This window comes from Eschscholzia californica, unplaced genomic scaffold, assembly GCF_041429995.1.
Source record: "Eschscholzia californica isolate CP2 unplaced genomic scaffold, dmEscCali1.0.p SCAF_4, whole genome shotgun sequence".
Taxonomy (NCBI): domain Eukaryota; kingdom Viridiplantae; phylum Streptophyta; class Magnoliopsida; order Ranunculales; family Papaveraceae; genus Eschscholzia; species Eschscholzia californica.
In genome coordinates this window covers 8,468,289-8,538,708 of record NW_028238461.1, presented here as the reverse complement: position 1 = coordinate 8,538,708, position 70,420 = coordinate 8,468,289, and the positions used below count along the sequence as shown (strand labels likewise).

General features: G+C 34.9%; 6 protein-coding genes and 1 long non-coding RNA gene across 16 annotated transcripts; 4 read left to right on the top strand and 3 right to left on the bottom strand.

Moving 5' to 3' along the window:
* The first annotated feature begins 9,088 nt into the window (after positions 1 to 9,088).
* On the top strand, positions 9,089 to 15,259 carry LOC147542307 (hyperosmolality-gated Ca2+ permeable channel 1.2-like). 8 transcript variants are annotated; one of them, XM_086634904.1, is made up of 13 exons: positions 9,089 to 9,349; positions 9,495 to 9,533; positions 10,195 to 10,570; positions 11,075 to 11,221; positions 11,422 to 11,557; positions 11,706 to 11,807; positions 11,957 to 12,076; positions 12,210 to 12,290; positions 12,732 to 13,072; positions 13,482 to 13,727; positions 13,919 to 14,243; positions 14,330 to 14,563; positions 14,814 to 15,259. In XM_086634904.1, exons 3-13 carry the CDS (start codon positions 10,260 to 10,262, stop codon positions 15,066 to 15,068), a joined length of 2,298 nt encoding a protein of 765 aa, XP_086491030.1. In that variant the 5' UTR covers positions 9,089 to 9,349; positions 9,495 to 9,533; positions 10,195 to 10,259; the 3' UTR covers positions 15,069 to 15,259. The 8 variants fall into 8 exon arrangements, with proteins under 8 accessions (XP_086491030.1, XP_086491032.1, XP_086491034.1 ...); XM_086634906.1 differs by having other exon boundaries at positions 9,109 to 9,349; positions 9,483 to 9,533; XM_086634908.1 differs by having other exon boundaries at positions 9,113 to 9,349; positions 10,226 to 10,570.
* A 1,331-nt stretch (positions 15,260 to 16,590) lies between these two features.
* Positions 16,591 to 23,324, top strand: LOC147542306 (lysine-specific demethylase JMJ29-like). Its single transcript, XM_086634903.1, has 13 exons — positions 16,591 to 17,561; positions 18,442 to 18,958; positions 19,045 to 19,178; positions 19,326 to 19,425; positions 19,504 to 19,636; positions 19,727 to 19,790; positions 19,891 to 20,593; positions 20,992 to 21,321; positions 21,900 to 22,256; positions 22,339 to 22,411; positions 22,519 to 22,604; positions 22,777 to 22,896; positions 22,985 to 23,324. Exons 2-13 carry the CDS (start codon positions 18,446 to 18,448, stop codon positions 23,060 to 23,062), a joined length of 2,691 nt encoding a protein of 896 aa, XP_086491029.1. The 5' UTR covers positions 16,591 to 17,561; positions 18,442 to 18,445; the 3' UTR covers positions 23,063 to 23,324.
* On the bottom strand, positions 22,877 to 27,532 carry LOC147542305 (uncharacterized). 2 transcript variants are annotated; one of them, XR_015223435.1, is made up of 5 exons: positions 27,247 to 27,532; positions 26,344 to 26,436; positions 24,284 to 24,410; positions 23,872 to 23,962; positions 22,877 to 23,048 (listed from the first exon to the last, which is right to left on the bottom strand). It is a non-coding gene; the product is annotated as an uncharacterized LOC147542305 (long non-coding RNA). The 2 variants fall into 2 exon arrangements; XR_015223436.1 differs by lacking the exons at positions 22,877 to 23,048; positions 23,872 to 23,962 and having other exon boundaries at positions 24,309 to 24,410; positions 27,276 to 27,406.
* Positions 27,533 to 32,995: 5,463 nt separating this feature from the next.
* Positions 32,996 to 42,173, top strand: EMB2369 (tRNA synthetase class I (I, L, M and V) family protein). Of its 2 annotated transcripts, none has more exons than XM_086634902.1 (20): positions 32,996 to 33,667; positions 35,406 to 35,550; positions 35,642 to 35,694; positions 35,983 to 36,102; positions 36,191 to 36,295; positions 36,547 to 36,770; positions 36,894 to 36,960; positions 37,040 to 37,194; positions 37,474 to 37,738; positions 37,837 to 38,031; positions 38,150 to 38,229; positions 38,834 to 38,896; positions 39,012 to 39,093; positions 39,631 to 39,708; positions 39,783 to 39,881; positions 39,966 to 40,138; positions 40,280 to 40,457; positions 40,553 to 40,630; positions 41,193 to 41,324; positions 41,721 to 42,173. In XM_086634902.1, the coding sequence occupies exons 3-20, from the start codon at positions 35,665 to 35,667 to the stop codon at positions 41,961 to 41,963; spliced, it is 2,367 nt and encodes a 788-aa protein (XP_086491028.1). In that variant the 5' UTR covers positions 32,996 to 33,667; positions 35,406 to 35,550; positions 35,642 to 35,664; the 3' UTR covers positions 41,964 to 42,173. The 2 variants fall into 2 exon arrangements, with proteins under 2 accessions (XP_086491028.1, XP_086491027.1); XM_086634901.1 differs by having other exon boundaries at positions 33,041 to 33,667; positions 35,638 to 35,694.
* Positions 42,174 to 48,168: 5,995 nt separating this feature from the next.
* On the top strand, positions 48,169 to 49,797 carry LOC147542303 (uncharacterized). Its single transcript, XM_086638138.1, has one exon. The coding sequence runs from the start codon at positions 48,325 to 48,327 to the stop codon at positions 49,054 to 49,056; it is 732 nt and encodes a 243-aa protein (XP_086494264.1). The 5' UTR covers positions 48,169 to 48,324; the 3' UTR covers positions 49,057 to 49,797.
* Positions 49,798 to 53,934: 4,137 nt separating this feature from the next.
* On the bottom strand, positions 53,935 to 58,915 carry LOC147542302 (uncharacterized). The gene is made up of 9 exons (XM_086636370.1): positions 58,482 to 58,915; positions 57,617 to 57,688; positions 57,318 to 57,407; positions 57,162 to 57,204; positions 56,442 to 56,548; positions 55,728 to 55,823; positions 54,807 to 54,997; positions 54,625 to 54,694; positions 53,935 to 54,287 (listed from the first exon to the last, which is right to left on the bottom strand). The coding sequence occupies exons 1-9, from the start codon at positions 58,629 to 58,631 to the stop codon at positions 54,222 to 54,224; spliced, it is 885 nt and encodes a 294-aa protein (XP_086492496.1). The 5' UTR covers positions 58,632 to 58,915; the 3' UTR covers positions 53,935 to 54,221.
* A 5,645-nt stretch (positions 58,916 to 64,560) lies between these two features.
* LOC147542301 (cytochrome b561 and DOMON domain-containing protein At3g25290-like) lies at positions 64,561 to 66,714 on the bottom strand. The gene is made up of 2 exons (XM_086636369.1): positions 65,599 to 66,714; positions 64,561 to 65,031 (listed from the first exon to the last, which is right to left on the bottom strand). Exons 1-2 carry the CDS (start codon positions 66,517 to 66,519, stop codon positions 64,759 to 64,761), a joined length of 1,194 nt encoding a protein of 397 aa, XP_086492495.1. The 5' UTR covers positions 66,520 to 66,714; the 3' UTR covers positions 64,561 to 64,758.
* Between the last annotated feature and the right edge of the window lie 3,706 nt (positions 66,715 to 70,420).

Here is a 70,420-nt window from a genome sequence, read left to right as displayed (position 1 = left end):
TGGACCATACCCGCAATAAAATCAAATAAAATCTATAAAAAAGGATTTTTTGATTTCATTAGTCAAAATAATATCAAGACTCTTGAACAGTCAATCGGACTTGACCAAGAAGTCAAAACTCTTAGACTTTTGAGTCTTAAAGATATTGAAAAGTATTTAAAATCTAAATACAACTACCTGCACGTTGGATGCATTCAAATAGCATTCAAACCTTTGACTTTGGCCGGATTAAATGCCAGTATCTTATCCTATTTGCGAGATGCTAGGTGTTTGGATTTCTTACCATCTTTAATGGGAATAATCCAAACTAGTTTATGCCATGGACCGGTTTATTTTAATGTTTACCCGAATTTGACCTTATCTTTGACAGATAGAAATCTGTTTGAGGCCGTGTCCCTGCATATTCAAACACAGGGATATAATTATCTCCCTGGATCTGAGACAATATCAGTAATATATAGGATTCATTATAAGGTAATGAATACCTTGACTCCTAACGCAATACTGCGTAGTGAGCCAGGCAAGACTATAGTAATAGATAGTAATTGCTTGACTACTAATATTGCAATTCCGAAGTTAATTAAATGGGAAGAAATTGACTTTCCACATGAATGGGTTGTACAGGATGCTGTACCACCTGTCAATATTATGAACAGGAATTTAAATCAAATAACCCAAACACCTGAGGGAGATGTTGAAATAACGTTTGCCCCTAATAAAATCAGTAAACTAAGCTTAACTAGAAGCTCTTCTGCCAAAAGGATAGAAGACTATAAAGTCTCATATCCTAGTAGTTTATCTAGATACTCTGTATCAAATGATGAACTTAAAGAGCAGATCATCCGAGGATTAAAGATTTCTGATCAACAAATTCCACATGGAGTCTATGTTGAACAGACAACTGAACAGGAGAAAGAACAAAGGACTTCTCCGACTCAATCTGAAATGAGTTTCCATTTATAAAATTTTATGGATTATAGTCCAGGATCAATACCTAGACAGTGGCTTAATCAGGAGCTCATGATGACAAAACATGAAGCTTTCCGAAATTGGTTTTTTGAAGCCTTTAATAGTAGGACTCTTGAAAATATTAAAAATATTTATTATCAAGAGTTAGAAAGGGATCAAAAAATGACAACCTTTACTATTTGGTTTCATAATTGGTACCCTAATCAGAAAACTATCCATGTTTTAGAAGATTATACAAAAATATGGACTAAGAGTGATGGAACTAAGATTAATTCTATTCATCCTCCACCTGAAGCCTTGACTCTTAAAAATGACAATGAAAGTAAAGCACTAGAAGCAGTTCCATATGCTATACCTAGTGAATCAGTAACTACCGTCATAAAACAGCACAATCATACCAATCTAAGTCTTCAGACTATTGGTAGTCAATTAATCAGAATTGAAGATACTATTCATAATCAATTGAGTAGTATTGAAGAAAAACTTAAGGATATACCTAAAGTTTTATCTACCAAGGTTGAATCCACTTCAAAAAATAAAGACAAAGAAATTGTTGAAGTAGATGTTAAACCTAGCCCAGAAATCAAAGACTTTAAACTGTCTGATAAACAGGATGTAGACTTTGCTAATTTAATCATTGAAAGAATGAAAAATTTAAAGATTAATATTATTAGCCAAGATTCTAGTACTGAAAACTCTGATCTTGAGTCTGGACCAGATATCAGTAAAATTCAAACCATGTTATATAAACTTGGTAATGAACCTAATACAGGTTTTAAGACCTATTATAAGAGACCTACTCCTCAAGATCTCCTCTTTGAAGAAGACTTTTATCAAAATCAGAATTCTTATAATGGTCGTTCCATTTATGAATGGAATATTGATGGTCTTTCAGAATATCAAATTTATGAAGTTGTTCATAAAATGTTAATGTATGCCAGCATTTGCAAAGCTAGTGGTAATGATGATTCGGCTGTGGCTAAATTCATTGTTACTGGTTTTGTTGGTGCCTTAAAAGGATGGTGGGATAATGTTCTCACTGTTGCCCAGCAGACTGAAATTTTCACAGCTACAAAACCTGAACCAAATACTGCACAAGTTAAACCTGATGCAGTTTATACTTTACTTCAGACTATTCTTTTGCATTTTGTGGGAAGTCATCCTCAAAGACAAGAGAAAAGTCGAGAACTTTTACAGAACCTTAGATGTCCATCTTTAACCCATTTTAGATGGTATAAAGATGTCTTTATCTGTAAGGTTATGCAACGCAATGATGCTAATTCTGAATATTGGAAGGCTAAGTTCATTGATGGACTTCCTCCTCTTTTTGCTGAAAAAGTTAGACAAAGACTAAGAGATCAAAATAATGAAAACATCATCTCTTATAGTTATCTAACTTATGGACATATAATTACTACTTGTGTTCAAACTGGATTAGAAATTTGTAATGATATGAAATTACAATACCAATTGAAAAAACAGAATTTGCATGGAAAAAAAGAAATTGGTGAATTCTGTAGTCAATTTGCATATGATATGAAAATTGATTATCCAAAATCTCATAAAAGGAATTCTAGAGATTCGAAAGAGTATTCTCGAAAATCTTATTATAAGAAAAGAAGAAAATACAAACAGAATAAAGAAATTTATTATCAGAAGCCTCGACATAAGAAAAGATTTAAAGGAAATTATATTCCTAATAAATCTGAAATAAAATCAGGACAAAAAACAAGTAATAAAACTTGTTTTAAATGCGGAAAAATAGGGCATTATGCTAATAAATGTTCTACCAAAAGAAAACTGAATGAATTAAAAATTGATGACAATCTAAAAGCTGAATTAAGCAAAGTTTTCCTGACCTCTAATACTGAAGAAGAGTCTTCATCTTTTAGTGACTCTGAGGATGTCAATGAAATTGACTTTCTATCTTCTAGCCAATCAGAAGATATATCTGAAAAGGAACCTTGTTCAGGACAATGTTCCAAAAACCAAGACTATTGGAAAGCCATTGTAGAAATGAATGGCTTGAGTATTAATGTTTTAACGGATACTCAATCAGAAATAATATCTATGATAGATAAAATAACAGACCCTCTGCTAAAAAGTAAAATATTACAATTTTGCTTAGAACAGACAAAAAACTCTCCTAGTTCCTTTGAGAAACCGAATATTACTAAACATTACAGTATGAAAGAAGTACTTCAAAGACTTGAAGGAAAACCAGAAACTTCTTTAAAACCTTCTACTTCTCAAGATTTAAGAAGTGAGGTAAATATAGTTAAATCTGAAATAAAACTCATTAGAGAAGAATTAGATAACCAGAATATCAGACTTATTCAATTGGAAAGTCTAGCTGAAAAACATCAATCAAAAGATAAATCGATTACTACTCTAAACACAGAACCATCTAGTATTTTAGATAATAATCTTATCTTTTTAAATACTATGCAAAAAATTACCTATCAGAAATGGTATATAAGTATTAATATTGTTATCAACAAAGAATATACCATTACTAATGCAGTAGCATTGGTGGATAGCGGAGCTGACATGAACTGTATTAGAGAAGGTTTAGTTCCAACTAAATACTTCGAAAAAACCGTACAATCTCTACATTCTGCAAGTGGAGATAGAATGCCAATTAATTATAAGCTACCTGAAGCTTATATTTGTAATAAAGGAATCTGTATTCCACAAACCTTTATTTTAATCCGAAATTTATCTCAAGAAGTTATTCTGGGAACTCCATTTATTAATTTATTTTTCCCTTATGACAAGATAGATGAAACAGGATTATATGCTAGTTTTCAGAATCATAAAATACATTTTGAATTTATTACTAGCCCTGAAACCAGGACTTTAAATGAGTTAGAATATTTAATTAATTCTAAAACTGCTCATTTAAACTTCTTACAAGAAGAAATACATAATTTGAATATTTCCGAGAAATTGAACTCCCCAGAAATAAAACTAAAAATCAAAGAAATTGAAAATCAATTTCTAACCGAAGTTTGTAGCAATATTCCCAATGCTTTTTGGGAAAGGAAAAAATATATTGTATCTTTACCTTATAAACCTGAATTTGATGAAAAAACTCAGATTCCGACTAAGGCTCGTCCTAGTCAAATGAATGCTGAATATCTTGAACTTTGTAAGAAAGAAATTCAAGATTTATTAGAAAAGAAGCTTATCAGAAAAAGTTATTCACCATGGAGTTGTACCGCTTTCTATGTGAATAAAGCAGCTGAAAAGGAAAGAGGTGTTCCAAGGCTTGTAGTAAATTACAAACCTTTGAATGATGCTCTGAAATGGATTAGATATCCTATTCCAAACAAAAAAGATCTTTTAGATAGATTGCATTCTGCAAAAATATTTTCTAAATTTGATCTTAAATCTGGATACTATCAGATTCAACTAACTGAAGAAGATAGATATAAAACTGCATTTACTGTACCCTTTGGGCATTATGAATGGAATGTTATGCCATTTGGTTTAAAAAATGCCCCTTCAGAATTTCAAAATATTATGAACGATATTTTTATTCCGTATTCAAATTTTACTATTGTCTATATAGATGATATATTAGTATTTTCATCTAATATAGATCAACATTTTAGACATCTTAGAATTACAAAAGATGTTATCAGAAAAAATGGTTTAGTCATATCTGCACCTAAAATGAAACTCTTTCAAACTGAAGTTAGATTTCTAGGACAGAATATTAGTCAAGGGACAATTATCCCTATTGACAGAAGCATTGAATTTGCCTCTAAATTTCCTGATGAAATTAGAGACAAAAATCAATTGCAAAGATTTTTAGGAAGTCTTAATTATATAGCAGACTACTATCAGAATATAGCAATGGATAGTGCTATTTTATATGATAGGCTTAAAAAGAATCCATTACCTTGGGATGATCAGCATACCCAAGCAGTCCGAAAAATCAAACTTAGAGTAAAACAATTACCATGTTTAGGGTTAGCAAACCCTCAATGGTTCAAAATTGTTGAAACGGATGCCTCTGATATTGGTTATGGAGGTATTCTAAAATAGAAAAACCCTTCTACCAATAAAGAAGAATTACTTAGATTCGCATCTGGACTGTGGAAGAATGCTCAGAAAAACTATTCCACCATCAAAAAAGAAATGTTATCAATAGTCAAATGCATTTCTAAATTTCAAGATGATTTATTAAATCAATCTTTTCTACTCCGTATTGACTGTAGTGCTGCAAAAGATATTTTGCAAAAGGATGTTAAAAATTTAGTTTCTAAACAAATTTTTGCAAGATGGCAATCTGAATTATCTGCATTCGATTTTAAAATTGAATATATTAAAGGAAATCAGAACTCTCTTCCTGATTTCTTAACCCGTGAATTTTTGCAGAATAAAGATGGAACCACCTGATAAAGGAGCAGGAGGATTCAGATATCCGAAGAAAGTAAATCAGAAAAAAGGGAAGTTTTCTTCTCTATCAGAATTCCCTGTAGTAGGATCATCCTCTCAGGATAAACCTAATCCGAAAATAACTGCTAAAGATATCCTAAAAAAGGAAATCATTTATGCTAAAAAGTTAGTAACTGAAAAAATTCTATCTGTATCCTTAGAAGATGTCCAGTGGAAACATGATCCATGGCACATCAAGGAACGGTACTTAGGAGTACAAAACTATCCTATCCAAGATGGCAAGCATAGATATATCTATGAAGCCATTTTGAATGAAACAGAATCTGTACAAATGGTACACCACCATTATAATCTGAAAGACAGTAAGTCTCCTATAACACATTCTAAGTGTTATATAGTAAAAGTCTTACATATAACAGAATGGGCTCTTGACCCCTCAAGACCCAGAAGCCTGAAATTGAATGGTCAAAACTATAATTATTGGGATTATGTTTTGGCATGGTCATTCATGTTCTATTATCAGAATCCGATCAGGAAACACTCCTGGTTTATCAGTATTAACCCTGAAATTGTTAAGGGAAAAGGTTTCCCTCTCTGGTTTCTGCATTGGTGGGAGAAATTCGGTCCAGAACTGAGTTTCTTACCAGATACACTGAAAGACCCTTGGCTAAAATGGTATGAGTATCATCCAAAGCTCAAGGGAAAAACTGCAGAAAAAACCCCAAAAGGGTTATCAGCACTCTGTTATATGGCAGAGTTCAAAATACCATGGATATGGAGATGGGATCTAGAATTTCACTTTGATGATCTCTTAATTCCATGTATTAGCAGAACTTTTCATTACAAATGGTGGGATGGGTTTTCTACTACAGATACCCATAAACTCATTTGTCAAACTGTAATTGAGTATGAAAATGCCTATAAGGCTACTCAAAAATCCGTACCTATTTCACCTTCTGATAATATTTTCCAATTTTTATTGGATGATATTCAGAAAAAATATCCGAACCTTTCATCTGTAGATCAACAGATTAAAACTATGGAAATAATTAAAAATCAATTCCTAACTCATCATCAGAAGCAAGATATAGAGACTAAAATTCTAGGTGACTCGTCATCTCAAGAAAATCAGTATGCTGTATTGGCTGGAGAAAGCCAAGATCCGAATGAGGATTTCGATGACTCAAAATCAGCAAACTCGGATACCTCAATGGCAGATTACTGGGATGCTATCATCGAAGTGCATTCTCAGAAGTTACTAAAATCTGCAAAAGGCAAACAAAAAGATCAGTAGTTTGCTACAGTTACAGTAAATCCGTATTTCAGTATTATTTTCAACAGTATCAGCATCTAGAAGACACTATTCAAAAAAGTGATTGTCGGCTTAAATAGTAAAGGTCAAGACTATTTCGACAGGAAGAGTCAAGAACTATTTCGACAGGAAGAGTCAAGAACTATTCTCAACAGTAGAAGGCGGCTTACTGTGGCAAATAGTAAAAGGCAAATAGTAAAAGTCAATTTTACTATTCACTATTCATCAGAAGACGACGAAGTAGACCTGGAAACCGGAACTGTTCCGGTCATCTAAAAATTTTTATAAATTCCGAATGTTGGTTCATTCTGAACCCAAGCAATTTCTTCTAAGTTTTTCCTTTTCAAGTTTTTAGTTTCTTCTCTCTTCCTCTGTCAAGCTCTGTAATAATAAGATTGTAATAAAGCTTTTGAAGATTAAGTCTGGTTTCTGCTCTCCCATCTTTGTAAGTTTTCTCTTTATCTCTTATGTTAAACGATCCTTCTTAATTTGGTATCAGAGCCATGGTAGCTTAAATCCGAATTAGAGGAGAATATGTAGATATAGACTAAATCCGAATTATGATAGTTAGAAATTTCCTTTTAGAAGCATTTTGAAGAATACAGATAGAATTTTTTCAGTTACCATGGCTCTGATACCAAATTAAGCTACCATGGCTCTGATACCAAATGATCCCTTTAATAGGAGGAGAAGAATGGAGGAGGAGGGGGAGGGGGAGGAGGAGGAGGAGGAGGAGAAGAATGGGGGTTAGGCGGGTGCCTCCATAGTAGGCACTCAGTCTATATCAGGTGTCTACAGAGGTCGGGGGCTAACATCACTTTTAGCGTGTGCTATTAGCCGCTCCCACCTTTTGGTTTCTTTCAAGAGCTACTTGAAATCAGATTTTTTTTCTCTCCAATCTCTTTCCTTCACCCGACAAGAAAAGCAATTATTGGTCGTAAATACAAACAGTTTGTTTACTATTTCAATTTTAAGCATCTTTATGTCCCATTCATCTTCCTTTTTGTGTTTTGGAGGTATATATAAACATTTACATTTTAGAATCATTATGCCTTTTTAGCATTTAAAGAGAGAAACATTTAAGTTTCAAATATGAAAAGTCTCATAAAATCTTTTCGATCTGAATTTTGTTATAATTAGTATTTTGTTGGATTCAAATATATTTTTATATAGTTTTCGGTTTTGCCTTTGGCATTTGAAACTCTCTTGCTCACTATATTTCGTATTTTGTTTTATTAACTCAAGCACATACTTTAGCTTTGTTCTTACACAAACATTGGAGCAAACTCGAAAAATCTTGAACTAAAATAGAAAATGTTAATGGAATTTTTTTAAAGTTTTGTTAACGGTTTAAGAGTTTGTGACTTAAGCAAATTGGAAAATACCTTAATCAAAATCTTATTTGTCCGCCATCGTGTTTGTCAAATGCAAATGGTAAAGTGTGTTAACATATTGTTTTTTCCTCAAGGCAAATTGGAAAGATAAGTCGAAATGTTATGGGAAGTTTTAAAAGTAATCCGAAAAAGTGTTATTAGCGCCCATTTCCACGTAATCTTGGACCTAACACCTCTAAGGTTGGACTTGCTCTAAGGCACCTCCAAGGTTGGACTTGCTCTAAGGGCACCTCCAAGGTTGGATTTGTTCTAGGAGCACCTCCAACTATAGGGTTGAGGCTGAAAATTTAAATTTCCAACATTGACCCTTAGGTCCAACCATCTCTTTTTTGAGCTGAGTTGAGGGCTAGGTCCAAAGAGGAGCTCAGTCATACAAGAGTCGACTGAGCCCATTTTAGGTCGGCCTCCCTATGACCGTTGGGAGTCCCAACACCAAATTTAGACCGTTGGAGTTCATCTAAATAGAGAACCGACCCGTACACAAGTCTCACACTCATTCGCTCTCTTATTTTCTCTCATTCTCTGTCATTTTAGTTGGGTCGATGCAATTAAAAGTGGACTGGGTAGATGCAATTAAACTTCGAATTACAAAATTATAAAGAGTTCAAACAAGTATTTTGCACGAAAAGATCACACACTTTTTTTACATACCCGAAAAGATCCACACACGTATGTCGTATATATACAAATTTTAAGGCCTAAATCTCTTCAACATTGAAGTTGATTTTTGTAGTAGAGTCATTTCGTTTAATTAAAAAAAAAAGTAGTCTTTTCAAATGTAAAATACTAAAATTGTAGATAGATTTTTCATCAAAAAAAAAAAAATTTGTTAGATAGATCTGTGAACCTGCTTCCGGACAAACCTGACATGCTGTGGATAGACTTACGTGGACGCTTAATAGCCATTAGATTTGTCAGGTAGATTCTTTTAGTAACAGTCACAGTCGTTAAACCAATGGTTAGATGGTCACGTGCTTTAATGCCGACACCCTCAACGGTTATTTTTGGTTCCAAACCCTCGTTCTTGAATAAAGTCATTACTTGTAGGGCTAAAAAAAAGGCTGGAAAAAAAAAAATAAGTGCAATAATAATATCTATTGTTATATCAAGAGGTTTCTTCATTAAATTTCCATCAACCATATATCTCTAACTCAAAATTCTCTCTCATCACAATCCGTTTCCAAGATTTTGTCTCTCTTCTTCTTTCTCAATCCAAACTTCTTCATTTCAGTTTCCCTATCTTTTCTCAAGTAGTCTGTAAAAGCAAGTTGGTTACTCACTATTTTATCTTCTTCCTTATCTTTTCTCACTTTCTCTCTCTTTCTCTCTCTCTCTCTCTCTCTATAGCTATGGTGATTTGTTGTTGTTTTTTTGATTAATTATTAAAATTTAATTTTTAGTTCTGCTTTCAGGTTTCTATGAAGCAAATGGATTTCAGATGCTAATTGAAGGTATGAACTCTAAATTTTAGTTTAATGAGTTTACTTTTATTCTTCCGATATTTAGGTTTAAGTAGATTTATGGAGTGTCGTACGGCGTGCAATAGATCCCTTTTGGCTAACGCCTGTAGATCACATTTAATTTGGATTTACACGTAAGGAAGAAGATTAGGATGATGATGATGGTTAGTTTTGTTTTTCGCGAAAAGAAAGAAACATAGTATAAGTGGTTAAGGGAATCGTGTAGAGAGATTCTTATAAATATTTTGAAGAAATCGTGTAGAGGTGGTTTTACTAAATTTGAGTAGAAGACATATATCTTCACAAATATGAGAAATTTTAGAAGCTTCAATGTATCCTAGTTCTTTTTTAACTGAACTTTCTAGGTCAACTTTACAAATGGTTGGAGAGAATTTTAGCAAATTGGTTCAAGTTTCACAGGCTACTTTATGTCTGTTTTGCCGAACAGACACCTTAATACGCAATAGGTTCTTTTTCTTATGTTATGTGGCTAGTGCATTTCATGAAGATATGGAGTCTGTTTTCGTTTGTTGCTATAATGACTTCCTATCTAAGCTCGACGAAGAAGTCTTCTAAACTTTTTTAGCCACATGATCTTATAATCTAATGTTCATCTTATTCAAATTGAGTTTGTTGTTTTCTTTTGCCGCAGGCTTCTAATTTCAGAGCTTGCACATTTACAGTGAATTAGGCTTCTTCTTTCTATGAGATTGATCAATGGCGTCACTTGGAGATATAGGACTTGCAGCAGCTATCAATATACTGAGTGCATTTGCTTTCCTTATAGCTTTCGCAATACTGCGAATGCAACCTTTCAATGACAGAGTATACTTTCCGAAATGGTACCTCAGGGGTCTAAGAAGTAGTCCAGCCAAGACAGGAGCATTGGCTAAATTTGTTAATGTGGACTATAAGTCGTATTTGACATTTTTAAAATGGATTCCAGATGCATTGAAAATGCCAGAGGAGGAACTCATCGAACATGCCGGACTTGACTCTGCTGTTTACTTGCGGATTTACTTGCTGGGGTATCTCGACCTTTTACTTCTCTTTGTGATGGTGTTTTATAGAATAGAGAGATTGCTTGTATCCTCTTATTTATTTGTTTCTAGAGAAAGTTCGAATGACTTCCAAATACGACACAACATCCCAACTAGATTGGTACGTAAGATGCATCCGTTGTTAACCACTATTATTAACAGATGAAACTATGAACCAAGAACAGAAGGGGGGAACTTACCTCATCTGATACGGACAAAACGTTAAATTTTGCAGGAAATAAGAATCATTTTAACCCGTAGGACGAATACTATTCACTACTTAAGTTCTAGTAAGATTTATGATGTTGCATTCTCATTTCCAAAATTTGTGGCAATAAATTTCATGTACTTCTTCCAAATTTTCATTTTATGGTTATTTTGCTCTTTGGGGCATGGGAATGGGTCAATTGAGTCACTTTGTACAACTTCGGCTTTAGTTTATCGATTTCACGTTGGTCTCTAACTTTTTCTTTTGTTTATTTTTTTTTGCAGACTTAAAATCTTTGTCCCCATCTCGCTTCTCGCGTTTGTGATCCTAATACCTGTCAATTGGACTAATGATACACTTGACAATTCAAAGTTAACCTTCAACAACATCGACAAACTTTCTATTTCAAATATTCCTCTAGCATCAGACAGGTGGGGTTTTCAGTAAAGAGATGTTTCACATGTTAGTTTAATCTTTCCACTGAAGTGGTAAAAAAGAAAAGCTAGGATCTTCAGTTCCTAGAAGCTAGGACACATGCATATATGCTTAAACACTTCACTGTTTCTGAAAATGAACATAAGTATTCTAGTATTTTAGTGGGATAACGTATTATGATAACTCGATTTTGCAGATTTTGGACTCATTTGGTGATGGCGTATACCTTTACATTTTGGGTGTGCTATGTTTTGTTTAAAGAATACGAACGAGTAGCATTAATGAGATTGCACTTTCTTGCTTCAGATGAGCGCCGCCCGGATCAGTTTACCGTAAGTTTTGACGAACTTTTTCTTTTAACAGTAGTAAGTATTTTCTTTAGGATGCTCCATACTGGGCCAGCAATATCCATATCCCTAGCATCCTGATGAAGCTTGTGCAAAATGTGTGTCTTATATGTTTGTATGCAATCTTCGACAGGTCCTTGTAAGAAACGTGCCACCAGATTCCGATGAATCAGTTGGTCAACTTGTGGAGCATTTTTTTCTAGTCAACCATCCAGATCATTATCTCACTCAACAGGCTTGTTTCTTTGTCTTTTTTTTTTCTTTGTCCTTGTAACTACATATTACTCTCTCCCTTGTATTAACATTCTCTTGACCTTAGCCAGATAACTTTTCTATATTTGGAACTATTCCGCGCTTTAACTTCTCATTTTAAATTTTCTTCAGGTTGTGTATGATGCTAACAAACTCACTGAGATGGTGAAGAAGAAAGAAAAAATGCAGAATTGGCTTGATTATAATCAACTCAAATATTCTAGACACCCAACTGAAAGACCATTTAGAAAGGTATTATATTAGGTTATGCGTATGGTTACACTAACAATAGAGCTTCATATTCCAGTTTCTTTATATTTGGTTTCCTTGTTAGTTTGAATTTTGACAAGTTTTCTCTTCTACCTCTATTAATTTGATGGAATAGACCGGCTTTCTTGGCATCTGCGGTAATCGGGTGGATGCAATTGATTATTACACAAGTGAAATTGATAAGCTTTCTGTAAAAGTAAGTACTTGTGTTAACGATCAAGGTTCTTTCATTGTGCTTCATTATATATTTCTAGGAAACATTATTACTTTTTCAAAGCCGATACAATCACCCCCTCGATGACCCTCTAGGTGTCCGTCTCTAATAAGACAAGGGGTATTTTAGTCTTTTCACACGTAAGCAAAATGCCCCTTGTCTTATTAGCCACGTAAGCAAAGCGGACATGGGGGGAGGGGTCTATCTTTTTTGTTACTTTTTTGCCTTCTGACATGTATACAAATTTGTGCAAACTTCAACTACACAAATAAATGCAAATTATGACTGCGCAAGTTTGTGCAAATTATGTGCAGACCTTGAGAGGATCAGAAGTTTCAGAAGAGCTCCTCTTTTGTTATTAAATATGAGAAATGTTCGAAAGTGATCATTTTTCTTTTCTCTGTGTGTTTTATGAATTTTCAGATAGAAGAAGAAAGAGAAAGGATTATGAGCAGTCCTAAATCTGTCATGCCGACGGCCTTTGTTTCATTTAAAAGTCGGTGGGGTGCTGCTGTCTGTGCACAAACTCAACAATCCAGAAACCCCACCATATGGTTGACTGAATGGGCACCTGAGCCCAGGGACATATATTGGCATAATCTAGCAATTCCATTTGTTTCACTCACAATTAGGAGGTTGATAATAGCGGTTGCTTTCTTCTTTCTTACCTTCTTCTTTATGATCCCAATAGCATTTGTACAGTCCCTTGCAAATATTGAAGGAATTGAGAAGGCACTCCCAGTTTTGCGCCCTATAATTGAAGTGTGAGTGCTACTCTTTCTGTATTCTGATTGGACTTGTTCGATTTTATATATCTTTTTCTTTCAAGTATGATATTGTATAGTCTTTTAAGATCACGTGTTGTCTCTCGTATACAAACTACGTACTCAAAAACCAATGGACGATGAGTGGAGAAGTCTTGGTTGTTGGAGTGCTCATTCCCAATGTGCGACTATTCTCACACGCCCACTCATGTGCTTTATAGGATCAGCCGATCAGATCACAAAAAGTTCCCAAACAAAGACCCTTTGTCATGACTTAATTCCATAATTTTTTTCGTTTTTCAAATTCTCGTACTCGAGTTTTTAATATATAATTTTCAAGATGTGCTGAAATTTTAGTTGGTTGTTCAATACTAGTGAAATTTAACATGGGTAGGTTGAATTTATGCAGGCCTTTCATCAAAGCATTCATTCAAGGTTTTCTACCCGGGATTGCTTTAAAGATATTCCTCATCTTTCTGCCAAATATATTGATGTTAATGTCCAAAATCGAAGGTTTTATCGCTCTCTCAGCTTTGGAGAGGAGATCTGCTTCTAGATATTATCTCTTCTTATTTGTCAATGTATTCCTCGGAAGTATAATCACAGGAACTGCATTTGAACAGCTAGACTCTTTTATCCACCAGTCAGCCAGCGAGTACGATTTCTAGCCCCATTCGCATCGTTTAGTTTATACTAGTAAATCTCTAGTCTAGTCCTTGCCTGCATTTTCTTACCCCAGTTAATATACCAAATGTCGGTTACATTCTACTTATAAACATAAGAATCTGTAAGTTCGTTATTTTTTTTTATAGTGCTTTAACATGCGTATATATAAATATCTTGCAGAATTCCTAAAACGATTGGTGTATCGATTCCCATGAAAGCAACATTTTTCATAACTTACATAATGGTTGATGGATGGGCTGGGACTGCTGGTGAGATTCTAATGTTGAAACCATTGATCATCTACCACTTGAAGAACTTCTTCTTGGTAAAAACTGAAAAGGACAGGGAAGCTGCAATGGATGCAGGAAGTCTCGGTTTTAACACTGGTGAACCTCAAATACAATTATATTTCTTAGTCGGACTCGTCTATTGTGTCGTGACACCTATTCTGCTTCCCTTCATACTAGTATTCTTTGCCTTCGCTTATGTTGTATTTCGACATCAGGTAAGTATACGTTTTCATCAATAACCATGTACCATTGTGTTAGCTATTTAATTCGTATCTTCTAATGAGTTTTTTGATTGGTGTAGATTATAAATGTTTACAATCAAGAATACGAGAGTGCTGCACGATTCTGGCCTGATGTCCATGGGCGTATAATAGTCGCACTCATAGTTTCGCAACTTCTTCTAATGGGATTGTTAAGTACAAAACATGCTGCAGAATCGACTCCATTCCTCATTGCGCTTCCTGTATTGACTATATCGTTCAATCATTTCTGCAAAAACAGATTTGAACCTGCATTTATCAGATATCCACTACAGGTTTGTCTGAACGCTCGAAAAGTTGATTTCTTTCTCTTTAATTCTGATTTCCATGTACAACTATTGTTTCTTTACCATTAGAATACCGTTTTTTTAGTGCTTTTGGCTGTTCCCTTAATCCACTTTCCCATGGTACCGTAACAACCACGGACTATTGCACCATTCCATTATCATTGCTTTGAAGCGGCTAGAAAACTTATTGTTTTTGATAACCTGAAACTAATCTGTGGTTTGTCTATTTGAAATTTAGGAGGCAATGGTGAAAGATACTCTGGAACGGGCAAAGGATCCAAATTTTAATCTGAAAGGGTACCTTCAAAAAGCTTATATCCACCCAGATTTCAAAAATGACGATGATCAGAGCTCTGCAATTATCGAAGAGTGGGAGAAGGAGAGTTTAGTTCCAACTAAACGCCAATCTCGAAGGAATACTCCATTGCCTAGCAAATATAGTGGTTCATCATCTCCCACTTTGTCTGAGGTTGTTATCCAAGAAGAACTATAGGTTATATACGAACTTTTATTAAATGTTGGTTGTGTGTATATGTATATACCATTTGCTAAAACAAAAATCTTAGGCCGGAAATAGACTATTAACCATCTACGCTATCTTCAACCGAATTCCATTTTGTGAAGAAGTTTATCCACCACAATGACATGGTCAAAAGATTTCTCCATGTCAAGCTTACAGATAAATCCATGTTTTTTAGCTCTTATTCTAGAATCTGTGCATTCTCTAGCAACGACGACGTTGTTCAAAATTTGAAGATATAAACCCCCAGATTGAATGAGACCAATTTGTGCATGACTGGCTTTATTCTTGCAGCTAAAACTTTGGACATGATCTTATAAACACATCCTGGCATACTAGTAGGTCGGAAATATTTCAATTCTGTAGTACCTATGATTGTAGACCTATTGAATGTCGGCTTAATTCTGCTACCATGTTAAGTTTTCCACATATAATTCAAAACCCTTTAAAATAGACTAGAGAGGTTGTAAAGCATTCTCGATCATAATGAGATTTACCTTGATCTATTTTGGACTATTCTCTTAGTTAAGTCTAGGTAGTGTTTCTTTTTTCTTCTAGTCAAATATGTGTTGATGTCAAAATTTGTCTTTTTGGAATCAGTCAGAATAGTGAGAGTGATACGATGAATCTCAATTTGCTCCTCATGATTTGGGAGCAAACCTTGCAAGAAAATTGAAAATTTCTTTCACTCCAGTGAGTCGTCTTATAAACTTGCAGTTCACACTGAATGTTTATAACGCACAGAGCAGTTCGAAACCCACAAATCAGGCAATCCGACAACGCTCGTACTGATCTAAGTCCCCGGTATTCAAACTCAACACAAATTAGACCCATCCTGAGTGCCCTTATACTTCCCTAGTTTGTGGACCGCGAAAAATTTAATAAATCTAATATTTTAGTCATTTGTAGTTTTGTCTCACATAAACAAGTCAACCCTAATATCGATCACTACTATCAACATCGCCATTAATATTAAAACAACTTGCAAAATACATAAGTTTGCCTCATTATTGTCTTAGTTCGAAAAGTCGTCTCAAGATCTCATGGATGAAGAACCACCATTAACGAAGACAACCTACATCAAGAAAGAAAAGTCATTTAACTTAAACGAAGACATCGACTTAAACGAGGGCATCTACTTAAACTAGGGCATCGACTTAAACGAAGATATCGACCTAAACAAAGACATATATAATGAAGATAATATGTCTCAGGTAAAGAAAAATCCTTTTTTTTGTCTTCCTCTATGGTTGAACAAACATTTTTAGGGTTTCAGGTCGTTTTTGTTTCAGTAAAGGATTTTCAATGGGGTTGAGTGAAAAAGACAACACATTTCGACCGGCTCTGCTAAAATTGGTCAATTTTTTCGTCCGCTCTGGATGAAATTTGTTTAACTTTTCAATTTTCATTCATGAATTTTTATTCATGCTAAGCGAAACTTTTTCAAAAATTACTGTAATCAGTGTTAAAACCCTAAAAATCTATGGAGAAATCAAGCAATAACAAGAGGTATGAACCCTTCTATAGAGACGAGTCTCGTGTTAGTCATCTAGGATTTAGGGTTTCCATCTCTATCTCTCTTTTTGATCGAACAACATCTCTATCTCTCTCTTATATCGAACATCAACTCTATGTCTCTCTCTTTGATCGAACAACATCTCTATCTCTCTCTTCTATCGAACACCATCTCTATCTCTCTCTTTGATCGAACAATATCTCTATCTCTCTCTTTGATCGAACAACGTCTCTGTCTCTCTCTCCGATCAAAAAGAATTTTAGAAGTTTCTCTCTCTTTGATCGAACAAAATTTTAAGAGTTTCTCTCTCTTTGATTAAATAGAGTTTTATGAAAGTGATCAACATTTAATATTGGGATATTTCAAAAGATTCTCCATATCTAAAAAAAAGATTGTTCTCCGTATCTAAAATGCAGATCTTTTATTAAACATTGCTCTTCCTATACCAGACGCTTCCCTAAATTATGGTGAATGTGATAAAAGGTTCACCAGAGTAACTACTCCTCCACTCAATACTGCCTAGGTCTTGGGATTATGACTGAATTAGTAATGTGTGTTAGCTCACAGTTTATATGAAAATCCAAACTTTCTTTAAGTGGGTCCCATAAGATTTCCTCAATGCTATATTTATTTCTCACACAAGATGGAGAGAGAAACTATATACTAGATTACGGTTTCCCTAATTCTATACAATACATGAAGAAATTTCATAATTATCACAAAATTTCCTCCCACTGTTTTATACTCCTTGACTCCCTCCGTCCCTGGTTTTACCCCTTCCCCTTGATTCTCTCGCCCCCCTCTCCCCCTCTCTCTACATATTCCTAAAAGAATTTTGCATGCCAAGGATTTTCCTGATTTCATCGGAATTTTAGATCATTGCTACCCAGGGTCTAGTTTTGTTCTTCAATTCTTCCTATTGTCCCGAATCACTGATGAGTTAAGAGAAGGTGATACTTATATTAATTTTTTTTTTCTTAATCCTTTTTTCTTTTTTTTTTGATCTTGAATATAAAGTTGAGGATGGTATTTGATTTGGGTTTTTACCCGAATTTATATATATATTTGATTTTCAACAATTTGATTGATTTTTTGAGTTGGGTATTGATAACCCTAGTTTATTTAGGTTTTATGAATACTGAATGTAGAAGAAAAGGATTGAGAACCCTTTCAATGTACTTATTAATATTTTGATTTTTGGGAACACTGACTGTTATTATAATAAACTAGGGCTGAAAACCCTTTCTGTAGAATTCAATTAAGATTAGTTTTGGGTTCTGATTACTGATAATATGTAAAAGGGTTATGCATGTCTTGTCTATATAAAGTTTTAGCTGTTGCTTTTTTTTTATTGAATTGTTTTTCACATTGAAATTTGTGATTCAAAAAGGTTTTAATCCTATAAAAATCAATTTACTGCTTAATTTGAGTTTTTTTTAAGAATTTAGTATTTGTGTTTTTTTGGGCATCTTAAAACTATACTGATTAAGGCTTAATCTAGGTATTAGAGTTGTTCTTCCATTTGTATTGCTTTTGTTTTATGTACTAATGAAGGAAATTCGATGGTAATACAGAGGTTTATACTTGTAAACTTAGTAGTTGTGTTCTAAAGTAGTATCATTTTCTATCCTAGTTTCCTTGGAAACCAATGCTAGCTATAATTTCAATTTCATGAGCTTCTGAAAACTGAACTTGATATCACTATCTGACCTAAGCGGTCTAAAACAAAAAGTTTCAGAGAAATCCAGGATTGAGAAGCCGAATAAAAGTATACTTATGCTTGTCAAGAAGATACTAACTTATGACTGATTCCTGTCTTTCTTTCTTCAGTTAAATGGCGCAAGTTGGGTTACGTAAGCTTAGTCAGATGAGGACCACAGATTTTTTGAGGACCTCCTTCAGGAAACCTATTCGAAAACCCTCCAAGCTTCAAAATGACGATCACCTACTAAATGGGCAAGAAGAGGAAGATGTATTATTCTCATGGATGGGTTCTACTAAGAAACGAAAGAGAAATTTGAAAATTGTGTTATCTGACGATGAAGAGAATCTGTCTCAGAAAATGTTGCACCAGCAGACAAGTGAACAAAATACAAAAGGATTTGTCAATGGTGAATGTGAGGAGGAACCTATTCAACAGAAAAAGAAGAAAAAGAGGGGGAGACCGAGCTTTAAAGGCGTGGAAGTTACAAAACCGGTCGAAAAAACAAGATATTCGAAAGAGAAATTTTCTGACGTTGAAAGTGTAACGTCTGCCTCAGATTTATCTATTCATTCCCCTTGTTCGCCGGTTACAGCACTGAATGATGGAACTAACACCAAGATACTAAGAGAAAGGCGAACTAAGGCAAGAAATAACATATTTTCTATTTATGTCTTTACTTAGTTACACTGCAATGATTCTTTTAGCTAAAGGAGTCCCTTTGGTCGCAGGGTTCTTTCAAGAAGCAAGAGAAAGTTGAAAAGCATTTATTTTGCCACCAATGTAATAGAAAGGATAGGAGAACTGTAGTACCATGTGGCAAGTGTGGACAGAAACTATATTGTATCCAATGCATCAAACAATGGTATGTTCTCTGATGATTTATCTTTCGTTCTTTTCAATTGAATGTCTCCAATTTCAGTTTTTATGGGCTCTCAACTATGGTATGTGGTGAATATTAGCGAATGCTTGTGTGTGATTAATTGGAGCATATATTATTTCCTGTGGACAGGTACCCAGAGATATCTGAGGAAGAAATTGCTGAGGCTTGCCCATTCTGTCGTGGAAATTGCAATTGCAGTCCTTGCCTAACTACACGTGGAAGTTTTAAGGTGCACATTTACTCTTGGCAATACAATCCATCCCTATTTATTGTGTCTCAGATAAAGTCATACATGTACTCTTTGCAGAGCACACAGAGAGATATTATCAAACCAAAAATGATCCAGCATGCGCAGTATTTGATCCACTCTCTTCTTCCTTTTCTAAAGAACATACGTGAAGAGCAGTCTGAGGAGATAGAGCTCGAAGCCCGCATTCAAGGTTCACTTCGACAAAATTGAATTGTTTATAGGTGTTTATTGTATAAACTGTCTTATTATTAACGAATTAACATAGCCTTTCTTTAATCAGGGATTCCTTCTTCAGAAATAGATATAACCGAGGCTACATTTTACAATGATGAGCGTGTTTACTGGTAGGGTTGTCTGCAGCGTCTCAGGGTCATTGTAGAGTAAGCTTTCTAGAATTCTTATGTTACACTTTTCTGCTTACTGATTTTTGTTGCTTTGGTGCAGTGATAATTGTGCAACTTCAATTGTTGATCTACATAGAAGCTGCCAAAAGTGTTCATACGAGCTATGTCTCAGCTGTTGTCGAGAGATCCGTGAGGGAAACCTAATAGGTGGAGCCGATGAAGTTGTGTTTTATTATCCAGATCGGGGTAGTGACTACATTCATGGGGGAGATCCAATTCTAGGATCCTATGATGTCCAGAAAAGTACGGATTGGGTTGAGCCTCAGATTAACTGGAATTCCCATGATAATGGAAGTATTCCCTGCCCTCCGAAGGAGATGGGTGGATGTGGTTATCATTTTTTGGAGCTGAAGAGGATTCTCCCTAGAAGTTGGATTGCAGAATTAGAAACAAGAGCTGAAAAAGTAGCTAGAAGATCTGAGGTTGTACAAGCCATCTCCTCTCGTGACTCCCTAAAGACACGTAAAGAGATGCTACGAAGAGCAGCTTCTAGAGAGTGTTCCAACGATAATTACTTATATTGCCCGTCATCGACAGATACTCTGAAGGAGGAAGAACTATTGCACTTTCAAAGACATTGGGTTAAAGGTGAACCCGTGATTGTTCGCAATGTGCTTGAAAGGACATCTGGTTTGAGCTGGGAGCCAATGGTTATGTTACGTGCACTAAGTTGTAATGTTGATTTGCAAACTGGCTCAACACTATCAGAAGTGAAGACTATCGACTGCCTAGCTGGTTGCGAGGTGAGCACTATACCCATTTATCTTACTTCAGGTTCTTGGAGTTTTGCTCGTATAGGATTATTAGTTTCTTCGTTTAAAATTTGATAAGGTTGTCAGATAGAGAATTATTGTGTAAATCCCTATCTTGCTTCGCTGATTGAACTTTTATTGCGGGTTTTTGGAACAGATATTTTGTAAGTTGACATCTGATATTTGGTTCTAGGGTCTCCTTGATTAAACTTGTATTTGGACAGGAGTACTACTTGTTAGTGTTTTAGAGATTACATAAACTATTTACCTTCGGGTAAATATCTAATTTCTTAAAAAGCGTTACTTTCCTCTGCTTCGATTCATTCGATTTTGGAAGTGCATTTTTTGTCATATGTTTCAAATTCTGAACACTAAGCTCTCTAATGCAGGTTCAAATTAGTGCCCAGCAATTTTTCAAAGGGTATGTAAACGGTAGGGCATATGATAACTCATGGCCTGAAATGCTAAAGCTGAAAGACTTTCCTCCATCGGCTTCATTTGAGGAGGTCTTGCCACGCCACTGTGATGAATTCATCAGTGCATTGCCATTCCAAGAATACACAGATCCCATCTGTGGTCTTCTTAATCTTGCTGTGAAGTTGCCAGAGGATTGTATAAAGCCAGACATGGGACCAAAAACATATATTGCTTATGGGATTGCGAAAGAGCTCGGAAGAGGGGATTCTGTCACAAAACTTCATTGCGATATGTCAGATGCGGTATGCTTATACAAACAGAAATAACATCTGGTATCTTACTCATGTTACCGAAGTGTCAATTTGTTTTTGCTATAACATTGCCGGTTTACTCAATTTGTATGAAATGCTTACGAGCACAAGTCATCTTACAATTAACCGTTCTTCATATGGATCGTCAAATAATGTGTTGAAAAAATTTGTCACCTAACATTGCCCCTTTTGTGTTATTATCCATTCAATTGCTTTTCTGTCATCTGCCCCACCTTCGGCAAAAGCACTAGAGTTTCAGTGTTGTACCAAAGTTTGTTTATCAGGCTACTATACCATTTTCTGCTTTCTTTTTCAGTTTACTCGAGGAGTAGATTACTCACTGACTAGCAGACATATTTTTCTTCTATTTCTAGTTACAGCAATTAAATGAAAATGGCAATATCTTTGGAAGTGCACTGTTTATTATTTGATGAGCTGACTGGTCCACTGGTCTGGATTTACTGGACTTGCTTATTATTGCATTTACGACTTTCTGTATAATTTTGTGAATATGTTAATAGTAATTTTGTATTTGATCAGTTTTTTTCCTTTGTAATCTGTGGGTGTAGGTGAATATTTTGACACACACGGCTGAAGTTGTTCCAAGCGACGAGCAGCTTTCTGTGATAGACATATTGAAAAGGAAACACATAGAACAGGACGCAAGGGAAAATCTAATTCCACCACCATTGAATGAAGGAGAGGGTTATTGTGCAGCTAACAAAATCGATAATCCTGAGAATGGTGATGGGACAGATGAAGATATCTTAGGTACCAATTTCCCTGGATTTGCCTCAGATGAAGATGAGGAATCAGGTGCTGCTTTATGGGATATTTTTAGGAGAAAAGATGTACCTAAGCTCCAAAAGTACCTCAGAAAGCATTCAAAGGAATTTAGGCACACATTTTGTTCTCCAGTTGAAAAGGTAAGAGCTGACTTCAATTTCGTATTTGATTGATTCAGTGCAAAAAGAGATCAGCAAATAATGTAGATGCTTTTGTACCCAGGTTGTTCATCCGATTCATGATCAAGCTTTCTACTTGACTGTTGAGCATAAAAGGAAGCTCAAGGAGGAATTTGGTATGCTTTATAGTTCTCTTTAAAGTTTTCAAGTCCCTTCTCTCTTAATGTTCATGCCCTCAATCTGATGTAACTTTATTCGACAAAATTTCTGACCCATCTTCTAGGCATTGAACCATGGACATTTGAGCAAAAACGTGGGGAGGCGGTTTTTATTCCTGCCGGGTGTCCACATCAAGTCAGAAACCTGAAGGTGATTCTTGGTCCCATCCCCTTCCTCATCTGTTATTTAAACTCTGGTGAATTTACTCATATAGGGGCAGCTTCGGTAGATACCGTCACCCATGGGCAATATTGGCACATACAAGTTGGGACATGCGAACTGTTTCAACATTTTAACTCCTCTTTTTTATTCGTTACCACAGTCCTGTACAAAGGTTGCACTAGACTTCGTCACCCCTGAAAATATTGGAGAATGTTTCCGCTTGACGGAAGAGTTCCGACAACTCCCGAAGAACCATAGAGTTAGGGAAGATAAGCTCGAGGTAAGTTAATCGCAGTTTACAAGTTTCAAAACTTCTACTAAGTACTATCTGAACCTTATTTGAACTGTTTCTTTTTCAAATCAAATAGATAAAGAAAATGACTCTTCATGCTATCAACCAAGCTCTAAAGGATTTGGAAGATCTCACAGCACCTGCAAAAGATTAGACGAAACACATTAAAGTCCATGTAGATAGAAAATCTTCCTTGGAACAGCATTAGAGAAGCACCTTCAGTTTTGCAGTTGTGATGTATTTATCGGGGTAGTTAACCTTACCTTTATCTGTTGTTTTCAGCCCTGTAGTTATGGAAAGAAGACATAGATAACCTAAGAAAAGTTATACAAGTACGTTCTTTTTATGAAGTTAATTGTTTCCAAAAAAAAAGTACGTTCTTTTTATGATCCGATTTGATTTGTTGTTTGGCTTTATGTTTGATGACCAAAAGGATGATGCAAATTTTTCTTCACAGGCGGCATCAGGTAATCTTAGGGTTGCTGATGAGGGTCAATACGCACCTAACCCATACCGTGAGAGGTTGGTGCACCTAACCCATACAGTGAGAGGTCGTACTACCAACGCCTAGCTATAAGATGGTAGTAATAAGATTGTAATAAGGGCCAACACCTGCATAGGCAGCTGGTTGTGCATTTACAAAATTCTGGAGGTGTGGATTCCTTTACAGGGTCTCCAATATAAGAAGAGTGCTACTCGTGCCTTAGAAAGGGAGAGCAGTGGTTTTAGTATAGGGAGAGATATATCTTGTTTCCAATATATCCCAAAATTTACAAGGTAGATACCTGAGATAGAAGAAATCCATACCTCTTGTTAGTTTGATTAGTTTCCTTCCATTTTCTAGATTAAACTCCATTATTTAAAGGTTTCAACTCTGCTAACAAGATTTCAACTTCACCTATCAATTTTGCAATGAAGAATACAAACAATAAAAAACTTCAGGACTGTTGATAAAATTCATACCAAACCCGTGTCAAAATATAGCGTCAAATTTGATCCTGAGGTAGGTTGGACTTCTTCCACATTCTTTAGTTCAATGTCAGGTGTGCTTCCACTAGTTAGATGAGACATGATGCAATTAAGAAAATATGCAAATGCATTTACACTAAGGAGTACATAAAAATTACATGACTGAAAATAATGAAATTTTCAACCAAAACTACTAAAAATGTATTCAAATAATGTCCATAACAGATGATATATGACTTTTTTTTTTGGTAAAGAATGGTTGAAAAAAAAAATCATCTGCTTTTGTCGAAATTTGTGAGTTTTTCATCCAAACGAAAATCCTCTGTAGGCTGGACCAAGAAAACTACCTAAAACAATAAAATGTTTGTTCAACTATAGAGAAAATCAAAATGAATTTTTTTTTTACCTGGGACATATTATCTTCATTATCTATGTCTTTGTTCAATTTGATGTCTTCATTAAGTCGATGTCTTCGTTTCAGTTGAAGGACTTCTCTTTCTCGACGTTGGTTGCTTCCTTCATTAATTGTGGTTCTTCATTCATGAAATGTCGAGGCACCATTTAGAGCTTGTATGTAAGACAACAATGATAGCAATCTTTTGTACTATGTTTTTGTTATATTAATTTTGACGTTCATAGTAGTGATTAATATTAACGTTGGGTTGTTTATGTTTGAAAATCATAAAAATGAATAAATAATTAAATTTATTCTTATTTTTTATTGAAGTCTTTATAGTTTATAGTTAGTTATTAAATTATCTTCGTACCCCTAACTTTAAACCAATTTGGAGAGTAATATATAAAATGATAACTGATAAGGGTGTTTGTTGGTTCGGTATCCGGTATCTTGGTGTCATCCGTTACCAAACCATGAGTGGTTTGCTCAGTGATTTTCAAACCGTTACCAAACCGCTCAGGGTTTGGTTCGGTTACTAACCAAACCATCATAAGCGGTTTGGATACTACTAGATACCAAACCATCTATAAAAACAATTTGTTCTCCATGAAAATCGGTAAATCGAGTTACTTTATCCATACATTGACGTATAAAATCAAGACTACACTCCTTAAAAACCTAGTGAAACAATCAAACTAACATAATACGTCGAAAAAGATTTGAAACATTAAATACATGAGTAGGTCACCGACCGAAATATTATAGTAGCTAGTAACATTAATGATACATGAATTGTTTTAATCTAATACTAGCTAGTAACATTATATTGTATTAGTGTTGTTGTATTGTATGGGTAGTAGTTATTCTTGTTTCTGGCAAGAACTTGATGAAAGATATGTATTTGTATGAAATTATAGAGATATGATCGATATAGTTTAGAAAAAATTATAAATATATAAGTATATATATATTAATTGAATTTGACTGGTTCGTTTTGGTTTTGATGGTTCTTAAAATTTACATCCACTTACCGAACCAAACTAGTTAGTTTTTGGAAATTTACAACCGGACTAAACCACTCGTTATTTGGTTTGGTTTGAAAACCGACAGGACAGGTTTAGATCGGTTTAGTTTGATTGGTTTGGTCTATTTTTGCACACCCCTATTAGAGGTGTTCGTTAGTTCGGTATCTGGTATTTTAGTGTCATCCATTGGTTCGGTTCAGTTGGTTCGGTCTATTTTTGCACACCCCTATTAGGGGTGTTCGTTGGTTCGGTATCTGGTATTTTAGTGTCATCCGTTACCAAACGACTCAAGGTTTGGTTAGTGATTTCTCAAACCGCTCATGGTTCGGTTCAGTTACCAAACAAATCGTTAATGAGCAGTTTGGATAATATTAGATACCAAACCATCTGTATCATCAGTTTGTTGTCCATGAAAATCGACTAGTCGAGTTACTTTCTTGATACATTGACAAATAAAATCAAGTCAACAGTCGTTAAAAACCTGAAGAAACAGTCAAACTAACATAATACATCGAAAAACATTTTCAACATTTAAGACATGTGCAAACCGCCGACCGAACATTATACAATAGCTAGGAACATTAATGATTCATGGATCGTTTTAATCTAATACTAGCTAGTAAAATTATATTGTGATAGTGTTGTTGTTTTATGTGGCAATCCTGTTTCTAGCAAGAACTTAATGAAATATATGTATTTGTATGAAATTATAGAGATGTGATAGATATATTTTACAAAACATTATGTATAAACAAAATTATATATATTAATTGAATATGACGATTTTAATGGTTCCTAAAAATTACATCCACTAACCGAACCAAACAAGTTGGTTTTCAAAAATCTACGACCGTACGAAATCACTGGTTGTTTGGTTCGGTTTGAAAACCAACTGGACCGGTTTGGTTTGATTGGTCTATTTTTGCACACCCCAAATCCAAGTAAGACAACATGGTAAACTATTGGATTTGAATAATCAAGAAAGAAACAACAAAGATAGTAGAGAGAAAGAAAGACGAAGAGGGACAAGAAGATTTTACATACCATGAAAAGGAGATGGGTTAAAAACTATGCATCCCATAGGGGAACGCACAATAGCTCATCATGCCATATATCTCTTGTGGGCACCTATTATACCTGCATAAAAGAATCTTACATCCAGTCAAACCTTGGAGAATGAGAAGGATATGGGATGGGATACCAAAACTTAAAAAAATAGGGCTAAAGTGAAGTTGTAAGGACTGCCTGTATGTGTTATTGGGACCGATACCCGTACAACTTAAACAACAAGACTACACAACACGACTCTTGGGACCCCCATTTGAACCACATAACTACACAACACGACTCTTGGGACTCCTAGTTGAACCGCATATAGACTACACAACACGACTCTTGGGAGTCCTCTTGGGACTCCCAGTTGAACCGCATATAGACTACACAACACGACTCTTGGGACTCCCAGTTGAACCGCATATAGACTACACAACACGACTCTTGGGACTCCCACTTGAACCGCATGTGTATCTTTACGGGACGACTGAACATGTGAGAGGAGAAAAAAAATCCTTGTTTCTCTCACTTGTTGTGGGTTAAATTTGGTAGATCTTGAACCAAAATTTGTAATAAAGTTCGGTTTGAATTCACCGATTTCAACTCAAACCATCAACCATTTTTGACTCACTAACATCTAATTTCAAATTTTGGTGGATCTTGAGTTGAATTTTATTAATCTCATATATATATATATATAGAAATTAGTCTCGCTTCTAACCAGGCCATTAAAACAATGAAAATTAAAAAAAAAAAAAAAAGGGAAACCACCCTAAGTTCACAACTCAAAAATTGTCATAATAATATTTATTATTTTTTCAAGAAGGTCGTAAGTTCAAGTCTAATAAAAATAATTTTCGATCTGTAACGTTTCTTTTCATTCTTAGACCATACCAAATAGAAGAATATGAAAGACCCTCCACCTCAAAATTCCTCTAGTCAAAGCCTGCATCTCATCTCCATGAAGAGTCATATAGATAAAAAATAACCATCTAACCCTCCAAGATCAAGAAAGAAAACTGAAGAGAATCAAAACCAAAATACCACAAAACCCTAATATCCCAAGTAAAGGAAAATAAGAAGTTAAAAAAGAGGATGGAAGAGCATCATAGATCTAAATCCCTAAATCTAAACCTTAAAATTAAAATCAAAATCAACACCAAAACCAAAAGAATAAATTATACCTCTTCCTTCCCCCTTCACCTATTTATAGATGAGGAGATGAAGAAGTTAGGGCAACTACTTCCTTATTGGTAAATAGTGCAATTACCAAAATAACCTTGTTTGGTTGAAACAAAAGAAGGGCTTTATTGGGACTCCCCATAAATTAAGCAACTAAATATTGGCGAAATATGGCAAGTGAAGATTTCTATCTTCGGGTTTCGCGTGAGACACTCCACCGTTATAAATCAGAGACCAAGATGAGCCGCATAAACCCTAATTTTATGTTTGTGATCGACTCCCAATCCTCCAAGCGCCAAAATCACAGGCAATTGCTTTAGCAAGTCTGCTTGATAAGATATTTGAAGGTAAGTATTCAACCTTTCAGGCCTCCATTCATCACTTTTTATAATTGTGCGGTTTTGGGAAATAAAAAAAATTATCTAGAGAATAAATTCTTCCGGAATCCATGGTTTTGTAAAATCTTCCGAGAATATTTTCTCATGGAGAATACAAAAAAGAAGAAATACGTAAAAAATTTTGATCTTTTTTATTTTAAGTTTCTCCCTCTTTCTTCTTCTCTACAGAAAAACGCATCGATCTCATCTCTTACTCTTAATACATAGCAACAAAGTTAGAGAGATAAAGAGGGAAAAAACATTCCAAATCCTAAAAACATCCAAAATATTTCTTGAAGCTCTTAAAACATACATCAAACGCAAGTTTCGTCATCCATTATTCCTCTACAAGAAAGATAAACACATTGTAAGCACTAGAAATCAGTTAATTTTGAACCTTTAAACATATTTTTGATCACTTCTAAAAATATTAAGTTTGTTCTCCGTGTTTTTAGGGTTTAATGTTTAGAAGAAAACAAAGCTGTAAGGGCAAGTCCAATGTAGGGCTTCGTCTCAATTCCAACGTCAGACTCCAACAAAGGCTCTGAAATCCAAATAATGTACGTGCGCGAAGTACATGTACGAAATTTTGATTTTAGATTTCGAATATGAATTATTGGATTTCGACTATAAGTTAAAATGTGATATTGTCCGAGATAGATAATTTCAAAAGGAGACCAAAAAAAATAAGATATAAAAATGGTTCAAAACATTTTAAGAAGATTAATTTTTAAAAAAAAAAAAAACAAAAAGAAGTGGGGTTTGTTGGAGACTCCCAACAACCATATTATGAGGCTGGGAGGCCCCCAGCCCGGGCTCCCGATTTGGGAGCTAGGGGATGGGCTCCCAAATTTTGAATTTTGGGAGCCCAGCCCCCTAACATTGGGCTTGTCCTAAGAAGAAGATGAAGAAAAGAAGAAACACTTGGAAGGATTTTAGAGTGTAGATCTATAGAAAGATTTTGTTTTAGTTTGTAAAAGTTCCTTCTAAATTCTTTTATGAATTTTCTAATTTTTTTTATGTTAATTCCAGAACTGGAAGCCCCATAGCAACAAATAGATATAAAAAGTCAATCAGTTGACTAAAATTTATTTCTTTAGGATTTTTCTTTATTCCCCAAAGCCGCGACTTTCTTTTCGGGCAAAAGATTTTCCAATTTTTCCTTTTTCCAAAATTCAACTTATTTAGAGTAATTTATTTATTGTTTTACATATAAAAAAAATATTTTTCTCTATTCTTTATGTTCAGAGCATCTCTAGCGCAAAAAAAAAAACTCAATTTATATGTTAAGTTTCAATTCTTTATAGCAAATTAGAGCTCCTCACATTTTTTTTTTTTCTTTTCAATGCAAATTCCAAATTCTTTTATGAAATAATAACTTTTTGTACAAAAGTGTTTTGTTATTTTTAAATTATATAAAGACTTAGATTGTCCAAATTAAAAATTGATGAAATTGGCAATTATAGATATATCAAAAAGATACTTTTTTTTTGTTGAACTATATCAAAAAGATACTAGATATCTAAAGAAAATGTAGAGTGTTACTCTTGAGATGCATCTATTTACGAACATCTCCAATACAGAACTCAAAAATGCCTATATTTGTCATCCGTGTCAAGTTCCAATTGAGATTCTCACTCTTAGGCGGGAATTGAGATCTTCAATTCTTTTGTGTCTTCAATGCAAAATTCTAAGTTTATCTTATTTATTTATGTGTCCTAATTATTTATGTAAAGAAATAATTAGTTATTTAAAGCATCTCCAATGCAACACTCAATCTTGGAAACTCCGAGTGCCACCTAAGACTTTTGAGTTTTTGATTAAAAATCTTCTCCAATGCAACACTCTACTTGGATCTCTAAGATGACGTGTCGAGAGTGGAATAGAGATATCTCAAGAGGACACTCTAGTTCTAGAGTGTCCTCTTGAGATATCTCTAATTGTGCAACTCATCAATTATTTGATTTTCAACCAATAGAAATCGAGTCTTCAATATTTTCTAAAATAACTATGTCACATAAGTAAATAATATAAGTTTGGAGTTTTGCATTGGAGACATACAAAACTTAAGAATCTCTATTAACGCCACATAGGAGTGAGAATCTCAATTGGAACTTGACACAAAGGATGAATAGAGACTTTTTTGAGTTTTGCATTGGAGATGCTGTTAGAAAATATAGAAGACTTGGTTGAAATTCAAATATTGATGAGTTGGCCAATTAGAGATATTTGAAGACGACACTATAGAAAGAGTGTCCTCTTGAGATATCTCTATGTAACTACCTCCACGCCATCTTAGAGATTTAAATAGAGTGTTGCAATGGAAAGTTTTTAAGTAAAAACTCTAAAAAATTTATGTGACATTCAGAGTTTCCAAGATTGGGTGTTGCATTGGAAATGCTCTAAATACCACATTTAGAATTTTTAAGATTGAGTATTGCATTGGAAATGCTCTTAGTTTAGAATGGATAAATATTTATTAACGTTGAACTCTTTTGCAGTAGTAGTTAAATAAAGGGTTATTTCCCTAATGGCCCCCAACTTTGTGACCAGCTTCCCGCCTGGCCCCCTACTTTACGAGAAATACTCATATGGCCCCCTTCCGTTATAACACCGTCACTCTCTCTCCTCCATCATGTTTTCTCTCTCTGCCAACTCACGCCACATCATCCGTTGCGCCACCTCATCACATTCTTCGGCAGAGGTCGCCGACCGGCCAAATTTCCGGACGGCGGCCTTCAAACTAGAAAAAAAAAGGTTTCTCTCTTCCTCTCTCTCTCTCTCTCTACATTACTCCGGCGAAGGAGTAATTTGATATGACCCCCAAGGCCCAAAAAAATTTCAAGTTATTCTGAGAGTATCCTAAGGGGCCAAAAATAGAACCATTCTAAGAAATTGTAAAAACATTAATGTCCATACAATTTCTCCTTCTCTCCTCCACTTCATCCCATGTCACCTCAACCTATTATTTCCCTCTCTCCACCTCACCGTTATTCTCTGACAAAAAATCACGGACCGATGCTCCGATCAACAACCTTAAAATTATTCTTTTTTCTCTCTTTTCTCCATCTTCTCAGTTCATCTTCTTTTTTCTCTCTCTTATTCTTCTTCTATTTTTTTCTTTTCGTCTTTATTATCTCTCTATCTGGTGAAAAATACGAAGAATAAAGAGGAGGGATAAAAAAAAGGAATAAGAATAAAATAAATTAAGTTTTAGGGAGAAAGTGTTATGGAAAAATCAAAGCAAATTAAAGCACTCATGACTGAAGACCATTGACAAAGAGAGAGACAACTTTTTTTTTCTTAACTAAAACATCAATTCTTAGTTTCTGTTCACCAATGTAGTAGGATATTTAGTGAATAGCTCTAAAAAGAAATCCTTGAGCTCAGGATCTAGGGTTTTGGAAGCCTGGAAACCGAGTAACTTGTTGCTCTTAACGAGCAAATCACATTCATCTTCTCGTGTTCCGTGGAAATTCTGCGTAAAAATTGACAAGTCAAGGAGATGTTTCTACGAATATGGGACAAGGAAAGAAAGTTGCTAGATTTTGTTGTCTTTATCAGGGCAAATTTTTGTGGAATTCCTAAAAAAATTTGTCTCGTTACAGGCAAAGTTACAACGAAATTGAGAGTTCTATCTTCCTCTGTTGCGATTTTTTTTCCATCGTCAAGGGTTTGAAAAACAAATTTGAGGAGGAGTTGGAGATGTTAGAACTTAGATTCTCTCCCCTTATATATTTGAGGTGATTTTATTTAATACCGCGAGATGTGGAGGTAGTGGAGGTTGAAGTTTAGTTATAGTTTTCGTTGTAGTAATGGCGAGAAGAAGATTAAGAAGAGGTTGTTTTAATTAATATTGCGAGATGTAGAAGTGATGGAGGTTGTAGTTTAACTGTAATAATAATGACAACTATTTGTATTTTATTTTTTTAATCTACTGTATTTATTTTATAATCCTTAAGCTAATTTATATTTTAATATTTAACTCTATGTAGTTGTGTCGCCAATCAAGAACAAGTCAACTATACTTGACTTGCATCAGACCCAATAATTATTATCTATTAAGGTTTTCGTTTTTTAATATAGTGGTAAACTTTCTGATTCATTTAGTATTATCTTACTACCTCTCTATCTTTTATGATTTACTTTAGCCGACAATTTGGGGCATAAAGAAAACTCTTTGAGGCATAAAGACTCAGTCAATCAAGATTGACTTAGGAGTTCAACAAAAAAAAAAAAAATCAAGATTGACTTAGGGGGCATATTTAGTTTTTGACCCAACAAATCTCCGAGACATAAAGACTTAATCATTAAGACCACTTAGTAAATTTTTGCGCCAAAAATAACCCTAAGTCAATCTTGATTGACTAATTGCTTATGGCCGACAGATTTTCTTCCAAAGACTCTACCTTTTTTTTTATTTCTAAATTTAGACATAGATTAAGAGCATCTCCAATGCAAAACTCAAAAAAACTCAAATTGTCCTACGTGTCAAGGCTCAATTGAGTTTCTCTTTCCTAGATGTCAATGTTGAGATCCTCAATTCAAAAGACATCTCCAATGCAACACTCTAAAAACCCAAAAATAACGCAGGTGTCATTTGCTAGATGGTTAGATTTGCTTTTAATGTTGAGTGACCAATTGAGATCCTCAATTCAAAAGACATCTCCAATGCAACACTCTAAAAACCCAAAAATAACGCAGGTGTCATTTGCTAGATGGTTAGATTTGCTTTTAATGTTGAGTGACCAATTGAGATCCTCAAAAGAAGTCTCAAATATTGAGTTTCTTCTTGAGATATCTCAATATTAAATGATGTCACGTCATTTTGAGATCCAAATTGAGTTTTGTATTGGAGAGAGTTTTTTACAAAAAACTCAAAAGGTCCTAGGTGGCACTCTAAGTTTTTCCATTTGAGTGTTGCATTGGAGATGCTCTAAGAGCAAGTCCAATGTAGGGACTCAGACTGCCAGTGTGGAAGCCCCTGAACTTTTTCAACTCCAATGTTGGACTTCTAACAGGAGCTCTTAAATCTAAATTTTGTACGTGTATGAGATTTTGACCGTTGGGAAGCCCCGCAGCCTAAGAGAATCCACCCAGTTATGACCGTCGGGAACCCTCCAAGGGTCATAATAGGGGATGGGAGCCCCTTAGCCCGGCTCTCATTTGGGAGCCCGGGAGGGAGCCTAGCCTCTCCGTTGTTGGAGGTTGTGGGTGAGGGTTCCTAAATTTGAACGTTGGACATGTTAAGTTGTACTTTTTGTGATTTTCTTTTGAGTCCGGTTGGAAGCGTTATCTTCTTCTCATCTTCTGTTTCCAGCCACGCCCACTTCTTCTTCTTCTTCTTCTTCTTCTTGTAATGCAAAAACTGAAAAATACAACAACTAAATGCAGATGCAGTTACAAACCCAAATGCAACTAATTTTATCTGCTACTTCACAACACCCACCTTCTCTCCTATGTCCTCGGATCCCATCTTTCATCACTACCATAAACTCTATTCCTCTTCTTCGTTTATCAAATAGAAAACAAAGAATCAATATCATCAGAAGCTCAACAAATGAGGAAACCCCAATTAAGAAGCACGAACAACAACTAGAACAACAGCAGCAGAAGCCAAAAAGGGCATACCCGTTTCATGAAATTGAACCTCGTTGGCAACACTATTGGGAAGAGAATCAAACATTCAAAACTCCTGATGATATTGATACCTCCAAACCCAAATTCTATATTCTTGATATGTTCCCTTATCCAAGGTATAACTTCTCACTCTTTTTTCTCTCATAGGGTTTCTTAGCTCAATTTTAGTAATAACAAAAGGGAACAAACAAATGGGTTGTTTAAAATTTTGGGGAATTGATTAAATTAGGCACAATTTTCTGACAAAAAATTGGTCCTTGGTGTTAAAAATTGAGTCTTTTTATGGAACTGTGATAATAGTCCCACATGGGAGAAGGAAGATCTAGCAACCAAGAATATAGTGTGTAGATCCTCTCAACTCGTTGCAAATTGTTTTGGTGGCCAATATGCGGACAACCGTTTTTCTTATATGGACAACTATCTTATGTGGACAACGCAAAAAAAATTAAATTTTTATATGGACATCAGTTTCTAAGGGGACAACTCTCTATTATTTTCACTCAAATCCTCTTAGAATCAGATGTATTATTTGATGACCTCTCTCTTTCTCCATAAACCCTAGGTTAGTTTAGTCTTCATCTCTTCTATTACTTGTTCTTCATCATCACCCAAATTTCTAGAGAGAGAATCTCCCTAAAGACAAAGGTTAGAATCCTAAAACTCTAAAACCAACCATTAAGAAGAAGATGGTACTGATGGCAGAGAAAATTAGAGAAAATGTGGAAGACGAAGATGGATCTGTTGGTTCCGACTCTGAAAACGATGGTGAAGAGGAAGATGAATCTGGTAATTCGTGTTGTGCAAAAATATGGCATAACAGAACATAACTTGCGACGAAAATCTGGCATAATCAGAAAACTTGCCAGATTTTCGTCGCAACTTAGCTTCTGTTATGCAATATTTTCGTCAGATTTCTCCGAAAATACGGCATAACAGAAGCTAAGTTGCTACGAAAATCTGGAAAATTGTCCGATTTTGCCAGATTTTCGTCGCAAGTTATGTTCTGTTTTACCTCATCAATGTCATTAATGCCTATTATAGAAACACCCGGAAAAACTTCTTCAGGTGCAGATTGAGGGATTTTGTATTCTTCATCCATCTAGGGTTTGATAAAAAAATGGTAGAAACTACAGTTTACTTTTAGTAGAAGTGAAGAAAGAAGAATAAGACTAAGAAGATATTTTGTCTTCTTCATCCATCTAGGATTCGATAAAAAAAATGGTAGAAACTACAGTTTACTTTTAGTAGAAGTGAAGAAAGAAGAAGAAGACTAAGAAGAAGGAAGAAGAAGAAGACAGTTTGGGTTTTCAATCTTTAACTATTATTTTTGTTAGTAGTCCACAAATTACTAATTATTAGTATTTAAGACTTTATGGAGTTGTCCCCTTATTAAATCAAAGTCAACTAAGTCAAGCATAGTTGACTCACATCGGGCCCAAAAATAATTGTCCATATAAGAAAAACGGTTGTCCGCGTATTGGCCACCATTGTTTTTGAGTTGGATGACCACAAACTTAACATGCTACCAGAGCTAAGCCCACAGGTGATAGGCTTAAAAGCCGCACGTGCTCCACGTCACCCGGAAAGATAAAAGAAACACTCATAATGCCACATGTGAAAGGGCGTGCGAGAATAGTCCCACATAGGAGAAGGGCGATCTAGCAACCAAGAATATAATGTCTAGGTCCTCTCCACTGATTGCCAATTGGTTTTGAGTTGGAAGACCACAAACTTAACACATATTAATAGAGTTGGTATTTTCAGAATGGTCATTTTGGTTGAAATTTCTTCAAGCATTTGCTTGTTGGTGTTACAATTTCTCTTGTATACTCAACACTTTTTAACTGCATGTAGTGGAGCTGGATTGCATGTGGGTCACCCACTTGGATATACTGCTACTGACATTCTCGCCCGATACAAACGGATGCAAGGTTTCAATGTTTTGCATCCAATGGGTTGGGATGCATTTGGATTGCCTGCTGAACAATACGCAATCCAGGTTTGGTTTCACTTGTAATGTTTCATTTTCAAAATAGTTTTCTTCGGTTTGATTTGCTGGAATTTTTCATGGCCTAATTGTAAACAGACAGGGACTCATCCAAAAATTACCACAATGACGAATATTGGGCGCTTCAGATCGCAGGTCATGTAATGTTTGTTTCTTTATGAATTTTATCGACTATCTGTTCTAATTATAGAATTTCTTAAATATCCGTCTAAGTTAGTGTGAAGAATCACTGGTTAATGTATTTTAGTGTCGATGATAATGCTTGTTTTGGTCATGGCTAGTAGAACTAGAGTCCTTAAATCAACAATATCCTGTGAGTCATAGCTTATTGTTTTTGGAGGCTTAGAGATAATCAGACAATACCTCGGTCGATTATTATTGTGAAGAGTCTGAACTTGTTTACCTTTACAATTTGTATAACAGCTTAAAGCGTTAGGCTTCTCATATGATTGGGATCGGGAGCTCTCAACAACTGAACCAGAGTATTATAGATGGACTCAGTGGATCTTCCTTCAGTTGTTTAAGAAAGGACTTGCCTATCAGGTTCCATCTTGATTCTCACGGAACAGAACAAACTTTATATTATTTTTTCAAACTAGTATCACCTCTGATCCATCATTCATGTTTTCAGGCTGAAGTGCCAGTCAACTGGTGCCCTGCTCTAGGTACTGTTTTGGCAAATGAAGAAGTAGTCAATGGAGTCAGTGAACGTGGCGGACATCCAGTTATAAGAAAGGTATTATGAATGTTGTCTATGTGATGTGTTCTTGTAAGTGGTGCCACCACCAATATGCTAGCCGGGCTAGCCTACTGATGGTTTCCTTTAGAAGGTCTGATTAGTACAATTTATTAGTCATGTACCAATTAGACTTGGTCAATCAATGCATAGGAATGGACAATAACTTCAGCTTTGTTCGATAGAAATTCCCGGTCAGTCCTTGGTCTTTGGTGAGGCCTGTCAATTTTAAGTTCATGCTTTATATACAGCCCATGCGCCAGTGGATGCTCAAAATCACTGCATATGCTGATCGCCTTCTTGAAGATTTGGATGACCTTGATTGGCCTGAAAGTGTAAAAGACATGCAAAGGAACTGGATAGGAAGATCAGAAGGGGCTGAGATGGAATTTCGAGTACTTAATTCTGAAGGACAGGAAAGGGACATAAAACTCATTGTTTACACAACCAGACCAGACACCATCTTTGGAGCAACGTATAAAACCTGTTCCTTAACTTTTCTTAGAGAAGTTCATGTACCTATAGAAGGCACCCTAAATTGCTAAAGTCTGTACTCCATGTGCAGTAATGATCTCCATCACTTTTCTTTTGTCTGCAGATACCTAGTCGTGGCACCAGAGCATTCTTTCTTGTCATCGTTGGGATCCCACGAACAAAGTAAATCTGTATGTTTATTAGCTTATGTATTCCATTCAGACATAATATATTCTTAATCTTGAATAACTTGAAAAGGAATGGTTGCAGGTGGAGGAGTACATAGAAATTGCATCAAGAAAGAGTGACCTTGAGAGGACTGAGCTTCAGAAAGAAAAAACAGGTGTCTTTACTGGTTCTTATGCTCGAAATCCAGCTAATGGGGAAGCTATTCCAATATGGGTAGCAGATTATGTTCTGGGAAGGTTGTCTTCAACTTTATTCTTTACTTTTTTATAAAATTCTTTCTTCCACGCGAGAGATGTGTACATATATAAGTAGATGGGTCCACTCTTTTCATCATTCAGATGACCCTGAGTTATAAATAGTCACGAATTATTAATATTGAAGTTAATTCTTCATAACTTCACCATGCATGTAGTCCCTTTGTGGACCAACTTGCTCTAATATGCAACGAATGTTCACAAGAGGTTCCCTCAAGTCTCAAGTCTCAACGTAAGTATATGAATTTACCTTCTTTGCAGTTATGGTACTGGAGCAATAATGGCTGTACCTGCACATGATTCTCGTGACTATGATTTTGCAATGAAATATGACATTCCAGTTCGTTGGGTTGTGAAACCAGAGGATGAAGGTTCCAGTTATAGTGAGAAATCTTATTCAGGAGAAGGTATCATTATAAACTCATCAAATTTGACATCTGGACTTAATATCAATGGATTGAGTAGCAATGAAGCAGCTTCCAAGGTCATTGATTGGGCTGCGAGTACTGGGTATGGGAAGAAAAAGGTAGTGTGGTTTCTCAACTAGTCTAGCAGTTTCTAGATGTCTAATTTCTTCTCACATACTGTAATTCACTATTTTTTCTCAAATTTCTTTTGATTTAGGTGAACTACAAACTGAGGGATTGGCTATTTGCTCGGCAGCGTTATTGGGGGGAGCCATTTCCAGTTATTTACCCCGAGGGTACTGATGAAATTGTATCTCTTCCTGAAAGCGAACTGCCAATTACACTTCCTGAATTGGATGATTTCACTCCCACCGGAACAGGGGAACCACCATTAGCGAAGGCAGTTTCTTGGGTATGTTTTTTTATATACTAATTCTTATTAATCTTTATTAATTATGAAATCATAATTAGCGGTTTGGTTACCCAACTTGTTTTACATTCCAACAGTTCTCATTTTGTTCTGGTTGCAGGTTAAGACTGTTGATCCTACTTCTGGAAAACCTGCAACACGAGAGACAAGCACAATGCCACAGTGGGCTGGTTCTTGCTGGTAATGTGTTCTTATAATTCTTTCTATATTTTGTTTAAACTTGGGAGCAGAGGATTTTCTCTACCTTTTATTTTTCCACGATAGGCTGGTTTCGAAAGTAATGTTCAACATAAAACAATCAATAAGGAAAAAGATAGCAACTTCTTGGACTTTAGAGTATAGGTTTCAATGATTTCATGATTCACTGAGATAATGAGCTACTAGAATAGTTACTTCCAGATCTGAAGCTACAGTTTTCTAAAGCAAAATCTGGTCATTCTGTCTGTCATTGCCATTTGCCAATATAAACTAACTACTTCCTGTACACTTGTTCCTTCTTAATGTCTGTTTGGCGACTAAAGGGCAAACGCCATGATACTAGATTTTGTTGATGAAGTCGAAACATGTCAGACAAGTTCTTCGAGAACAATTTTTCGACATTATGAATTCGTTACTGGTTTTTGGATTGTCTAATGGTTGGTTTAAGGAGAAACTTAATATCGGTACTCTTTAGTATTTTATTATGAAGTCCGATTTCCACATTAAACTAGCACATGGTCTTTTTCTTGCTGATTGCTTAATAACGTGTGATTTGAAGTTTAACATATTTGCAGTTTACGTGCAGGTACTATTTGAGATTCATGGACCCAAAAAATTCTGAAGCATTGGTTGATAAGAACAAAGAAACGTAAGCGTGGCCATGATCATGTATTTGACTATTCTTTCTTTCAAATGACTAAATGAAAATATATTCCAAGCTAAAGTTTGATAGATAAACCACTTTTAGGATGTTGTCGCTGCAGGTATTGGGGACCGGTTGATGTTTATGTTGGTGGTGCAGAACACTCTGTTCTTCACTTGCTTTATGCTAGGTTCTGGCACAAGGTTTGTCATCCGGATACCACATAAGAATGAGCCATGATTCTGTGAGCTCGCAGAATATAGTCTGACTGTCTGATATATCCTTAGTGTACCTTAGATTTTAACAAGATATGGTAGAATATTGCTTCTCCCACCATGTCATGCCATCTACAGATATTAGCTAGAATCCTAGTGGCCCTAGAGCTCTTATGCGCTCTAATTCATTAAATCATTTTTCTATTAAACATCAAAGACACCAAGTATAAAAATTAAGGAAAATATAAATAAACATATAGCCGTAAAATAAACCAGTATGTGATATTCACGTGTGTTTATATGGTACAGTTTCTTATATCTCAAGTTTAAGTAAATTCAGGTCTAATTTTTTCTTGAGAACTTTTATACAAAGAAATAATTGTTCCATGTAAAGTTGTTTACACGTCTAAAAAGGGTATCATATAGAACTCAAGTAATATATTGAGTTCATCCATGCTGAGTTACTAGTTTGATGCCAATATTTGTAGTTGTTATTATTCTGTTAAAATGGGTTTATCCTTCCAGGTGCTCTATGACATAGGTGTTGTGTCCACCAAGGAACCTTTCCAGTGTCTCATAAATCAGGGCCTTATACTCGGGGAAGTAAGTAGAGTTGTTTCTCCATGCCAAACTGGTAACATTGATAATAAAAATTTTCTAACAATTTGTAGTAACAGGTTGAGTATACGGCATGTCGAGATTCAGAGGGGAAGCTAATATCCGCGGATTCTTCTAATATGCCAGAGCATATCCAAGAAAGAATACCTGACGAAAAGGTCTATTCATTATTAAATTTATAATATATTCTCCAATCTATTTTGATCAATTCAACTAAAGGTCGTGATAATCCCTTGGTATAGGTCGTGAAATCAGGAGATTCCTTTGTATTAAAAGATGACCCAAACATCCGTTTGATTGCACGAGCTCATAAAATGAGCAAAAGTAGGGGAAATGTCATTAATCCTGATGATGTTGTAGCTGAGTATGGTGCAGATTCGCTTCGGTTATACGAGATGTTTATGGGACCACTACGGTATCTTCGGATAAAAACCCATTATCTGTTGAATTTGTTGCTGTTTAGGATCATTTTTTCTAGGATCTATGGACACTGGGGATCAACTGAAGCATCATTCTCTTATTAGTTTGCTTCTTTTATGTTCGTTTTTTCTTACAGAGACTCCAAAACTTGGAGCACTGGTGGCATTGAAGGTGTCCATCGGTTTCTAAGTAGGGCTTGGAGGTTAGTTGTTGGACCACCTTTACTTAATGGATCGTTTGGAGAGGGCACGATTTCCGTTGACGAAAAACCCACTTCGGAACAACTGCGTTCTCTGCATAAATGTATCGAGAAGGTCAGCTACCCATATTATCTGAAGGGAGTCGATTTCCTTTTAGTGACCACGTTGATTATTTTCTCAATGAAAGATTGGTCAAACTTTAATTGCAGGTAACAGAAGAAATTGAAGGGACAAGATTCAATACCGGCATTTCTGCAATGATGGAGTTCATTAATGCAGCATATAAGGTTCTTTTTCCAAATTTTTCTTATTGAAGAGGAGCATTTATGGGAGATGGGGATTCAGTCCACCCTCTCCTCAGATCACAATGCTTACTAAAATTCATTTATGTCTTATGATCAAGTCAACCCATTACTTGTTGATCTTTCGTGAGACTTACAAGGGCAGAACCAAGAATACCTATAGAGGAGGCTGGTTCATAGAGACTATTATAATGGATGGATTGCCTCGAGCTAATTGATATACACCCCAAAAGTTAACCTATTACACTAACGAGAACTGTTAGAGGGCTAACCCTCGGTAGCCTACAAATGGGTCGGATTGCTTGTAGATTTCTTTTGTATGATTAACTTGTTTAGTGTCACCGCACGTTACAGACTCCACCTCGCAAACTTATTGCATACTATGTATATATCATGAAACTTGCGAAAAACTGGCAGAGTAGTAGGATTTGTTTGATGATATGCAAATTTAGTTTTCATGGCTAAAGAATGTCTTTTGTCCCTTCTATAGGTTTGCTTGTTTTATGACCAAGTATCTTACTGAACTTTCTCTCTTTTGCATTGCCAGTGGGATAAACATCCACGAACAATCATCGAAGCATTTGTTTTGTTACTTTCGCCGTACGCTCCTCACATGGCTGAGGAGCTTTGGTTTCGTCTTGGACATACAGACTCTGTGGCATACCAACCTTTTCCAAAGGTATTCCTTTAGTCAGTAACTCCATATTATTTTCTGTCTAGTTATGTTTCATTTGCACGGCACTAACAGGTTTCATTATTGATTTGTGCTGTTTTATCCCAAACTGTTCTATTGATTCAGATCTGAAAGAGTCAAGGTCTGACTAAATTTGGGTCAGATTTCAGACTTTTTTTCCTTCGCCAATTGCCCACCTCTTAAAATATGATTAGCTAAGAACGTCCAAAACAAATATATTTTTTACCAATTTTTATTTATTTCAAGTTGAAATTGAGGAATAAATATCTAATTTACTTGAAATTACAACTTTATCATCAAAAGAGTCATATAATGACGAGTAAGATAAAAGATGAATCAGACTCCAACAAGTCATGTTGATAATCTTCTGCTAAATTGCAGGCGAACCCAGAATACTTACAAGATTCAACTATCATCCTACCGGTTCAGATTAATGGCAAGACAAGAGGTACCATCGAAGTCGATAAATCATGTACAGAGGAATATGCTTTCAGATTAGCATCATTAGATGAGAAGCTTTCAAAGTGGTTAGAGGGAAAGGCAGTTAAAAAAAGAATATATGTTCCCGGCAAGATCATGAATGTTATATTAGACCGACAAAACGTCAAGGTAAGCCCTAGGTAGTCAAATCTGTACTGGTTCTTGTAATTCTTTTAGTCTTTAGAGCTTTTGTGTAAGAATTTTGTGAAAAAGAAAATTAAAGTATAAAATGTTGTTAAGAGTGGTGGAATACAGGATCTAGGACTTGAATATTCAAAAAACTAACATGTCATGAGTGAGAAAATGTATCTTCAAGTGTTGGTTCCTTCTATGACCAAAACTTCTGTTTCAAAAGCAAGGTCAGATAGTTGGCTAAAGCTAGTTATAATTTAATATACACAATTATGTGGCTCTATAGGCGCCCCGCTTTTTTTTTTTTTTTTTTGTAGTAGGAGCTCTACTAGAGTCGTTGATTCTAATCAAATCCCATTTGACTGAAAAACTCTATAGGTGCACTTTTCTTTTACTGTTGCGTCCGAGTGGCAGTCCGAGAATTCTCAGAGAATCGATTATTACTTAGAAATCACTCGAAATCATTCTGAAGCAGATGACAAACACTTTTCAAGGATGTAACTAGTTCAAAAACTAGATCAGATAAAAATCATTAAAAAAAACTAGGACTCTCACAAATCAGAACTGATTTCTAATAAAAATTGAAGATCTTTTGAAGCCTAAATTTAGACTCTTTCTTCGTGAACGAGCTATAGATGATATTCAACATAAAAACACGAAAAATCTAAGGATTTTGATGAAGATTTCGAAAAAAATATCAAAGGGAAAATGGAAGAAGAAAAAGTAGAGGACGAAAAAGTCAAGGAGCACTCCACTCCGTACCAATGAAAAAAGAAAGAACCCATGTAGAATATCATAACTTCCAATAATTAGGCTCCCTATAGAATATCATAACTTCCAATAATTAGGTTTTCTTGGTTTAAAACGTTTCATAGTTTCTAGTGTCAAAAGAAAGTATAACTTCCAAAAATGTCTAAACTAGATCTGAATTACTTTTTTTTTCGTTTTCTGGTTCATAAACATAATTTTTCTTTTTAAATTCAAAATTTGGATCTATCAATTTATAGAGCTCTTTCCAGCTACATATAGACCGAACAAAAAAAAGCACACTTATTATCAGTTTAAAAAAGATGCAGTTGAGATGAGTGATGTTGCATCATGTTTGCCTCTGAATTCAATTTACTCCCCCATCTCAGCATTTAATCCGACGATCATAACAACTAAACTATTTGATCTCCCACAATGGTAACCGGATCAATATATAACCAAATTCTTTTTCATTCTCACACTTTATTAATCCCTCCCCATAAAATAAATGTTACAAGTTGGACACTCATGTGTTAAAAATGACTGTTTTCGTCAACAGTTGGCAGCCCAAGTGGTTCCAAGGTGTTGACATAAACTCCAGAAACCTTTGGAGGTCCCAGGTTCAAAACACCAGAGAAGGTGGAGGTCCCAGGTTCGAAATCTTTGGTTATTTGAATTGAGATTATTAGGGTATAAATAATGTAGTGTAGTTGGGTTTTAGACCATTATCTAGTTGGACTATAAGCCTGATCATCTTAGAGTTTGAGTGGGCGGGTATGAGCTTATCATATCTTTGATGTATCAATGCCAAAAATGTAACGACAACAACGTAGTCGGTTCCCAAAAAAAACAAAAAAATGACTGTTTTCATTTTAATTTTTTTGATTATTCAAATTGGATGGAATTTGTGTGTATGACAATGACTTCTACAATGAGTCATGTAAATCACTTTATTATCTGAATGGGTGTATGGGTATGTGACGAGATAGGTTGATGAAGTGATTGTTAGAGTGAATCCAATGTTTGTGGTCGCGGTTCCCAAATTCAAATGTGGGATCCCCAATCTCGGAGTTCAGGCTGGGGTTCCCAGTCCCCAAATATAGCCGTTCGTAATTGTCAACATGCTGTTTTAAATTTGGAAATCCACCCCATTCAATAAAATTTTCTTTTGTTTTTAAATAAAATAATTAAACCAATAACATTTAAATTTCTTTTAAATAGAATTTCATTGATTGAAAAGTCAAATACATAATAACTCCCTAAAAAACATATAACTGAAATATAGAAGAACAAGTAAAATAACGATAAAAGATTCGTCAATCGTTGTGATTTTTTGTATTCCACAAGTGTTCTATAATATCTGCCCTCAATTGTGTATGAATTTCTCTGCTTCTACCTCGGCCAAGACGAGCAAATATTTATTCGGCAATATCTCTCCTAGGAAACACTGCTTCTTGAATACTTTCATCAAAATCGGTAGTTGCATTAGGTCCTTCATTTTCGATTATCATGTTATGCATTATAATACATGCTTTCATGATATTATTTAGTGTTTCTACATCCCAACGACGTGACTGCCCTCCGATAATAGCAAAAAATACACCAAAAACTTGTTCAACGTCTTTTCTTACCGGCTCTTGACGTCTGCTTCTGCATTTGGTCTCCCAAATCTTCTAGGTAGGCCGTACCCACCTCCCAGGTACTTAGTAGTTGTAGAAAATAGGACCCACAAGACTATTCAAATTATGTGCCAAAGTGAAATACCTAACTCTTCCAAGGCAATCTTTTTCTTGTTGAAAGCTTCCAAGGAAATTTGGGTTGTTGAAAGTAGGATCAATTATACCTCATATTCAACTAACTCCACTCACCAAATGGCGTGGTATATTCATCTTTAGCTCTATCTCTTGATATGGGTGATAAATAGCTAGTACTTGATATCACAAATTATGAGCTTTAATTGAAGATGAGTGTTTTCAATTTTATACATCACTTTGCATCCTAATAGCAAATAGTTTTTTTTTTTTGAAAATTGTGACAAAACACTTATTAGAGACCATTATATATATATATGCTCCTTTGTAGTTAGACAAATGAATCTTTTCTACCCTTTGTATTGTTATATTGTTGAAATCTTGATAAGATACTCATTAGTTTAATTTTGTATTGTCGGCAAGTTTTTGTGTCTGATTCTAAACAAAATATAGTCCAACAATAAGTCAAAAGAAGAAAAATAAATAAACCAATCGTTAGTAATTCTATGAAAGAGAACTATATATGATTTTTAAAATTATGCATGTTGAGGAAAAACTATTTTCATTATGAGATGATAAACAAACAAAGCCATGATGTTTAGTTATTTATTTATCTTAATAGTATGAAACAAGTTCGGCCCACAATCTTATGGTTCGAAATGAATACAATTTGTATCTTATATTTAACAACATACTTATATAGACTATAATATTGTGTATATAGACTATATAAATGAACCAAAGATGTATATATTATATATGTATGTATATGAGAAGGGTTGAAGAATACTTATTAGGAGGAAAAAGATGGTAGATTTGGATAAGAAATTAGTAATATAATATATGGATAAACTCAAGGGTGTGCCGTGAAGGATGAGCCAAATTGATGACTCTTCTAGTATTGTCTAAAAGTTCCCTCTCTCCCCTTGTCGGTCTAATCTATCTATCTTTTCCTTCCTTTTGTTTTGATGTGAGAAACTTCTTTCTGTCTTGTTCTTGTAGTCCACTACTCATTTTGGGAGACGGCTATTCATCAAGTAGAAACTTGAAGTGACCTTTCAGTCTAACCACCTTGACCTCTCAATATTAGTTATCCAATTCCAAAACAAATAAACAAAAAATATAACATAAAGAAATTAGATAGCCGATGGCTATATACCCATATAATCAAAGTGTGGGTTCTGTATTACCACTGCTAGTTATATTATATTCTTTTGGAATTGGTAGATTCTCAGATATCTGTAATTTGAATACTTCAGAAGTTTGTGGATCTTATATATATTCAAATTTGAATGTTGCAGACAGATGCAGATTCTCAAATGTCCAAAATTGAGTGCCCTATATATGTTCATGGACTCTCAAGTGTCCATGAAAATCTTCATCTACTACCAGAATATATAAAATGTGCTACATTTACGTTTATATATTAATTTTGTATTTATAATAATGATATCTCAATAATAAGTCTTTCGCATAACAAATTGATATAAATCACAGCCTACTTTTTTGAAAAATTCGTAAGCACACGCGTAGGAACCAAGAGGATGAATTGAGTGAAAGATTGTCATGTACATAAATTCCACCAACCTTAGTGTCAAAGGTAAATTTGTCCATGGAAGTGAGTGAGAACATTCCCTACATATACTACAAATAAGTTAACAGACACACACCTTGGGCAGGTATCCCCTCATAATTGTAACAGACCTAAACCTCTTACTAGGAAGGCCGGGTAAGACAATTGTGGTACAAGACTCATGTACTAAATCTAAACAAAAAAATGATAAAAGTACACCTTGATGACCACCTAGGCGACCTCTTGGCCTACATGAACACTTCAAAATCGACTTCAAGATAGTACAATAGTAGCACAAAATTATCCTAGCAAACCCTTACAATTTTGGGTTAAGAGGCCCTGGTTTGAGGTCGGAAGCGACATATTTGTCGGTCTGCCTTCAGTCGGGCCAGATTACACCATAAACAATATTGTACAAAATATCAGGAGGATATTCCTGGAAGCCTGAAGGTGAGTATGGACCACAACAGCACTAACTCAAGTGGAGGATAATCTTGGGGGGCCCTTGGAGGGTTGATGAAGACTAAGATTCGCTTTTGGTTTCATCTATTTCCTCTTTTCTTTTTTCTATCACTCTCATTATCTGCTGGTTTGGATCCAAAGGGCAAAGATCCTTAAAGGGTATTGGAGTGGGTCCACGGCACACGACAACTTGGCTCCAAAGATCAGAATATATCGACCGACCTTATCTATATTGTCCAATTAAATTCAAACTCGATCACTTTCATTCGTGCATGTTTTATAGTCTATATTATGCCTCATTTTTCGATAGATACATATGGCTGATGGCTCGGATGTTTATCTCAGTTACTACGATACCATTTCGAAAGACGGAATTACGTTTCACAAACGTGTAATCACATCAAACGTACCTAGCTAGTCAAAAGGAGTACTTGAATAATACGGTTTTTGAAATGAATTACAAAACTTTACCAAATTTGTTAAAAATACCGAGAATGTTCTTGTTCTAGACCAATATTAGACTACTTAGAGATGAATTCTAGACCAATTTAACAAGAGGCTAAAAATCAAAGCTTACTATAGATCTACACAAAATCAACGGTCTTTCTCTTCGAGTCAACTCTCTTTCTCTCTCTTGATGAATTTTTCACTCTCGTTAGACGATTGAGTCCTATTTAAGTCTAGGGTAAGCCTACTTCTCTAGCCACTTCTATCATTTTTCACATAATAACAAGAAAAAAATGGCCACTCGAAGGGCTCAAACCAAATTTTCGTTGGACATTCACAATTATCCTCACCAACAGTCTGGACTATTATTTATTTTGTTAAGTATGTCGAAAAACTATTTTCTACAGCCTTTATGAACAATGCTTGATTTCAAATTTAACAAATGTCGATGGTCGTCTTGGGCACCCCCTAGCCTGTCTGTGATTCTATGTATTATTGTGTTGCTAAGTATTATGATCACTACTGTTACATAAGAACTATATATATAGCAATATGCTAGAAAAGATGGATTTTCATTGTTAGTAGATGCCCTATAGGCAGATAAGTAAGTGAGGTAGGGACACATCTTGTTCAGCTGTAAGCTTTCTTTGACTGTTTGGACACATTAATTTTACCAGTGTTTGGCCTAACCTTCTAATACAGTTTTTCTTAAAAAAACAACTCTTACTAAGCTAGATAGTACAAGTGGTTATGTAATAGAGATTGAAAGGTATTCAAACTAATACTAATTAGCCCCCATCAATCTTTTACTTAAACTAGCTACCCTAAATTAGGGACAATGCTCTAACCCATGCATAATGAGAAATGCTAGGAAACCAAGAAAAATTATATAGATTCTGGACAGAAATTATATGTGGTTTGTCGTGATTCGCTGCTTAATGAATTATAATCACCGAAAACACGAATCACAACAATCCACATTAGATTTCTGTCTAAAGGCTGCCCAGTTTTTCTTGTTTCCTAACATTTTTCGTAAGATCAATTATGTTCCAACCCACATACAGATGTATATGGTCATTTTTATGGGACTACCATAATATCTACTCTTTACCCCATTTGTGTTATATCATCATGTCATAATCTCCCTTTTAATTTTTGATTATATCACTAGCTAGTTTTAACTTGTTTCAGAGAAACTAGCTAGTGCCCCAACTTGTTCTTACTTTATGTATGTCTTTTCCCATTATCTCTCTCTAGATCTCTCTCCCATGTCTATATATACCTAGGGTTTGGTATCTCCATAAACATACTACCTCTAACCCACAGGGCACACTGCATATAGTGATCCAACATCAAAACTAGCTTGCTTGCTTGCTCATAGAGAGTCATTCAAATGAAATATCAAATAGCCAAGTTATCTATCATGGTTCTTTTACTCCTCATCACTCCTTTTTTATCGTCGTCGATGAGGCAACCCTATCTTTATTTCCTCCTTAATGTCCTAATTATCGCCTTAGGTGCCGAAGCTGGTTTTCTTAGCTCCTTTAAACCTTCTCACCCACATGTTCATGATTATCAAATCACCAAGAAACAACAAACTCCTCAGCCATTGACTATTAGTACTCTTGGAACCAAACCCACATTTACTACTACCACTACTAGGTCTCCATTAGGTTTAGAAGAGGCTTCTTCAAACAAGGAGAGGGCTTCGGTCATCGTTAAAGGAAACCCATCAATGGTACTACTTAAAGATCATGAAGGTACTAAAGAAAGGAAGGTGATCATGAAGAAGGTAGTAGAGAAATCAAAGTCTGAGAAAATTGGTAGAGTTCATGCTAAAATTAGAAAAGTAAACAAGTCTCCTTCTACACCTAGTCTTTTCTTTATAGGAGGTTGTGAGGCCGATCATCAAGTAACCCAAGATTTTGTAACGAAGCGGGTAGAGGAAGAATACGATGGCGGGGAATCAGTATTAATGAGAGAAGAAGAAGAGGTTGATGCACTTAGTGGACAAGAGTTGTATACTAAGGCTGAGATGTTTATTGGTAACTTCTATAAGCAATTGAAGATACAAAGGGAGGATTCATGGAAGAGGCTTCATGATTTTTATCACAAAGCCTTTTGATTAGTAGGCTTAATTTTTATAACAATACCAATCACTGCCTAGCTATAATTAGTCATATGTCACTACAAAAATATGGAGTATTTGTAACGGGATATTTATAACGAACCGTTACAAATTGAATATCTATAACGGTCGGGAAAGAAAAACTCCGTAGTAGTGTGTCTAGGGTTTCTTAAAAAAAAAACTATATGTCAGTCTAGGATCCATTGATTTCTAGTGGGAAATTTAGGTGAACTACCATTCATTATTAATAGGCTAATTCAGAGTATAAGTTCAAATTTTTTTTTTTTCGGATTTATACTGATTATCCCTTAATCAATAATTTAACCTAAGTCTCCCATGATAGACATTTTGGATGGAATAATAGTGTTATTGTTGAAGGATGGACACAAGCTAGGGTTTCATGGGACATGGGCATGCATGCAGGGTTCTCTTTGATTCCTTTTGTGGTTGGGTGTGTACATATTCTTTTGTTTCTGAAGAGGTGGTGATGATCTAATTCTTGATTTTCTCAATTAATTAAACTAGAGTCTGATGCAGTTAAACTAGCAATCTTAGAAATATATAAGATGATAGATGAAGAAATAAAAATCAATATTTGTTAGTTTGGTCAATAATTATTAGTTTTTGTCATGTACTTGAGCAAAAATTAAATTAAGAACCTCACTATTAGCAGATGGGGTTGATTTATGTAGTTATGTGTGTTAATTAATTTGCATGGATTTATTCAATTCTTGGCAATGTTTTGGCTTCATTATGTACATCAATATGTTTAGCGAGATTTTAAAAGGCCTCCCTATGGTTTCGTTGACTTAGTAAAAAACCTTTGACTTAGCTTGGTTAAAGGGCCCCCCTCTTTGAATGGGTGAAAAAAACCCCTTTAAAGGTGTATTTCACCCATATTTTCTCTCCTCCACCTCATTTTCTCTCTCTGCCACATCATTTGACCACGCCACATCATCATCTTCTCCGGCAGGGTCGCCGGCCGGCCAAACTTCCGGCCGGCGACCTTCAAAATTATTTTTTTTTTGGGTTAATTCCATTTTGGCCCCCTAAAGATGACCAGCTTCTATTTTAGCCCCCTTTTTTATTTTTCTGTTAGTCAACTTTAACAGTCAACATAATTTTTACCTTTTTACCCTTCATTCTAAAATAACATTTCTTTCATGTCCTTTATCCATTTCTTCAGAGAGCCGGCGACCCCATTAACTTCACTTTTTTTCTTTTTTTACTTCATTTTTTTCTTTTTTTATTTGTTCTTCTTCTTCCCCTAGCACCACCAAAAACCACCACCATCAAATCTCTTCTTCCTTCCTTTGTTTTCTTCATCCCTCTCTCTCTCTCCTATTTTTTTCCTCTCATCACTCTAATGTTCTTGCGAAGGGAAGTTTCTCATTCGCCACAATCCTCCCAAATCCCAGATCTGAGATTTGGGAGGATAGTGATAGTGAAGAACCAACCAATAGATGCTATAATGTGTCTGAAAACAAAAGAAGTGAACCAAAAATAAGAATTTGAGTTGATTAGTGAAGCTATTACCTTGACATTTGTAAAGATTTTGGACCATCATGAAGAAACTTTATAACCCAAGTAAGAACACTACTTGTTGTGTCATTTGCAGCAAAAGCTCACGGGGGAGGAATTAGGGATCTTGTTTGTTCGACAATCAATTTTGGGTTTGTTTTTCAATTTGGGGTTTGTTGGACAATCAATTTAACAAAAGCTATATTACCATTATATGAGGTTTGTTTTTCAATTTGGGGGTTTTAGTTTTGTTTGTTCGACAATCAATTTCAGAACTTATCGGGATTTGAGTAATATTGTTGAATGATATCACAGTTAGGTGAAGAAGATCAGTACATGAACTGAATTTCAAGTTTCAAATGGATTTTGAGGCAGACCACGATTAATTCATGGGGATGATTGATTCTCAATTTGTTTCTAATTATAAAGAACCCATCAGAAAGCTATTAAAGGTTTTTTCATGTATTCTAATGGTGGGTTTTAATTTTGGTTGCAGTCAAGAGATGGGTAGTATTCCTGGTTATTGGCTTTCTCTCTCTGCTGGGTTCTCTTTGGCTATAATAAACCGGATCTTCATAAGCTATAATTTTCTTCACTAATCTGTTCATATTAGACCTAGATCTTAATTTCATTCAAATGAATATTTGACTTATATTGATGGTGTTATTGTTGATATTTGCCCTTGATTCTTGATAGATGCTTATTTCCAGTTGATCGAATTACTTGCTGAAAAGTATTATAGTGTTATCTTTTGGGTAGTGTAATACACTTGTGTATTCTGGGGTAGGTGGTGAACAAAAATTTGGAGCAGGCAGTGAACATGGTATAGGTTATCATAAGAATTGTTACTAACTTTCCATGCTTGATGAGGTAACCATTGTTGTTTCTGGTAAAGAGAGAAATTGAGGAATAGAGAGAGACAAAGGGGGAAAAGGAAAAAGATATGAAAGAGAAGAAGACAGAGATAGAATAGAAGGTTGAAGAAGATAGATAATATCATGGTGGTGGAAGAAGAAGAAAAGTTAGTTTCAAAAAAAAAATCCCGATGTTGGGTAGCAAGATAAATATGGTACCACAAATAAAAAGAAGGGTAAATAGGGAAAAAGTTATTGAACTGTTAAAGTTGACTGGAACTAACTAACAGAATAGTTCAAAAGGGGGCCATATTGAAAGCTGGTCATCTTTAGGGAGCCATTTTGGTGAGCTGGTCATCTTTAGGGGGCCAAAATAGAATTAACCCTTTTTTTTTATTCTCTCTCTCTAAAAACAAATTTTTTTTTTTTTTAAATCTCTCTCTCTCTACAGATCTAGAGAGAGCAGATCCATTGAAGGTCTGCGAACAGATCCATTGAAGGTCTGTTCGCTGACCTTCAATGGATCTGCTCTCTCTAGATCTGTAGAGAGAGAGAGAGTTAAAAAAAAAATTGTTTTTAGAGAGAGAGAGAAGAGAGAGAATAAATAAAAAATTTTGAAGGTCGCCGGCCGGAAGTTTGGCCGGCCGGCGACTCTGCCGGAGAAGATGATGATGTGGCGTGGTCAACATCACCGGTCTTGGGTTAAGTTTGACCTAACGGCGTTAACTTTGCCGTTAGGTCAAATATTGATGAAGGAGGTGCTCTTTTGTAGAGGGGGCCCTATAACCAAATAGATTATAATGAGGGGCGCTTTTAGCGGGGAGGCCTTTTAACAAAAACGGAGGAGCCTTAAAATTTCCCATATGTTTATGAGCACACGTCAATTTAAGTTTTTTTTTTTTCTTTGAGAAAATTATGTAATGCTCCAAACACTACTAAAAAGAATCTTTAGGGGCTCCATTACTGGAGGTCCTCTTAAGAGTGATAGAGAAAGAAAAAAAAATGGTGATCAAGATAAAAGTGAGAGTATAAAAACAACAGAGACTACAATAAAAACAAGGGGAAACCAATTTGAAGTTAAAAAGACATGTTGTATTTTTTTTATTAAAACCCCAAATTTTTTTAAATTTTTTGTTAAAAACCCGAATATAGATGACAAAAGACAATATTTCAAGAAATTGAGACATTTTGATTCTCAGTATAAGAAATTATAGCCCATAACTGAAGTATATAAAATCAAAAGGAACTCCCTCTATGATTAAATGTAGCAACACAAAGACCATTAACAAGACCTAAAAGACAAACAATCAACATTAAAGGGCATTCGGGTGGGGCGTCATCAGCAAGAGGATCATTAGATGTTGATGAAGATGACGAGTGAACATCTTCACTATCCTTATTCCTACCAAATGCTTTCGACTACCCATTTTTCTTCCTGAAAATCTATGATCTAATTGTTTAATTTGTTAAAGCTTTTTTCTTCTTAATCCGATCAGATAGAAATGTTAATAATCTCACCATTATCATCATTTTCATCTGCTTCAACCTATTCAATTCCAGAAGAACTATTTCAATCTCTTTATCATCTTTAATATTCTTTGGCTCGGAAAGTTTTGGTTAGATGGGGAAAGAATTAGAGATAAATCGATTTCAGGAAAAAAATCCAATGGTATGAAGGAAGAAGAAGCTCGATTGCTATTTAGAACCTACAGGATCAGTTCGCGGGTTAATACTCGGGTTTAGTTAACTCGTGGACAAAATAGTACTTCATCTCTCATGTGTTTTTAAACTTTTTTTTTTAAAAGGGAGTCCAAAGTGGAACTTTGGAAAAATGGAGTCGAAACAAGTCTTATATGAAATGAGGTCCAAACAACAAATCTCCCTTAAAACCTAAGGAGCTGAAGACTAAAAAAATTGACTGGTCTTTTTTCACTAAAACAAAAATTTTATAGGCAATTTTGACCAAATTTGACGTTGTAATATGTGTAAAAGAAACATTTTTTCATATTTTTTGAGCAATTATTATAAGTGGATGTTTCTAGAAAGATCATGCAACATTGAAAATCCTTTCAAAATATATAAATTTTATCAAAATCTGCCTTCTAATAAAAAAATATGTTTATTCAAAATTAAAAACAAAAATTACTCGAAAGATAATCAATCTTTATAATTATTTAGACTTTAATAATAATATTGAAATATTTGTTGTTTCTTTTTTTTTTTTTTTTACTTATTTTGAATATTTTATTGGCTCAAATAGTTGAAACTCCTTTTCGATTCTAATCTCTAGTGTGACCCAAAGTGAAGTCCATAGGTCTGCTCCTATTATATCCAAACTGCATTATACGATCCTAAAATAAGTTGTATATGCTTTTGCAATTTTGCCCTAAAAGAAAACTCCTCCGAGATGAGCTTCAATAAGTTTGAAGCCAACTCTTTCTATTTAGGGCAAATCTATATACCAGAAAACCTTAAACCAGTAAACCAGAAAAGCAAAGGCTTCAGGAATGGAAATTTATTATGGAAAAATGAAATCCCAATCGATCCCCAGCTAACATGTAGGAAATCGATTAGAAACTCCAATCCCTTTTCATATCAATGCTTTATTATGGTGTATAAAATAGTTTCGAAGGTAATTTCAAAACCGAGCTGCTTCACATAAAGTCGTTGGATTCGCTCCAAAAAACAAAGTTGGAACTCTTAACTTGAAAAGGGTATCAGATAGAGAAAAGAATGTCAGTTAACCCTAGGCTGGTTAGGCAGCATGCCCTCGAGCCCTCCTCCAGCCTAAGGCGCTCCTGATGAAATTTGTTGTATCAGCAGCAGTAACCAACGCCTCGTTGTGGGGTCGTCCTGAAATTTTAGAAGAATTCAAATTATCCTTACGAATAATGAATGATATATCGAACTAGCAAAGGGTAACAGACCAATATCTAGAAAAGGGTAAAACAGTTGCATTGTGGTCAACAAGTTCACCGTTATAATGAGAAAATGACTGATAAAGTTTTCCCTGTTGAAATAGTTTACTCTGGGACGGTGGTAAAAATTCATAAAGAAACTGAATCCCTTATCCCTGAACTGCTAAATGCCAAAATCAGAGGTTTCCGAGTTTTGTCAAAACTTAGCATCTCAATAACCCTGGAGCCCTCGACTCTAAAACCAAAGATGGAAGGCAATAATAAGCACTTACATGAAGGGAATCGATGAAGGTTGAATCTCTTAACATATCTGGAAGGCAAGTTCTTAATGCTTCACGAGCCCTGCATGCGGAATAGGAACATCTTCGTTAGATGGTACCTAAAAAGGAAATCTGAAATGGAAGGATGGCATTTCTATATACAGCAAATTTGTGAAGTTACTTCATTAACAAACCTTGGATGATCAGAAAGTCGAAGATAGCAGCGAATTATATGTTTGAGCAACCGTGGAGAAGGTTGCTCAGCAAGTGCTGCTACCATAGTTGCCAGAACACGACCTACAGCGTAAAATCGCTCTTCGGTAGTACAGATATAATGCAACCCCAAGTCATCCACCAGAATTTTTTGAACAATAAAGGTCGCCACCTACAATTATACAAATGCTACGATCTAAGATATTAAATATAAGTAAAAAAGCATACCTCTGACAAAATAATCTAAGATATGTATATATGTACATAAATGTCCAACTATTTTCTAAGCACTGCGAAAGTGGGCCCGACTTGGCAAGGTTAGATCTTTAAACCAAGTCCCGAGGAAATCACGATTTACTTGTGAGTTGGACTGCTTAGACTAAGTTTAAGCTCGTGAAGCTATGCCATTACTTTCACGAAGCCTCTCGAAATGCATACCAAGTTACAAGTTAAAGGCATCTCTATTACATAGAGATCAACCCCTCATGTAAGAGCATTAGTGTGAGTAAGTTAGTGGAACTATATATAGATATGTGTGTGTGTGCGTGTGTGCAGGCGCGCGCGCGCGTGCGTGCGTTTGTGTGTGTGGTGTTCAACTATGAGTTAAGCAGTTGGGGAGTCGAAACCGGCCAACTTGTCGAGGACCAATCTCCCAGCCTTCCCGAAAAACTCAGGATTTACTCGTGAGCTTGACAGCATAGACTAAAACTATGCCCGTGAAGCTATGCATAACTTCCACGAAGCCTGTCAAATTGATGATCGGTCCCTCTGAAAGTTCCCGAGTCATTATATACTATGTACATCTTCAAACTTAAATGTCGAAAATTTTGGAATATCAACAACCAAAAAGCTTAAAAAACAAAAATCAGATTAGAAAATAAATGGTAGGTTCTGTCACTCACTGTTTTAGAAAGGTCAGTTCCCATTTCCATGGTGCGTAAACATAAGGGGATTATCTCAGTTGCGAGAAGGAAAGTTATCACTTCTGTATCATCAACCTGCAAACCAAGATTGAAATTTGTTAAATAACATAAAACCAAAGTACTAAAGTTAATAAATATTTGGAGGATTCCATTTATTCCCGCCAATAAAATTTAAGAAGTCGTCGTCAGGGGAAGTAGTAGTGCGGGCTAAGCAGTCTGACTCGGCCGAGTAACTGGGGGACTCAGCTAGGCTAGGGGGTAGACCGAGCTGATCCTTGACTAGTCTTCGAGTCTAGGGTTTGCCCGGGTAACTGGGCTGACTCAGCCGAGTCCCGAGTCACCTTGACTCGTTGGACCACCGAGTCAGGGTGAAACTTCTTTCAGAGATTTGGTTTAAAGACTTGGTTTGAAGCATATGCATGAAAAATACATAAAAACTAACGTGTCAAGATTTGAACTTTATTTGCATATAACCCTGGCTTGGTCTGACTCGGCCGAGTAACTCTACTCGGCCTTGACTTGGGCTCAGCCCTTGGCTGAACTCGAGCCCTGTCCAAGTTTAACAGCTTCGGGTACAGGTTAATACCGTAATCCAACCGCCGGAAAAACTGCTTCAGGTCTCATTAAAATATAAAGAAAAGACATTCTTGACAATACTTCTCGATCCATATAATATCGACAAGAATTATGTACCTTCACAAGTGCACCAATAACACCCAAGCTGGTAAGCCTCAAGTACTCAAACGGTCGAGTCTTGCTAACGGTATTCAGAAAAGGATAAAGATACAGCGGAATATTAGCTGAAAAAGAGAGAGTTCAGAATATTAGATAATGTCCGTTACTTGTCATTTAACCAAAAAAACGAAAACCAAGCTTAAAGATAAAGGTCTATAATTTAAGAAAGTTTTACATTCTCCTAAAACTTTATATAACTTTCAATCCAACGTCGAAACGAATTATATTAATGCATATTGATATATTAAGAAACAAATATGCGAGTGATACTGGTACACGCAGAGGAGCCAACTTTTGTCTTGGTACACAAATACCTAAATGAAGTATCCGAGTTTTTGAACCGTGAATATATCAAGTATCTAGCAAGAGACAAATAAAGGTTAAAGTTTAAACTCTACAGAATAGAATCATGGGTCCGCCTAACATTAAAAGTCGATTCACAATCCTTGTTCCTCTCGTGACCAACTTCATAACTAAATAAGGTAAATGCTCTTGCCATCTTTTCATGAATAAACTAAACCACATCAACCCATGAATAGAAACTGTAAAGGGTTTTAAAATCCATTGAACATATGAAGTATATAACTTCTCCAAACCTGCTAATCTAAGAAATACAGTAAACAGAATCCCAACCCAATTTGCTATCCATTTAAAAAGATTCAAGAAAATGAGAAATACCATTGAGAAAAGGCTTCCTTGTGTCCGAGTGAGTTGCTACACACTGTATAAGAAATAAAATAGAAGTAAAACAAATCATTACAGCGGTCTACCTTGGAAAGGATTAACAAGAAAAGTTATATGAGTATTTTAACTACAAATAAGGATATCAATCACCTGAAGAAGAGCAAGTGCATTGCAAACTCGATTTGACGCTTCTGGCGTAAGGGTAGGAGGTGATAGTACTGGGTAGATTGAAACTATCTCCTATAAGATATGTAAGAAAAAGAAGCCAAAGAGGTCAATCAAAGAGTAAACAGAACCCTCGAAGAGGATTAGCAAACAGAAAGTTGACAATAATTATAAGAGGGCAAGTTAGAAACAGAGAAAGCTGTGTCGTCGGTTAAAGAAAAACCAAAATTCTGACTTATGGAAATTAACTCTTAAATAACAATGAAAATGAAAGACAACAATACCTGCAAGAGCACAGCAATTGTACCAAAAGACTTCCATAGCAAAGGGGCAAGATCTTGAAACACCTCTCGTTTCTAATAAGAAAAAAGGAAAAAAAAATTAGTTGATTATTTAAATGTATGTTAAGTAAAACTTCGAATCAACGCAAACGTAGGAGGATATTTTGAAACCCACATTAATGAATCTATATCACATAAGATTTAATAAAGCGAAAATCGGCCAAAACTCTTTAGGCCAAATCTTATTGGGTCATAAAGGGCCTACCAATTTTCTTTAAGCTTCAGCTTCCTATCTAAGGTTTGCACGGATTTACCCAGGTTCCCCCAGAGTAACATATATTGTGTAAGCTCTATACGGGTTTTCACAGATTTGAACGTTTTTCTACATGTTTGCACGGTTTGCGCAGGGACCCCAAGCCCTACAAAAAAAAATTTGGCTAACATGAAATCAGGCTTAAGGCCCAATTTCCTACTGAATAAATGAACCAAAAAAATCCAACTTGATAGGTTTCACTGTTTCATCTTTCATGTAACAAAAGGATCAAGGAAACAAACTTGATCAACCCAGAGAAACCCAAGAACAAAAACAAACAGCAAAATGAAAATCATTAATAATTCAGGGGTTTAAAACATTAGATTGGGTAGCAATGAATCTAATTGAAACAAAATTCTATTAGGGTTTTTTTTTTTAAAGAGCTTCAACCTTTACCCTAAAAAAACCTAGAACTGATCCATAGACTGAAAAATAACTAAACCATTTATTCCAGAATATTAAAAAAAAACACATTAATTACTAATAGCAATACCAACTTGTCAGAAGAACAAAAAAAAAAATCAAAAATGAAAAATGGGTGAATAAAAGCTAAACCTTTGATAACTCAAGCAAAGCTTCTTCTCTGAGATCAGGGTTGCTGAGTTCAAGCACTAACTGTTCAGCGGAAGCCATTTTTTCTTCTTCACTTGATTGAGTTACCTTCTGATTACTACTAGAACTCGAACCTGAATGATGATTATTCATTTATCATTCTAGTTATCGTTCCCCAAATTGATGGTTCTGTTTTTTTTTTTTTTGAAATTTAACAATGGGTTCAAATTTTTAACCCTAATTCCTCAAGTTATTTTCGGATATTTTTGGGGAGATATGTTATTTCCGTTTTTGTTTTATGAAAAAGTTAAGTATTTTGAAACAAATAAAAATGCTTAAAAAGGTTTATTAATAAAAATGGCCCTTTCTATCTATATAAACATAACCTAATTTCATTTCTTTTGATCTTCATTATGAAATTCTATAAAATAGTTCATATCTTTATTGTTCCTAGTGTTGTCTATTTATAGGTCAATAATTAGGAGGAACTAATAGGGAAAAACCCACATTAAACAAAATATAATTAGATTTGGAAAAATTATTTTACTTTCTTTATATACAAATTTATTAAATATGAGAAATATATATTTATTTTATTTCAACTTTAAGTAGAGATATTTTTTTAATAAATTGATAAAAATGGAAGATTTATATCTAGCTTAGATGCTTTGCTCCACCACCACCTTTCAAAGTTTAGTTGAAAACATTTCAAATACTTAAAACATTTATATATAGATATCCATTATATTTTTTTTTTTATCGTATATCAATGGATACAGATTCTGACAAAATATAATCATAAACTCATACCAAACAATATCTAACACTAAATTCAACATAAAAGTTCGGGAATCTTAGTTATAAGATTTTGTCCCCATAACTTTAGAAATTTTGTTGTATTTTTGCAAAGTCTATCGAACACTAATAACTTATTAAACGACTTGAAATTGTTAAATTTCTTAGAAGTCTATCGGAGGATTACAGTTACACTTCAATGATTTTTATGTCTTTGGTACAATGAGAAGGTCATCCTCGTACAATATCAAATCTCATTTTGTCGTTGTATTATCTCCATGGAGTAACGTAAGTAGTTTCTAACAATAACTTAGGCAGTAGGGTCTTTTAGCTGAACACCAAATTTTTTTTTTGATGAAGGAAAGCTGAACACCAAATTGTCTAGTCATACTTCCAACGAAAAACAATTTTGTCTAGCTATAAAGTCTAAAGCACAAACCACTCTACCTAACGACACGAGAAAGATTTAACATTACGGTCGTCAATGTCCTAGTACTTCATGTATTATAATAATGTTAATTTTTGGGTTCTTAGTCCAAAAATCTACACCTAAACACATATTTAGTCCACCCAGAGCCGTGCCTGAGAATTCAGAGGCCCTGTGCGAAATTTGAATGTGGGCCCTTCGTGACATAAAGATTATGAAAAAAGAACAAAATGTAAGCTAATTTATCATCGGTAGATGAAACCATAAATGAACCCAATAATATTTTGCAAAAAGTAGTCATAAGAATAAAAATCATTCTAAAAATTATTTTTATTGAAAATCTAGTCTAAGAATTCACAATCACCAGTAAGCAAAAGATTTATTTATTTTATCTTAAGAATTTGAATATAAGTTTATAACTATAAATGACATTGAAATTTTAAACTCCAATAGAACGTGTGGATCTTAATGTAATATCATATTAAATATGTAGTTTGTCATTTATCAAACAGACGAGGGGCGGAACAAAGACTTTAAACAACAAAATATTTAAGAAAAAGTGTAATGGACAAAAAATAAATATTGGTTTAACATTTAAACTAATAAGCTCATAGAGGAGACAAAACCATCAGAAATTCCAAAATCGGAGAATAATGTCAACACTTAGTTGCCTAAGTAGTTGAAAGTGTTAGGATAAACTCCAAAACCTTAGAGATCACATTCGCAAAAGAGATAAAATTCATAGTTATTGAATTTGAGTCATTAAAGGTGTAAATACAAATAATTTTTTCCTACTTTAGATTCTATGTTGTTGTGGTTTTAGTGTTTATCACATCACGATAATTTTTTGGCCTTTTAGGCGCCCAATAACACACCCAAAAAGCGCCAAACACAATATCTAGGGGTGTCTATAGATCCCGCCCAAAAAATATATTTATCATGCAGGCTGGAGGAGTCGAACCCGACTCACCTGCATGGCATTCCTGGCTGCTTACCAACTAAGCTACTGGCTCGGTTTGTAATAAAAACTGGGTATCTGCTTTATATAATAGTTTATGGCATTATGAAAAGTAGGCCCCTTGTGTTTTGGGGGCCCAGTGCGGGCGCCCTGCCCGCACTCCCCCAAACACGGCCCTGAGTCCACCCTAATATATAGGATTTTAAGTCAAAATAGTAATTATAATGGATATTTAGTCCAAATTGACCCATCTCTATAGAAAAAACAGATCTCTATCATTTCTATTTAATCAAATCACCCATTATAACCTTTTATATAAGAAAAAAATTCACTTTTGAAAACCAATCTCCAAAATTTTCTTTCTATTTTTTCTCAGATTTTTTAGATTGATTTCAAACTTACTATCTTCTTCGCAATATACACGTTATTTATCAATTACGTATATTTCTACAACAAAACACATTTAGTATAGTTAAAGTATATCTAGATGTCAAAGTTACTGTGTTTTTTGTTTATTGATTCTTGTTTTGTTTCAAAAATAACGTGTTATTTATTGTTAAAGTTTCATATACTTTATTTCATTTTTTTTTATGTGTCATACATAACACATTATGTGTCAACAATGTTTCTTCCAAAAGGGAGAAGGATCAAAATCTTATTTTCTGGGAAGATTGAACCTTAATCCTTTTTTAAAATTTTATTTTGAACCTAAAACCCGTGGACCTATATAATAACAAAGCTAAGTCGGTTATTTAAGGGATAAGTTTGATCGTTTATTTTTGTTGGAAGTTTCATAAAGATCATATCTAACGTAAGATATAAATCTCTTTTCATGTAAATCGACTCAAAATTGAAGGGTATTAGTGTCAACAATTGATTAATTTTTCAAATGTACCAAAATCAGTTAAAAATCTCTCTAAAGATATCTTAACAAACACCCCCATGAAAGTAAGTATTTTTATGAATTTATGTCAACACCATCATCCACGTGGTCAACCAAATTTTGACTTATACTGGAAATTTACATCATATATGTTTTATGAGGAAAATCTAAATACACCAACGTTAAGTTACAAGTTGTTGTTGTTAGGGAATATTGGATGTAAAATTTTCTTCTACTTCTATACATGACTAAAGTTGTAGTCGGAACTAGGTAAGAAGGGAGAATCGATTTTCTGTTAATAACAATAATTTAATGGAGATTTGTAGGTCTTGAGTATCCGACCGAACCACGTTAAACTATCGTGTCTTTACTTTCAATGTTTATCTCCGATTATTATATAATCGTGAATTTAACATGGTATCATGAGCTGGTTATTTGTTCGTGTTTTATGCTTCCGCAAAATTCTAATTATTTTTTTAGTTGTGATTATATTATTTTTCAATCGTGTATACGATGTTAATAACAATAATTTAATGGAGATTTGTAGGTCTTGAGTATCCGACCGAACCACGTTAAACTATCGTGTCTTTACTTTCAATGTTTATCTCCGATTATTATATAATCGTGAATTTAACATGGTATCATGAGCTGGTTATTTGTTCGTGTTTTATGCTTCCGCAAAATTCTAATTATTTTTTTAGTTGTGATTATATTATTTTTCAATCGTGTATACGATTTGTTTTAACTTTTCCAAGATTATTCTTGTGATTAAGTTTGCTTGTCAAACCGAAAAATAAGGTGAAAGAAGAAAATATTTATTTGTTCTTTTGTTTGAGAATAGGAAAGCGATATTATTTACTTCATTGGATGGAGTTAATTTAAATTCATCAAGGTAGCACCTAATCATCAATGATTCCCTACAGAACAGAGGTAACTTTTCCAATAAATTTTATTTCTTCTCTACATTTTCTCAATTTCGTCTTATTAAACTTTAGATGGTGGCTATAGAAAGTAATTGACCCAAAATATTCCTGGTACCCTATTGCAACCCACCCTTTCCAAAGGACCTACTGTTCCTGTAGGCAGTTTTTTTTCTCCATTGAGAAATTTTTCACTTAATCCTATGAAACCCTAGGTTTCCTGTTGTGAAACCACTTCTTTTGTGCCCCCACATTTATTGACCGGCAACTACACATACTCCAATTGGTGACTTCACGTTTACACAGAGCGTCCACACCAACTGACTTCGTTCTTCCTTTGCCGGCGATATTTTCCGGCGTTTTTTCTTTACCAATCGATCGTTTCTATCGATTTGGACGTCACGCTATCAACTATCATCGATTTACCTATGGATTTGTGAAGAATCGGTTGAATTTTATCTAAGTTTTGAACCACCCTGATTACTTTCTCTCTCTACAATTCTATTACTCATAGGCGATAGTTGGCCGTGTTTGATTATACCAATCATCGATTTGGACTCTCATACACTTCACAGATGATCTCTGTTGTTTAATTTTCAATTACTTTCTGATTTGGGAAACCCAATTTTGAGAAATTTTTCAATTTGGGTAAACCCTAATTTAGAAGTTCCTATATTCCCCAAATTTGATATTTGTGACAGATTAAGTTTTTTGACACAACTTTGTGTGACGATCTTTTGCCACAGTTTCACTGCTGGAAATAATTTTGCGACAGTCTCTTACTGTCACTTATACCCAACTATGTGTAGTTGTGACACAATTTTTTCTGTCACTTTCTCTTCTATTTGTGACACTAAAATAGATTAATTTCATTTATTTTGACTTTTCTTTCCGGATATACCCGTGACATTTCCAAAGTCATACTTTGTTTATGACGATTTTATTTCTCCATTTTGACTTTTCCTACCACGAATAGAATATATCTATTTTGACTTTTATTTCCGGATTCTTTCGTGACATTTTTCAACTCATACTTTGTCTATGATGACTTGTCTTTCCTATCAAATTACATTTTGAAATATTTCTTCACCGAATAGAACTTTTCTTTCAACGAGTAGAATCTCTATTTTGATTTTCATTCCAGATTCAACCGTGACATTTTTAAGATCATACTTTGTGATGACTTATATTTTTCTCCAAAATAGACTTGATTCATCGATCTATTTTGATTTTCTTCCGGAACTATACCCGCGACTTCGACATTTTTACGACAAGAAATCTTTTGTCGACAATTTTTCCTAAACCATCATTATGGTTATTTCTACACATTTTTTGGTAAATTGACATTGCTTTCCATGTCAATTTTAAACACAACTTTGTTGTCGACATTTTCTTTCACATTGTTTATACAATGACATATTCTCATACATGACAACGATAAATTTATTTTCGTTGCCATTGATTTTCATTCAATCTATGACCGTCTTTACCAACGTTTTCGTTGTGACTTTATCATTCTTCCATCATCTTCACCAAGCATCCAAAATCGAAGAATTGCAAGCAAAAAAAAAAAAAGAATCAACAAGTTTATCTTCTCTCCAAGTCGGACACTTCAAAATTACGTGCTCCAACTTGCGGGGGGGTATTGAGATATGGAAGATATATTGGATATGGTTACTACTAATACACAAGATATGGAAGATATCGAAAGATACAAAATATATGAGACGGATCGAGATGAAGAGATCCGACGATAAAAGAAGAGACCAAGATATATGAAAATCAGAAGATATATTCATATATTCAATATATCTCTTATATTGCATTCTTTCCTAAGTTTAGTTAGGAAACTTAGGAAACTAGATAACCCGAATCACTCTATAAATATGAGTTGGGTTACAGAATTTAAATGATCGAGTTATTGAGTTATGTAACCGATCAACCCACATACAATTGTATGTGGTGAATTATAATAAAGAGTTATTTCTCCGTGGATGTAGGTCTTGAGTATCCGACCGAACCACGTTAAACTATCGTGTCTTTACTTTCAATGTTTATCTCCGATTATTATATAATCGTGAATTTAACAAGATGTGATATGATTGTTGAATTTGTTGTTAAAACTAAAGGAAATCAATAACTAGCTAGTAAGAATCTCAGCTGAGATGAAACACAACCAGAGACTACCAAATTAAACAAGAAAAGTAAAAAACATGGGAAACAAACATAAAACAAAACACAAACACAAACACATACACACTCTCCTAACGGTCTCTTTTTCTCTCTGTCTTATAAGTTTACTGGTCATTTGCACGTTTACGTTGTTGAAGTTGTTGACGGATGTGTTTAGTCCAAGTGAAAACCTCCAAGACTAGAATTATTAAGCTAAAAAGACCGAGAATTCCAATATACGTATATTTCCATCTTGTATTTACTTTGAGAATATCAACTCCATGAAATATATTCAGCATGATCACAGGTATCAACCCATACCCCAAAAAATGGTGGTATACGTTCCAATACTTCCTATATTCATCTGTTTCTTTTGGTCTTAACCAAATAGCCATCATCTGCAAACACAAATCAAAATATCAAAACATAGCACTGTTCCTTTAACTATGTAGAAGTATATATGTGTGTGTGTGACAAGTGCAAGGGAACAAGAAATCTGGGCAGAAATTAATCTTATGTGGCTTACCGTAATTAGTGGTTCAATGGATCAGATTTATCGAAAACACAAATCACAGCATGTCACATAAGATTTTTGCCGAGTCTGCCTGGTTTTTCTTGTTCCCAAGCATTTTAATAAGGGAAGAGGGTATCTGATACCCTCCTCCCAATTACAAAGATTTGTTCTCCCATGTTTGTCTCTAATGGTTAGGATTTACACTATCAAAGTTTGAGGGTTCAGATTTTCAACCAAAGGTTGAGATTATAAGAAAGAGCATCTTTTCAAATATCCCGTTTTTCTTTGGGAAGATTTAAATGCACCCATATTATTGTTGTAGGCGCCCATTTATATATGGATCCCTTAAAACTTTAGCCTTTGAGGGGCAGAATTGTCTGTGCCCGGCGGGCACGAGTTATACCCTCGTATATGTACATTGAGAGAGAGAGAGTTAGTTCAAGAGACTTACTTGCAATGTTGCAAAGACGAAAACAAAGATTCCAATCATTCGATGGATTCGAAAGACATAATCTTTTGAAGCATGTCCAAGATAAATTCCTATTATCCAACCTATCATTCCTATAGTGTATGCTGCAATTTGGAAGATAACATGTAAAGCCTTCCATGATTTATACTTCACTGGAAATTCTTTAAAATACCTTGCGACGATAATACCAGCTGGCAAGAGAGTTCCCCAGCCTATAACACTCAAAGCCCCATGAACCTTTCGTAGAGGTTTTCGAGCGTAACCAGCACCGAAACAAACTTTACCAGAGATAAGGTCTATTGTCTCTGCACTATCAAAATTCTCAAGCCCGCGTGCATGCTTTTGAGGTTCCATGTCCATTACTAAAGAACCTACTTGCCATACATGATTCAATCTTGTTAAATCGTATTCATCTAGAGGAAGAGTCATAGTTGCTGAAATGACAAGGTAACCACTCTCTTTCAAGTATATTATCTTTTGATTATTTACAGCTAGATCGATTTTCGATTCTTTTAGGGCACAACCCATCTTGGTTTCTCTAGTGATATTGTAGGTTTTAAGTATAAGTGAACCATTAGGTTGTTGAAACCCTATGAGAGCTCTTGTTCCTATCATGTGTGCCCTAGATGTTGGATTGATGCCCCAAGCAACCCACCCACCCGTGCCACTTGGGCGAGCGCCGAAAAAGATCTCAATTGTACTATGATTTTTTGTGCCATTGTTGTAGTTCCATCCAAGCTCTGCACCTAGGGTTCCCAATTTCATGCACTGTGATATGTTTTTACTCAAGGCCAACAAACAGAAATCCTCATTGCATACTGTAGAGGTATGAGCCATAGTGAAGGAGAATAGGAGAGAAGCTATAACTAAAACAAGTAGGGTTATGGAGTGCATCAAAGGCATATTTTGATAGGAGGCTTGGATATTGTATTTTAATGCACAACATTTAATTTCTGTCTGCCTTCACAGTTCATTTCTTATATAGATGGTCTTTAATGCACTTTCTTTTTTATTCTAACAAGACCCTACTTGGTCTTCTTTGGGTAGATAGGTCCCCCTTCGCCCGGCCTCCGATTTAATATCTAGTTGGTGCATCACAACTGCATTCTAATCGAACGGCAACTAAAGAGTCAATAAGTTTTAAAATGACAATCTCGTAAACAATTGATTGCAACGGAAAATTGGGTTTGCTAATATACCAGCGTTAATGTCATTCTTTTTTGGTAACAATCTCCCCTTCTTGCGTTCTATTTAGTTACTCGTAAAACTAAATCTTTTTTACAACTATTTTTTTTTTAATATGATCCAATAAAAGAGCACCCATTCCTATTCAATCATAACCATCATTCACATGTTTGTATGAAAACAAAAAAGATGGGGGTTTCTCTTTTATCTTTATAGTACAAAAATTAAAGAGAATGCAGCAAAGACTATTCTCATTTGCTACCTTGCGTTAAACAATAAAAAATAGAGAAGGAATAGAAAGATTGAACATACCTTTCACTTTCCCTAATTAAAGAAAGAAAATTAAGCTTCAGCCATAAGATGACATCTTACCTCAATTGTCACGTTTATATTGGAAGCCTGTGTCCAAATCTAATCAAAGCCCAGGCCCATTTTCACTGGCTTAATTGGCTGAAAATTATAGAGTTAAAGAGCATCTCCAAGACTCCAGAAAAATTATAAAAATCTTACGTGTCAATTGTGGAAAGTAGATCTCTAAATGCAGAGTCGTGGCTGAGAATTCCGAGGTCCAGTGCGAAATTTAAAATGGGCCATTAGTATAACAAAAAAAATTACGAGCAAAAATTGAACAAAATGTAAGATAATTTATCACAAGATTAATGAAACAATAGATTAATCTAAATGTATTTTGAAGTAAATAGTCGTACAAAATTCCAATTTGAAATTTCATTTTCATAAGAAATGTAGTCTAACCATTCACAATCACTTGTGAACAAAAAAAATCTATTTATTCTACCTTAAATTATAAATTTATGATTACAAATAATGTATGAAATTTTAAACTTTAATACCAATATTTGTATTATAATATAATATCATATTTAAAATAACCATGCAGCTTATCAAACATGATCAAGGACAGAACGAAACTCTTAGTGAGCACAACTAGCCTAAAATGATAGTCATACAACGAATAATTTAAGTTCTAAATACGATTTTTTGAAATATGGCATCTTTTGATAATGATTTTACATATATATTTACATATTGCTCGGACGTTTGAAAAGAATTTAGGTTTACTACTCGGACTTTTGAAAAGAATTTAGATTTAAATTTATTAAAGAGCAATTGAAAAAAGAAGAATGCACTGGAAATAACAAAATTGGAAAGAAAAGTGTAATGGACCAAGTATAAGGATTGGCTTTAACATTGTATTGTTAACCTCAAAAAACGGAGAAAAAGAGAAGGAAAAGAAAGGTCAAGGGATTCAAACTAGTGCCATCATATGGGTACTTTCCTTGCCTTACCAACTAAGCTAACCAAGGTTACAAGTTTGGATGTATATCAAGTAAACCAGATGTTTGATGAAATGGGCCTCTGGTGGGTTGGGGGCCCTGTGTGGCGTCCTGCTCGCACCCCCCGCCACACGGTCATGTCTAAATGGTCTCTTTTTTATTTAATCATTTAGAGATGTTCTATTGCAAAGTCTTCTCCAATGCAACATTTAAGAGAACCTCTAACAACCTCTATTTTGGTATAAATTAATTTTTTTTTTTTTTTTTTGAAGCCACGGGAATCGATTTCCATTCATAAGTGATAAAATCACATTGTTTACATGGATGAAATTGTTATTTCTCTCTTCCAACTTCATGAGAGTTGCATACCTTTAAATGCAAAGTACCTCGTGAATAAGAAAGAAATTGGACTAGACTCTGACGGAAAAGAAAGAAAAAGATGAAAGGATCCTAAAGATCAGGAATAAAAGGACCCTAAAGATCAACAAAACATAAAATAATACAGAATAAAGAAAAACAAATTTAAATCTCCGTCACATTCGTCGGCAAACCGCCATTGTCGCCGGAAACCGTCGCCGGAAAACCGCCGTCATCACCGAAAAACCGTCACCACCATAGAAAAAACCGCCATCATCAACTCTTGAATAGTTGGATTTCACTGCCTACCATGGTTCATAATCTTGTCTTTTCTACTCACATGGTTCATAATCTTCTTTTTCATCTTCTTAATCAACATCTTTGTGGGAGAATAAATAGAAAAATGAAGTAGTTACATTCATTTTCATTTAATCAAGAGAGGTGGAATAGTTGTTCTCTGTGTACAAAAGTAACTAGATGGAAGAATAAATTTGTTGCGAGAGTGACAGAGATCATTATGGTAGTTATAATGGTTATGGGTAGTAGTGATTTTGGGGGAAATTGCAGAGAGGATCATGCTCTTCAATGAAAGATGAGCGACAAACAGAGGAAGTAAAGGTTCTTCTTCTTCTTACTTTCTCTCTCTAAAGAAATGGAAGAAGAGAGAAGAAGGATTGAAGATATAATATGTACATATAAAAGAGGAAATTCCGGCGAAGGGAGACCCTTCACCGGAAAACTCTCCCTAATTGATCAAGGTAAAGAGAGAAACCAGTATAAAATTAATTGATTTGTTTATGTGGCACTTAAAGATCCTCAAGAGGATGCTATGAATTTAGAGTGTCCTTTTAAGGATTTTTAAAATAAATCTTGATCATTTTAGAGATTCATGTTGAGTTTTGTATTGGAGATTGATTTTAAAGACAAATCCTAAAAAAAATCTTATGTGACATTCTAAGATTTGGAGTTTGGGTGCTGCATTGGAAAGGTAATAATGTTTCTCCATGACCCATGTGATTTACTTTTACAAGATACAAGGTTGACCCCTCACTGAGGCATGCATCTCACTTTATTCACGGTACACACCTTTGAACGAAGACGTTCCACTTTATCCTCAAGGTAGACCTCACAAAGGTTGCGTTACTCAACGACAGATCTTATAAGTTGTCATAGTCTCCTTCCAAGAAAGTCAGGCAAACCCGTAAAGATCGAGCTCCGACCACTTTACGAGTCGCGCAATACTCCGAACATTCCCTCACGGTAACACTCCAGAGATATCATTCATGTGTTTACTTTTATTGCAAGTTTATTGTTTGACAGTTGAAGTCTCTTTGGTCGTTACCATCCTGGTGAGATTTTTCGACTTACAAGGACGGAGCTATGTTGAGGCAGTCCCTGGCTGCAGCCAGGGGTCGAATTCATGTAACTTGTAATTGTCATTGCAAAATTATTACACATATTCGTGGTAGCCAGGGTGGTTTGAACATTACCTCACCACACTACACATCATGGGTTCGACTCCCTTCTCTCTCAAATTTAGGCTTTTTTATTTCTTGAGTTAATTTCGTTTTGGCCCCTTACATTATGTATTTTTCACATTTAGTTAAGTCCCCTATTTTTGAACTATTTTGACCTTTTTTTGTGTCAAGTTTCATTTCTTTAGGTTTCATCCTATGTTCTAATAATTTTTTTTATCCGCAAATTACCAATTATCACATATGTTTTAAATTCTTAATGGTTAATTTTTCTTAAGTTTTTGTTGTTTAAACTATTAACGAAATTTTCACGTAAATTTTTATTTCTTTTATTAACAAAAAAAAAAATACAGTATATGAATAATAGTCGGAGAAAATATTATTTGTGGCAAATTTTTTACTAATACTCCTAATACTTATGAGTGCATATATATCGAAACTACAAATATTGCTCTCTTATTAATTATAAGCTAGTTCAGATTAACATAAAAT

Coding starts and splice junctions, on each gene's coding strand:
- LOC147542302 (XM_086636370.1), bottom strand. CDS start 58,631: ATGAATAATCATCATTCAGGTTCGAGTTCTAGTAGTAATCAGAAGGTA. Junction 57,689..58,481: donor CTTTGCTTGAGTTATCAAAG/GTTTAGCTTTTA, acceptor TTTTCTTATTAG/AAACGAGAGGTGTTTCAAGA. Junction 55,824..56,441: donor TTATTGGTGCACTTGTGAAG/GTACATAATTCT, acceptor CTTGGTTTGCAG/GTTGATGATACAGAAGTGAT.
- LOC147542307 (XM_086634904.1), top strand. CDS start 10,260: ATGGCGTCACTTGGAGATATAGGACTTGCAGCAGCTATCAATATACTG. Junction 11,222..11,421: donor ATTCCTCTAGCATCAGACAG/GTGGGGTTTTCA, acceptor TCGATTTTGCAG/ATTTTGGACTCATTTGGTGA. Junction 13,073..13,481: donor TTGCGCCCTATAATTGAAGT/GTGAGTGCTACT, acceptor GAATTTATGCAG/GCCTTTCATCAAAGCATTCA.
- LOC147542306 (XM_086634903.1), top strand. CDS start 18,446: ATGGCGCAAGTTGGGTTACGTAAGCTTAGTCAGATGAGGACCACAGAT. Junction 19,179..19,325: donor ATCCAATGCATCAAACAATG/GTATGTTCTCTG, acceptor TCCTGTGGACAG/GTACCCAGAGATATCTGAGG. Junction 20,594..20,991: donor ACTGCCTAGCTGGTTGCGAG/GTGAGCACTATA, acceptor TCTCTAATGCAG/GTTCAAATTAGTGCCCAGCA.
- LOC147542303 (XM_086638138.1), top strand. CDS start 48,325: ATGAAATATCAAATAGCCAAGTTATCTATCATGGTTCTTTTACTCCTC.
- EMB2369 (XM_086634901.1), top strand. CDS start 33,300: ATGCAGATGCAGTTACAAACCCAAATGCAACTAATTTTATCTGCTACT. Junction 33,668..35,405: donor GATATGTTCCCTTATCCAAG/GTATAACTTCTC, acceptor AACTGCATGTAG/TGGAGCTGGATTGCATGTGG. Junction 41,325..41,720: donor CATACCAACCTTTTCCAAAG/GTATTCCTTTAG, acceptor GCTAAATTGCAG/GCGAACCCAGAATACTTACA.
- LOC147542301 (XM_086636369.1), bottom strand. CDS start 66,519: ATGCCTTTGATGCACTCCATAACCCTACTTGTTTTAGTTATAGCTTCT. Junction 65,032..65,598: donor TCGTCTTTGCAACATTGCAA/GTAAGTCTCTTG, acceptor TTGTGTTTGCAG/ATGATGGCTATTTGGTTAAG.